Source organism: Brienomyrus brachyistius, chromosome 13 (assembly GCF_023856365.1).
Source record: "Brienomyrus brachyistius isolate T26 chromosome 13, BBRACH_0.4, whole genome shotgun sequence".
In the NCBI taxonomy this organism is placed as follows: Eukaryota; Metazoa; Chordata; class Actinopteri; order Osteoglossiformes; family Mormyridae; genus Brienomyrus; species Brienomyrus brachyistius.
Window position 1 is genome coordinate 11,481,231 of NC_064545.1, and position 62,228 is coordinate 11,543,458.

Sequence of the window (62,228 nt, forward strand, 5' to 3'; positions counted from 1 at the left end):
TTTACAATAAGTTCCTTCGCTGATTTTTTAAAAACTATTTATCCATTGAATTAGTTTAAGACAAACATACCTATAGTGCAAAATGAAACTTTTAACAAAACTGGGAGCGCAAACGGTTGCAGTGCAGCGCTCCCATCTGTTCCAGCAACGGTCCCCTGGACCACTTGTCGCTTGAACCCTGGGCATGTCAGAGAGATTTATGTGGCGTTGCTCCTACACGGCAATCAGTGAGAAGACGACTTTCATGCTGGGCTCGTCGAAGCAGGACAACATGCTGCGGGCAGCGGAGGCTAGTTCCTGCTGGGTCACCAGGACGCATTCGGGAACCGTGAGTGCAGACAGAGAGCTGCGCACTGCACAGGAATTACCACCAGGTCCACTTCGCCCGAAACCACACTGCCCTCTCTGCCATTTAAAGCACTGTCTCCCAACTCAGTCCCCAGGGACCCGCAACCAGTCCATGTTTTTGTTTTTACTGGGAGCTGGGAAGGAGCAAAAACATGGACTGTGGGTCTATGGGTCCCCAAGACCCAGGTTGGGAAACACTGATTTATCCCTCTGTCATTTCACTTTGTTCTCTCAACAAACATTATCTGGGAAAAAGTTGTCAAAACACATCTCCACACAAACAGAGAGCGATGCTTCCATCCCAGAATGAGGCGAGTCAACATATCAGATGGCCAAGCCAACATCTAAGGGAAAGTGCCCTTTTATATTAACCCCCTTGTCAGCCCACAAACCTGATGGTCCCTTCGGAAGTCTGGTAGGATGTTCTGTAAAGGCTGGAGAAGCTTCTGGACACGGTGCTGCTATAGGTGATGGAGAGAAGGTACCGGCCATGATCATGGTCTTGAAGACGACCAGCTGCTCCATGGTGTGAAGATCATCGTAGGCGTGAGGTCCTCCAGCACCATCAGCCCTCCGCCATTCAGCAGGACCACACTGGTTTTATTGAGCACCCCCACTAGGATGTGGAGGCGGCTCATGATGGTATCAGAGTCCAGGCTGGGGTGGATGCTGAGGAAATAGTGATCAGGCTGGACAGTGCTGGGGAGTCCATTCTCTCGCCATGGAAACAGCTCTGCGGACGTCACCTCGCTGAAATGGGACAACTCCTCCCCCGATATGAAGCCAAAGAAAAGGAGCGAATGGACAGACAACGCTGTGACCACAGAAAATGGACCCGTCCTACAAAGTGACATGTAGACAGGTGGATCCGTCAAAGTCTCTCTCAGTAGACTATGGATCCTGCCTAAGGCGCGCACTGAGCACTAAGCTGACCCCCCCAGCGGTGTACAGGTCTGAGCAGCCAGGAGTGTGATGTGTGGACCTGACGTGCCGTGAGACTGAGGCTCATTGCTCCTATCGACAAGTTCAGCTCAGTCAAGATAGGCATCTCCACACCTGTTGCCATGACAGTGTCACTCAAGGCCAGTGGAGCTGTATGTCGGTGCTGGGACCCAACAGCATCCCCGATCAGCCCCCGTATCTCTCATTGATAACGCTGGGGGGCTGTAAGAAAAACACCTATCGTGGGAATAAAGGGATTCCAAGGTGACTTGGTAGCTCTGTTGTCTCTCGATTTCAGGATTTGAGGTTCGATTCTTACTGAACTTCGCTGCGTTTCCTCCCACATCTCTGTGGATTTTCTTTGCAGAACATAAACACACCATTAAGTCAGTAAGTGACTCAAAATTGCACTTCCTGTCTGTATGTGACCTCTAATGGACTGACACCTGTCCTGTGTTTCTAGGCACAGTTTCCCCTTGATAAGATATACAAGATGTACAGAGGTATTTCAAATGTTTGGGTATTTTTTCACAATAGTAAAGAATTACCTTTATAGTGCACGGTCACTATGATGAACTTACAACCCAGGCATGTTCAGCTCCTGCACCCTTTAATGAGAGCACGACAAAAAGCTCACTATTCACTGTCTGTGCCCATGCACTCATTTGTATTTTCGATGTTGCACACTTGCGACAGAAGCGCCCCTGGTCTTACATTAAATCTACCGCGAGTTAAGCGTTGTGACTGTCTGGTAAGTGCAGCCAGGATAAGCAGCCCCCGCAAAAGGCTAGCTGCACTACTGTGCCACGCGATGTAGGTTTGGGACGGACGATTCCTTATATCTTACATTAAACCTTTATTAAAAAAAAAAATAGTGCATTTTATGTACAATACAATAAAAATAACAGTAACAATAGCAATATACAATACAAAAAATACAAGTCACGACCATTTTGTACAAAAACACAGTTACGTTAACCTTACAAGACAATATGAATTCAAACAGTTGAGTGAAATAGACATGAATTTCATTTTAATGAACATCAACTTAGATGCCCTATAGAATGTCCCATGGTAACACCACGGTATGTCCCCCAGGATCCAGCCAGAAGCTGGCACACTTAACAGTAGTTACAACTCTTTTCAGTCCCCTAGAAGTTTTACTGGTTTTAAATAGGTCTCATAATGTGCCAGTGAACCACAGCATGGATGGGTGTTGGTGGTTGGGTGTCAGAGCAGTGAGATCACTTCCTGCATGGCCGTGCCTCTGCGCCCTCCCATGTCCAGCTGCCACACTCCCCTGACATGTTTTTTACGTGACTCAGTACCAGGTGAGTGTGCGTGCCCTGCGATGGCCTGACATCCAGTCCAGGTTGTCCTCGGCCTCGTGGGATAGCCTCACGTTTAATGGATTTAAATCATCTTTACTGACCCTGTTGTTCTTGGTTTGGTTTAATTCGTTTATTATTGTACATGCTGGATCACCAGCCATGACTTCAAAGCGTGAGCGTTCATTTGTACCTGCTACTATTGACGTTTAAGTTATTGTTCGTGTCACCCGCCAGTGTGTTAAGCCCCGTGTGCCTAGAGAATGTCGTCATGGACTGTGCATACGGTTTAGTACAATGTTTTCCATGCTCCCATTACCGGCGACGCTTTGCTTCTGCCCATCCCATGGTGCCATGTGTGTTTGGCAGTTAGTGGTTACCTGGAATATGGCTACATTCATCGAGTTAGACCAGACACACCAAAGCCAGGTATTCAGCAGCCTGTCAAAAACACACAAAGATACACACAGTTCTTTGTTGAATGCCTCCCATAAAAAGAATAGCTTCAGTCAAAAAAAAACGAAATGCAAATACAATCGATTCTTGACTGTTTACCATGTAGGTGTGAGAGTGACAGATCACCTCTGCAAGCCACGCCCCTGCCCCACCCCTGCCCCGCCCCTGCCCCGCCCATGCCCCGCCCCCACTGCCAATCACAACAGGTCAGTATGTGCAACACGAACACGGACATGCTACACTGAGGGCAGAGCCACCTCCTGAAGCCACACTGCTGGCTGTAGCCGCGGGGGTCCAGCTGGCAGAGGGAGACCATATGGTGCCCGTAAGCTGCGGTCAGGCTCAGTCATGACCGCAGTGCACCAGTTAAAAGCTGCAGCCACGACGCTTATTTGGCGAGGAGGGGTCAGCGATGCTGACGGCCCCCTCGCAGCTAAGGCCTGCGCAGCTGCGAGCAGAGAGAATACTGGGGAAAAAAATGGAGGAGCAGCGGTCTGCACGGTCTAGCAAATATGCTTCTACAACGCATCTTGCATCGGGTCCCTCGAATATGACATAGATTTACATTTATACAGGTAAATGGCGCCACTTTGCACACAGCCAACTCGTGAATAGATCTCCCTTGGACATATCCTGAAGAAACATGAGCAGAAATCACGTCAACGTGTCTAAGAGCGGTTTGGGATCACGGGCAATCCATTAATACATTCTGCGCTGGGAGTGTCAAATTGTTTCCGGTAGGTTCCCAAGAAGTTCCCCCCCCCTCCAAAATGTGTGAGTTTTCTTTTGCATCTTTGGACAGTCCTTTGATACGTCTCACGTGGGCCAGCTCACGTTCCCACCACTCACCACACCGGAGCGGAATGTGAAGATGTCACCAGAAGCCAGTGCGCCTTGAATGCTTTGCTGAACTGCTGAAGTGTGTGAGACGCGTCCCTTTTGTGGCTACAGTGGAGGAGAAGACGGGCCCTCGGTGAGCTGCCATTCCTGGCCTCGTGGCGCTATAGGTGGGGGCCGGAGGGGCAAACAAATTAGCAGCTTTCACATTCTCAGTGTGCTTAAATTACTAATGGCAAAAATTGAGTCAATAGAGAAAAAAAAGTGGCAGAATACTAGTGGTTTTGGCACTCCGCAGAGTCGTTTTGGTTGTGTAGGGACCTCGGAGAACGGCCAATACCCTATTGGTTTTGTTCGACTCGCTTGATGATCGCGCTGGACGCTACGGGGGAGGTCCATACGGGTTAGGGCCGTGCTTTGTCCCTTTTCCACGGGGACGTTTCGGACTCAGTTCGGAAACCTTTGGCCACGCATGCCGTCGAGGTTGAGGGACATCCAGAGGAACCCCCTGCTGAGCCAGCAACTCAACACACGCATGTGTTTAACACCAAAGTCTGATGCGCTTTTTGCCTGCTGGGTCACATGGATGGACTTAGTTTGCTGAAAAGTACTTCACCTCCTTGTCACTTTGCATGACGAACTTAGCCTTGTCCCAGCGCTCTCATCACTTGCTCTGCCTTGCAGTGAAATGGAGACCCGCCTCTCTCGCCAAAGCCACCTCTGCATGGCTGTCGCCAGGGAAACGAGACTGTCCAGGTGTCAAGTTCCTGTTGTGAACATGTGGATGATGTGCTGAATTAGCAGGTCCTGCAGAGGAAGGATCCCCCCCCCACCTCGTTACCAGTGTTGCTGAGGAAGAGGTCTTCCCACAATGCACAGGGGTGTCCTTACTGTTGGGCCGGGACAGAGACCCACACACTGGGGCACTGAACCCTGGAGCACCACGTTAAGGGTGCAGAGTGCTCAGAGAGGCTTAGCCCCCCGCCGTCTTTGGGAAAAGGCGATGACTTTGGAAGCGGGATGGGAGGCCCCCCCGAATGGAGAGAGTGACGAAGTGCAAGCAAGTGAAATGCAGCCAGGGGCCATGCGGGGCGCGGACTGTGCGGCAGGAGCCCGGGAGCCGGCTACACCACTGAGTCCTTGATGTCGGGGCCGAGTCGGACGCGGGGCCGCGAGCAGCTGGGCGAGATCTCCACGCGGCTCTCTTTCAGGTGCAGCGGCCGCTTCTCAGACTCGGAGAAGCTGCGGCTTGTGTCGGGGGAGGCCTCCTGCTCGTGGGGGGGCGTCCCGCAGGCATATACTTCATTGAGGGTCTGGTAGCCCTTGTGGTCAGAGGCAGGGGGCGGGGCCGCGTTGCCGTTGAGGGGCAGGCTTTCCGCCGGCTTCGGCGCTCCCCGTGCCTTTTTTGGCACCATGCTGGGGCACTCGCCCTCCTTCAGCATGGCCTTCATGTGACCCCGGTGCCGGTAGACGGCCAGCAGGGACAGAAGTAGCAGTGATGCCCCCAGCAGGACACAGACAATGACCAGCTCGTTCCAGTAGGTCTTCACAGCTATCTGGGTGGAACGGGCCTCGTCAGGCAGGTCCAGCAAGCTGCTACCCAGCCAGGACTTGTGGCTGCGCCCCACTGGGCCCTCGGCTCTCGCCTCGGCCCGCACGCAGTAGTTGGCCAGCAGCTGCCGGAAGCCCTCCTCCTTGGACCAACACTCGTAGGTCTGCACGCTGTCAGCCCGGGCCACCACCACCAGGCCCCCGTCCGAGCTGTGGTAGACTGAGCGGTTGACCTTCTCGTTGTATGCCCAGTACTGCTTTGCCAGCCGGGAGCGCTGCTTGCAGGGCAGGACGCGGAAGCTGTTGGCCGGGATGGTGATCACCTTACACGGGGGCGAGCCTAGGGGGGCGGGGGGAGAAGACTACGCTTTACCTCCTGCATCTGGAAGCAACAGAGTACTGCTTTGTCACCTTAAAAGATAAAGATTCTGTATGTAAAGTGGGGGCCCAATCTCAGTTCCATTACTGTAGCCCTTTGGGAGGGGGGGGGAGGGGGCAGGCCTATGATGAAGAATAGGTTTATGGGGGGGCTTTGGGGTGGTGAGGGGGACAGGTATATGATGGGGAATAGGCTTGTGGGGGAGACGGCAAGCCTATGGTGGGTGAGTAGGCTTATGAGGGAGCCTTTGGGGGTGTGAGGAGAACAAGCTTATGGGGGGTAGGCTTGTGGGGGGGGGGCTGGCCTATATGGGGGCAGATCTGTGGGGGGGAGGGGCTGAGAAGGACAAGCCTTTGGGGGGAGGAGGGGTGGGGAGAGCAGGCAGTTGACCACCAGGCAGCACGGGAGCTTTAGTGCAGTACATACGTGAGGGGGCCAGTGAGCGGAGCATCGTGCTGCATGTGGCATTCGTATCCCCTCTGTCCACATCCTGCCAGCTGCAGTCAAGACATCAGCACAGCGGTGAGTGGTGCATAATAAACAGTATAACACTGCATGTGATACCCTGCGCGACACTGCATGTTACACCCTGCGTGACACTGCATGTGATACCCTGTGTGACGCTGCATGTGATACCCTGTGTGACGCTGCATGTTACACCCTACGTTACACTGCATGTGATATCCTTTGTGACGCTGCATGATATCCTGCGTGACATTGCATGTTACACCCTGTGTGACGCTGCATGTGATACCCTGCGTGACGCTGCATGTTACACCCTGCGTGACACTGCATGTTACACCCTGCGTGACACTGCATGTTACACCCTGCGTGACGCTGCATGTTACACCCTGCGTGACGCTGCATGTGATACCCTGTGTGACGCTGCATGTTACACCCTGCGTGACACTGCATGTTACACCCTGTGTGACGCTGCATGTTACACCCTGCGTGACACTGCATGTTACACCCTGCTGGACACTGCATGTTACACCCTGCTTGACACTGCATGTTACACCTTGCGTGACACTGCATGTTACACCTTGCGTGACACTGCATATTACACCTTGCGTGACACTGCATATTACACCCTGTGTGACACTGCATGTGATACCCTGCGTAACACTGCATGTGATACCCAGTACAATATGCCTTTCACTGCTAGGTTTTGCTGCACTTGTAGGTTTATAAGCTCATCATACTCTAGGAGTTTTGAAAACAACAAGGACGTCTTGGGAAGTGGTGTTTTGGGACAGGGTGAGGCAGGAAGGACAATCGCGTACCTTCTACTGAGGACCTTAATGGGGGCTTTTCTGACACTGAGGCACTCAGTGCCCGTCCAAACGCAGTAGGGGTCCCGGGACAGCACACACTCCCCGCAGTTCTGATAGTTGCTGCAGTTCGCCACGGGCACTGAGACCAGACCCGAGTAGGACGAGGCGAAGAGCAGGCCCTGGGAACGAAAGGGGACCAGGAAGGTGAGGCAGGTGGGGGGGGAAGAGAGAGAGAGAGGCTGCAAAAAGCCCTGAGGAAGCAGCAGGCTGGCACCTGCTTCTAGTGTCAATCTGCTTGGGAAATTAATGGCGCTTCCACATGGGCAACATGACTCTGTAACATGGCCTCTAGCCACTTTGCAATATCTACACTGTTTACTCTTCAGAATATAGAATTTCCTCTTGGGGGGGGCACCTGAGGGTGAGGCACAGCACCTCTGCATCGACCCACCTTCTCCGAGTCGAGCTCAATGTGTTGCACGGGCTGTGCTGGGTGGAACAGCACCATCTCCTCGATGATGTGCATCCTGCCGTCGATATTGACGGCCTTGTGCAGCTTCCCGTCGTCTGCCGGAGAACGACATGGCCGCTAATCAGGTCACATGACTCGCAGCACAGTGCGGATTGGCGGAAAGACGCGCCCACTCACCGGTGCCAATGAAGAGCACGTCATAAACCCCATGAAAGGTCTGCACCCTGTCCACAGCGATTTGGGTGTAGCTGATGCCGCGCTTCAGCAGCAGGGGGCGACCTCGTATAACGTCGTCCATCAGGAAGTGGTCCTTCACGAAGTTGAGAACCTTGTCGGGCATCTGTAGTGAGGAGGTGATGCCCATGTGCCTGGCAGCATCTGTGATGCACTGAGGGAGGAGGACAGACCTTAGGGCACAGCTGGGGAGGTGTGAGAGTGCGTATGCATGTGTGCGGACGTGCACCTCACCCTTTCTGTCTTAAAAATGGCTAAAGCTATTGATTTGCTGTTTTGATCGTATCGCATTACAGTCACTGCGAGGAATGTGTGTGGGCGTCAACGTGCGGAATTAGAAGCAAATACATAAAAGACGCAAATTTTTGGTTTGTTGTCAACTATCAACATATTTTCTGAGTTGCGCTAGGGTGGAGTTAGGCTTTTGTTTGCTCATGTGTGCATTTGTTTCTGTGTGTGTGTGTGTGTGTGTGTGTGTGTGTGTGTGTGTTTTGTCAGTGTGTGTCTGTGTGTGTATGAGGCTGATACTCAGATAAAAGGCCCTCTTATGCTCAGTGGGGCAGACACTGACCCGTGTGATAGGGGCAGCCTGACAGTGGGGGGGGGGCACTTACTGCTCCTGGCCGGGGTTCAGGGGCCGCATGGTTGTAGGTGTACCACTGCTGTGTCTCACGGTTGACCTCACGGTAACGGCCATTGAAGGCGGCGTCAACCTGGTCCATGGTGAAGGAGCAGACGGCCGAGCTGCCTGAGGCCCCGCGATACCTGAGGGACGACAGGAGGGGGCGCTGTGAGCTCGCACAGTTCTGAGAACGCGCACACAGGTATACGCACAGACACATAGAAATACACACAAACACATACACAGTACAGTAAATCTGAACAGTACTTGTGAAGGCAAGGATGGAAACATGCCTCTCAATCCCGGTACTCATGATGGTGAAAGTTAGTCAAAGGGGGGGTGTAGTACTGGCTGTAGACAGGTTAGCCCCTTGGTACCTTCTGGTTGCTCAGTGTGGAGGACTCTGTGTGTGTGTGTGTGTGTGTGTGTGTGTGTGTGTGGGCAGGTTGGTCGCCCCCAAGAAGACCAAAGAGACATTTACCCATGCACACAGGATTCTCACCCCCTGCCTGCCCCCCTCCCTCACCACTGTGAAGTGAAGACGCCGTAGAAAGTGGTTTGGCTCCAGTCCTGTCCGTCGGCCGTCAGCACGAACATGTCCTGGATGATGTTGAAGGGGAAGCCGTCGTCGGGCAGTGAGCACAGCAGCTGCGCCTTCAGGAAGGTGGTCCACTTCTTCTGCAGGACCCTCTCGCCGCCCACGTCACCCTGCGGGATGGACACAGGGTCTGATAGCGTCTGGGAGGGAGCAGAGCCACCTCTAGGGGGCGCGGCATGGTCCTCTCAGAGGCTGGCTGGGAGAGCCGCAAGAAAATGAACGTAGCAGGGGGGCATTTAGGACAAAACAAAAGAGTCCCCCTCCACCAAAATGTAGATGCATGGGCACTTCTCTCCCTAGTTCAGCCCCCGAACTCAAAGTGCACTCCACCAGCTGGGAGAAACTCATTTACTGACGTAGCTTGTCGTAATCTGACGTGTCACATGACTCAGAAAGAGGGAGGAGCCAGATGGGCAGGTGCGAGATTTCAATTAATTAATCAGTTAAGCAATTAAGAAGTGTCTTAACACAGAAACCTGAATAGTCTGTAATCACCTATTTAACGAGTCCTGTGTAAGCTCATTAGACTTCTGCGTCTGTGTGTGTTCTGGCAAGTCAATAATAAAATTTTACGTTGCGAAATATATTTCCCTCTCTCTCCAGAGAGAGCGAAAATGATTATTGTTAATCAACAACCTAATGAATTTCACAAATCTGTGCTGAAAAGCACTCAATGTTGCATTAGGCAGGATAATTATCAAAGTCTATTGGGGAACTTTCCGGGTGACAGGGCTGCTTCAGCCGACAGCATTGCAGAGCGGCGTGGGAGGCGAGAGGCGAGGGCACATTCAGAAAGGGGATTATCATGGGATTATGGCAGATTAACGGAAGGGGAATACTGCTAAAGGAAAGCCATATATGGCTCAGAACTGGGATATGTCACCCGGTGGAACCATTCTTAAAGAAGAAACCATATAATGATATGAATTACAGATTTCTGCTTAAGGGTATGTAGCACTTGGCAACAGTCTAATTAGCATTTGGGTTAATATATTCATACGAACGTCCGCACATTAGCAGAAGGAAGAGATTAAGGGAGGTGAGGATTTCAAAACGCCAGCTCCCCAATGGCGTCCCTCCAACACACGGGGCAGCCCTCACCTTGCAGACGCGAGCGATGCGGGAAACCACGGTGCTGTCAAAGAAGTCAAACTCCTTGCCAGCTTCGCTGAAGAAGAAGTAAACCTTATCGTCGGCCGGGTCGCCGCCCTCTCGGATGTAGGCCGATCCCACGAAGGCGGGGTCTGCGGGGTCCAATCAGAGCAAGCTCCAGTCAGAGGCACGGATACGCAGAAGGCCCCCTCGTGGCAGGCCGTTACCCTGCTAATCACGAGATCACGGGAAATCTCTTCTTATACTGGTGATCGTGGTAGAGTTATAGGGCCACACCAGGCACTGGGAGGCAGCTGCATTTAGATGTGTGCCAGCGTTACAATGAGCCGAGATAAAAGGGAGGCCTTTGTTTTTTGAGCGCCCTGATCTCCCACGATGCACCCTGGGAGCCTCTTTGATGTGCACGTGTTGCGGCAGATAGGACCAGCCGTTTCCACGCATCACAGACGACGCCTAATTGCGGCTGCCGCCTCCGGAGAGCGGGAGCCCGACGCTAAGGGCCGGCATTTACCTTGCAGCCAGTTCAGCGAGTTTTCAGTCTTTAAGGCGGTCCCGTGGCCCAGGCTCTTGTAGATGGTGTGTTCATTTCCCTGGAAGTTACTGACAGTTCCGGCATACAGCTCTCCATCTTAAACAGCAAGAGAGGACCATATGACCACGTGCAGGCCCCCCCCCCCTTTCCTGGTACTTATGGATAGGTTTCTCGCCGATTTGGGCTCAGTCAAGCGCACACTAATTCAGACACGCACACACACACACACACAGAAACACGTAGTCAGGAGTCAGCAGGTCATCAAAACAGCATGTGCTTGAATTGTGTAAGGGAGACAAAAGCAATTGGAAAAAAACCCACCCCCTCCAATTCTAGGAGAACGCGGGAGAGCCTCCCTTCTGGACAGGGAAGGGAGGGATCCCTATCTCATCATTTCCATGACCCCCCCAGCCGTTACGTACCAACCATGATGGCGGTGGACTTGTACTCAGGACTAAAGGGGCAGCGATTCCGGCCATCCTCTGTCAAAATGTCCCCGTCCCTGTCCCTCACCAAGGAGAAGTCGGAGGTGTTCTGTGGACAGACACATCAGTGACACTTAGGGATGACCACAACTGATGTGGTTTTAATGCCAGTCAGCCACTGCAGGCAGCTTGTGCAGGAGTGACCCCAGGCGAACCCATGAAATGCTTGAGCCCACCACTAGGTGGCGGCGGTGAGTCCATAGCCGACTTACTATATAGGCGCAGATGGGGCTGAAAGCGTGGGTGCCACACACATAGAGGTGCGTTCCGTTCAGCCGAAGCAAGATCTTGATATAGTTTAAGCAATCAGTCTGGAACACAAACAGTGCAGAAATACTCATAAATAAAAGTGAACAGCTAGCATTGCATACAGTAGAGTGGACACACCTTGCTTAGGTACTAAACTACAGCAGGATGCAGCCCCAGGATAGTGTTGGTTTGCTGGCCCTTCATGCTCTTCCGTGGGGCTGGCTGGGGCATGGGCAGGTTCCCGGCACTAATGTTTAGAAGGTAGAGTCCCCAAAGAACCTGACCGTGCTAACATGGACGATGATGTCACACCAATCCATCGTCCATCTGCACATCTTAAGTACAGACTCACAGTAAGCTATGGGGGGGGGGGGGGGCTTTCCCTGTTCTCATCTTGGTTACAGAGTGAAGCCAATACAGTTGCTGCACGTACAAAATGTAGCTTCACATGCTGCCTCTCAGTGCCGGCAGACACAGGGCTTATTCCCCCGGCACGGTAGGGCTGCTTTTGTCAGTCTGCAGACATGATGTTCCAGGCTGTAGTTCAGCACCGTCACGAAGCACGCGTGGGCTATGGGGAGGGGGCAGTGAGGGCCGTTTTGAGGGCTGCGGCTGCGCGTCTCACCTCGCGGGCCTTCCCTTTGAAGCTGCACTCGTCTCTCTTCTTCTCGCGTGTCCCCCAGGTCAGCTGAGGGGGGGGAGTAGCAGGACAGCAGGTGAGTGTCAGGGTTAGGAGGGCTCAGAGACACACAAACATGCCCCCACATTCTGGAAATGTCTGCCTTTACCCCTTCAAAGTTAACATGGTTTCCTCATATCCCACTGAAGAGTTACACACTTTACCTGAATTACATACTCAACCTGTGTGTCAGGGTTCTGCATGACAGTGCCACATGTGACCTCAGTGTGTGTAACAGTGCAATACATGACCATAGCGTGTGTGACAGTGCTATATGTGACCACATCATGTGTAGCAATACACATGACCCCAACATACACATGACCGAGTGCTACATCGGGTCCCCAGCTTGTGTAAAGGCGCTGTGAGTGTTGAGTGAGTGTCAGTGCTGGGGGGGCCGCTGAACACACTCACATTCCTTTGGAGGCGCGTGTGTCCGATGTCAGCCAGGTTGAGAGCAAACAGGGCCTCGCGTGCCCCCACGTACAGCGTGTTGTCCTCCCTGCTGAGCAGCAGAGACGTGTAATTGAAGACGCCGTCTGCCGAGAACCTGCTGGCTGACCTCTCCTTCGCATCTGTCGGGATGAGAAAAGCCGAGGCGGGGGGGATGTTTATTAGTGAGCAAATAGAGGCCTGTCGTGAGACGCCCGTGCTCTGCCGGGGCCTGTCGGGGGCGCTGGCTTACACAGTAACTCGTCATGCACACGCGGCAGGTTTTCCGCCCCGAACGCTCATAAACAGGTGAGTCACGCTCTGTTTTGAACACAAATCCAAACAGCGTGACCCCATGCAGGTTGCCGGCCGAGAACGCCAGCTGTTCTGTTTCCGTGACGGCTAATGGAACGTGTGAAGGTTCCACTTCCTTTGTCCGGGGTGAACACAGCTGTCTGAGGGCGAGGGGGTGGTCTGTCAAAGCCAACAATGCGAGGGGAGTGTTCATGCCCACGCTCCACCATCCACTTATATGCACACACTTCTTTGCGTCGATGTCAACCTGCTCCAGAACGATCTGATCTTTTCTGAAGGTTTTTCATTTGTAATTGTTATTTATAACTATTGTAACTTCTTTGATATTCAGACAAAGTTCAGTAGATGAAACACACCATTAACCTCTGTGACACAAAAATATAATTAATGGTAAGTACACTCCAATCAGGTACTCTGATAATTACACATTTCGCTGATACCTGTCTTGAGCTGCACCTATTTCATACAGGGGTGCATTGCAGGAAAGTATCTTATGAGCTACCTGATGGCCTTTGGCCACTCTGTGGCCCCCTAGGGGTCTCTGGGCAGTATGACAGGCACCGGCAGTCTTGGAGAAGACCTTCGACAGGAGATTTGGTGTTCTGTAGGCCAGGAGCCCAGCAGCAGGAATCATTCTCCTGCCAGGAGCAGACATCTGCACTGAATCAGTGTATCAGTCTGCCTATGTCTGCATGGCCTGAAGATCATGCCAGGCTACTTTAGAGGCGGGGGTCTTAGAGCGGTCATGTGATTCCATGCACTTGTGGCCCCTCCCACCAAAACATAACCATTAAACTTTGGGTCACCTTTCGAAAGGTAACGGGCCACACTACACTGGTTTGTCTGCTGTCCCCTGCTCTTGCAAGGTCCACACTGCAGAGCCATTAACATCAATAACCAGCTCTCCCGAGTATATCAGGAGCCCTGGCATATCCACTGACACCAGTGCGGCACCACACATCGGCCAGTGCACAGGACGAGCACAGAGCACTCAGGAAGACGCTGGAAAGAGCAGCAGTGGCAAAAAGCTTCACATGTCTGGTAATAATGACTGAGCAGAGCATTCTAGAAGGAGCAAATGCTACAATATGCCTTTTCATACCAGCAAGTGGTTCAGAACCTCAGGCATGGAGAGCCACTCAACCTGTGAAAGACCTTGGACCCAAAGCTGCTTAATGTTGTGTGTGTGCAGTATATAATTAAAGACAGCGGTGCTTCAGAGATGCTGCTTACATTCTCCGTTGTCAGTGGGGCCTTGAGCCGGGATAACTGGCTGGAAGGATGATCGCCGCAGTAATTCAGCCTACGCATACTCACTCTGGCACGCAGGCAGGAGACCTGGATCTCACTTAGCGAAACACTCCGTCAGATCCAGCAAAATGCTACCTTTCCGAGCTTCTGAAAAACTTCGCAGCTTCATTGTTAGGGGGTTTATAACCTCAAAGTGGCCTCCCTGTATGGTCATGTGACCCGAGCAGTGGATTCTGGGAAGGGAGCTGCTGGTATCTAAAGGAGCTTGTGCTGCTCCGGCGGGGGGAGGGGCAAGGTTGGGGTGCCCCCACACTAGGAATGTCGCGACTCGTTCTGAGCCTCCCCTGCACAGCCCTGGAGCGGATCATGATGATTCACTGGCTATAATCACAGGGCCACCATGGCAGGTTATCACCGCTCAGGGGGTCTATCATGGCACTCAGCACTATTTCACCAGCCATGGGCACCAGGAGCAGCCACCTCATTAATCGGGGTACATGTGTCATTATACAATGCTAGTTAATTGTAACATATCTGTCATTTATAGATGCACTTCTCATCCATCCATCCATGAATCCGGTAGAGGGTGAGAAGGGCATTTATGGAATGGAAGTGTTTTATGCATGATTTAAATGCTCTTTTTTACTCTATAAAAATGTATTACATCCACTTTATTCACGCATCCAATCAGATTTTGTCCTATGAATAAATGTCATTTATGAGATTTTACTGTCCACTTAATGGTCAATATTTTAATTAACAATATTGGTATTTGGAGTTGTCCTTGGCATCCCTTTAATCAACTGAACACCCCCCCAAATGGGGGGCTTGGGGAGTTCAGGTCTACTTTGGTGAGCATGCACAGACAGGTATGGAGAGAGAGAGAGAGAGAGAGAGAGAGCGAGAGAGATAGAGAGAGAAATACAGGCAAATCTCAGCACAGTGCTGATATCAGGAATCCAGCAAACATGGGACTGCAATGAGAGCTTTGAATGAAAGGGGAAAAGCTGAAGATGATTCATGAAGAAGGACATAGAGGTGCAGGCTTCCTCAGACCAGGCAGGTGAGGCCCATCTCCGCTGGGGGGTGCCATCCTACACGGACCTAAGGCATCCGGTCAGTTCGTTCCCGGCAGACAGGACTTTCCTGGAAGAGTGAGCTGAGCATGTCGTGAGTGGCCCGGGTAATTCCCGGGAAACAGGCATGGCGAAGCCCGGCACGGGGCGGGTGGGGGGGGCGTAAAGTCCTGGGACTGGATCCCAGCAGGAACAGACTCGCACAAGAGAAGGAAGAGCCATGATTTTGCCAGAACACCAGCTGTCTCTGGTCGTTTAATGAAACGCACTTGATCCGGTTGGGCAGCTTCTCATTTCATGCCTGTCAAAGCGAGCGTGGGTGGGGGCGGGGGAGGGCGGTTGTGCCCGCCGGAGACCCCCGCTGCGGATGTCTGCTCGGCACACGGGCCTTCAGAAGGAATGCGGGTCAAGGGACCATGAGCGAGCAGCACGCTAATTAGCCAGGCCAGGCCGGGTCATCCTGGTGCTGCAGATTCCTCCTCTGGCCCACGGTCCATTCCTGTGCTTATCCAAATTCAACACCCGCCGTGACGCAGACCTTCAGTGGTACCTTTTATTAGGAGAACTGCAGGGTACGGCTGTTTGAGCAGTGAGTGTTTAATGTGGGCAAGAGGTCAGCTAAACGCCCTCTGCAGCGGCCATGTAGAGCTGATGAGAGCCAGTAGGGGGCAGTGCTGAGCAGTGCCCGGGACATTGCCAGCATGCCAAATTAACTCATTAACAGCGACCAGATAACGGACATCTGAGAAGATCAACATTGAACACAGCACCCGAAAAAATCCCCAGAATGCAAAGGGGGCAACAAGAAATGCTTTGTGGAGATGAAAGAGGCGTGGTGCTGTGGTCCACACATGGCCAGGTAATGGCACTCCAGTCAGCAGAGAGCCCAAGAACAGTCGCAGGCTTTTAAAGGCGCCTTTCGGGGCTATCTGACAAACAAACGGGGATGCAGAAGTCCCTAGAATGCGGAGTGACAGGGCGAGTCAGGGCTTATACGTCAGGGAGGGGGGCACGGCAGGCCCAAACGGGCCCCTCACATGGGGGCCCCTGTCTCAGCTTCACTGGAAGTGAGGAGAGATCGATATCGGCAGAGATTAGTTTTGGTGTCATTTGCCTGCCTGACCCTCTCCAGCTGCAGTACATCTGCACGCCCCCCCCCATCATGACAAACCTCTGTTTTGTCACGCAGGTGTTACGGGCGGCCACAACCTGCCCGGATACAGGGCTGCACTAAAAGCCTTTTGTTACTCAGTGGAAGCCTCCTCATTCCAGCTTTGTTTTATTTACATGCATCAGCTTCCCTTCCATTCATCTGTATAAAACTAACTGGCAACTGGTGCCACGGTAACCATAGTAACTTCCTGGCTGCATCATTCTAGGGCAGGATCTGGTTCTGTGAGCCGTCACAGCCCAGACCACTCAGTACAGTGCTGCGGGAGATCTCGCTGCGAGACAGAGCAGGCTGCCATGAGGCGATTGTCTCAGCGTATCACTGAGAATATTAAAATCGCACGACGGTGGTAAGTGAAAAGAATGTGTTGGGGGGAGGGACTGCAAGGGGAACCGGAGGAGAGCCAAAATCCATCAGGCGAGAAAAAGACCCATCAGGACATCTGAGATACCAGCATGGATAGCAGCTCCAGACGGGCAGCCGCTAGACGACGTCACACCGTCACGCGTCAGGGCTGCGGCCTGCCTCGTTAGTGCACGATTAATCACCGACAAAGGCAGCGGGATGAAATAAACAGCATCATAATGCGGGCTGGGCTCAGGCAGCACTGAGAGGAGCCGTCTGCAGACTGTGAGAAACGCTCAGGGGCCAGAATGCAGGCAGAAACTCTCCAGGACCAAACACTCATTAACAGGCCGGCGTTCGCAATCGCTACAAAACTCAAACAGCTAAGGAATCACACTTATGTCCAGACAGAAACGGAAAAGCGTCTCCGTGGAGATCTGAGCCTCGGAAGTGCAAGCATGAGGGAGAGGGAGCTGGGAACCCTGAGGACCAAAGAAACAGATTCCAGTTTCCATCCATCCAGAGCATGTGTAGCGGACAGCACTTGTCAGGAATCCCCTGTGGCCTCATCCGACCCTCCCATTCCACACGCACATGGCGAACAAGCTATTCATGCACAGCCGTCCCCACATCACCACCGCTAACCTCAGGGGGCTGCCACTTCTGGGACATTCCCGCAACGTTTACGGAACATTTCCGCGAGGTAATGAATGCCATCTAAACGCTTCAGAGAAGGAGTGCTGGTGTCCAAGTGCTCATATGACGGTTTTCCACTCCCACCAGGAACCGAGCCGTACCCATGTGACACGACCCCACTAGTAAAAGCGTGACCGAACCAAGGTGGTTGCATCACCACTATCAGATTGATTGAAGGTACGGAGATCCCAGTGATCTGCATTGATATCCATGGATTATCTGAAGGAGAAAACTGAATATATTCTGTATATATTCAGACTTGAAAAAGTGCTATAGGACACCAAACAGAATAGATTCGTAATGTAAATTTATAAAAGGGAATTCATGCTAATTCGGCTAACGTCTGATGCTAACATAAGAATGATTCTCATAGATGTGCTAGTGGAAATTACCGTAAAAACAAAAAAAAAAAAAAGAAAAAATCTGAAAAGTAAATCATGATGCAGGCTGTTATATGTGTGTCTCTTCGGTTTTATGTCACGATTGCTCTCTGTCAAACACCTTTATCGAGTCGACCCTTCTGCAGAGGAAAACCGAAACCAACCGGAACCGTGCTGGAACTAGCGTCTCTTTGCAGTGCAGCTCGGGTTGGTTCCTGTATGCCAGTGCAAAAACATCCATATTCAACTGATTCCAACCTAGCTGCTAACTACTTAATTGGACTAACTGGAATAATTCACATTAATAATCTGCCAGAATAAAATATCTTCAGAAATCCTGGAAAATGTGCAAGGCTGTGAATCCCCATGAATCCAAGGGCAGACGACAATGCTTTAACATGGCGGCCTCTTTAACAAACAAACGATGCTTAGATTGAGTTCATGTAAAAGCGCTATATAAATAAAATGTATTATTATTAAGGTTTCGCTGTTCAGTGTCTAGCCAAGGGTTTATCACCCAGGCCAAACAGACGCACCCTGCACATGTACATGGCTGGAATAACGCTCCGTGTGACATACACATGTGTAGCTCTACATGTGGAAGACACAGCCAACAGTGACAGGAAGTCAAAAGTGACAGGAAGTCAAAAGTGACAGGAAGTCAACAGTGACAGGAAGTCCCTCCCATTCTTCCAATTCTGAAGGTGCTTTCAAGCAGTGTGAACATCCTTATTGTCAATTATATAATGCTAAATACAAACTACAAGCTCCTCAACAGAGATCTCTTGTGAAAGACACAAGAGTTGGATTAAACGCTTGTTGCCAGTGAAAGGAGCCTTGCGTGCCTGAAGCCTGCCAACACGCTTAGCGCTAAAGCCAGCGGTCATGGGTGTGCTCCACTTGGGGCCGCCTTGACAGGTGTGTAACACAGAACAGGTTAGTGCTCACATCGCAGTCATTATCCACGGGACATCAATCCTCAGCGGGGTGGCCCAATTGGGCCCGGCGCTGCCCCAGGGCACAGGAGCAGAACTCTGAGCAGTTCTGTAGCTGCAGAAGTATCTGTACATAAGAAGTCTGGGTTAACGCTATCGAGCAGAACAGACTAGTGTTTGTCTGTGAAGCAGAGTGCTAAGCTAACTCTATTTAGCATAACAGGCACAGTATGCCTATGAAGCATAGCCCTAAGCTATTGAGCAGTACAGACACAGTATGCCTGTGAAGCAGAGCGCTAAGCTAACGCTGTTAAGCAGTACAGACTGGATGATGCAGGTCAGAACCCCCGAGTATAACACCCGCCATGACTGCCTTTGTTTACTGCCTTTAAATTAATTTTGGCAAGTTTATCAAAGTCGATAATACTCTGACCTCCAACAAAAAAAGTTAGCGAGAAGATACCATAAACACGTGAATAATGAAAGAATAGACGCAAAGTTGACATTTCGGTGTGAAATAACATTGTTATCAGCTAGATACAACGGTGAAATTTCATTGCGCTATTTTTCATTTCTATGACATTTTAAGACCAACCAATGATTTGCAGTGGGGGTTTTCTGAGGGGGGTGGGGGTATATTTTCTGCTTTTTGTGGAGTGTGACAAGTGAGCAGAATCCTTTCCAAGCACTATTAATGCGGGAGAGAGAGGCAGGAGCGCGCCAAAGTGAGAGCTGCAGGGCTGCAATGCACAGGTCCCCCCCCCCCCCACTGCACCGAGACCCACCTAGCTGCTGCCCTCGGCTGACTGGGCTTCCGGGACCCATTAGAAGGGGCCTGAGGCTCCATTAGGCGCAGTTCAGACGCGGGGGCATCTTAGCATGCATTAGCTCGTCGCAGTTTCCGTCGCAGTTATAATGCACTTTTCCTGCTCATTAAGCTCTTATCGGTTAAAGCGGCTTCTCTCATGCCTACATTAACAAACCAAAAAAAAAAAAACATTCTTAAATAATCTGACCGGTTTCTACACCCAGGCCATAAAGACAGAAACAGCAGCGATGGGTTTTAATTTCCCCTCATGCACTTACATTTGACTAGCTAGTTTACTCAGATGACAGTTAGCTCATCTAGCTGAAAAAAACACCACAGCTCACTAGACCTTGAAAGGACAGTCATTTGCAGTGAGCGACGTGGTTTCCATTACGGGGGGGCACCACGGGGAAGAGGACAACCAGAAAAGCCAGCCTGAAGCCTCTTTAACAGCAGACAGTCAGAGGGTTTCCACAGAAACGCAGAGCTCCGGATGCGCATTTCAGAGCCTTTTGCGGTACCTGAACGGAAGGTACTGCCGTGCTCGCTGTCACCCATGCTCTGGGCGTCTCTGACACCCGTCCCCTGCTCGTTTTTAGGAAGTGTCAGTTCTGCGCGAGACGCCACGTGAGAAGATCGTGCCATGGCTTTTCTGCAGCTGTCAACGCTGCAGCTCATGCTGGAACAACTCCAGAGACACCAGCGGGGCACGTGACACGGTGCAGGGGACACGCCAGGCAGGGTTAAGCTCTGATCAAACAAACATGGGGGGATGGGTGAAGGCTGCCCCCGCTTACCGTATAGGAAGCTCAGGCGGGGGGTGACGTCGTCTTCTGTCGCCGCACAGACCAGGGCGACCGGCAAAAACACAGCGACCAGCAGGGGGAGCTCACCCATGCTCACTGTCCACTAGCGGCCATGTGTAAGACGTGGGTCCTTAAAGGAAGCCTTTGGGTGTCTCTGATGTGCCTGCGCTTGTCCTCCTTCCTGCTCTTCCTCTGAGTGGGCAGCTACCTGGGCATTGGAGGAAAAGGCCCAGTAGATCTGTGCTTCTCGGGCTCTCACGGCGGCGAGATGCCTCCTGGGATGGTCAGTCTCTGTTCACGCACGACCTTCAGCGGTCCTCTGAATCTGCAGGGGGACAGGACAGGGATTACAGGACAGGGCTGCTTACAAGCAGACGCAGCATAGCATCCGGCCGCTCCGGGCGATTTGAAGCTTATAAAGCTTATAAAGGTCAACCAGCACTTTAGCTGTTGTGCCCTGGGCTTTTCTCACCAGCGTACCTGTGCTGTAGCTGCACACGTCTTTACTACAAACGCCCAACTTTGTCCAACTCAGCCAAGGGAATAAATATTCATCTCCAGAGCCAACTGACCAGAAGGGAGCAACCTCTGAAGAAGGGCACCTAATTGCATCTGACAGCTGGGAAGGACGACTTCCAGCCCAAACATGGGATTCTGTTGCAGTGGTTATGAATCTGTCCTAAGTTACACTTTCACCACTGAGAGATACTTTACTCAGAATGCAACAGAATCTGCTCAATACTATGCTGTAAACAGGAAATGGCGGTAAACTCTGATAAAAAAAAAAAAAAACGAAATAAATGAAACAGTTTAAATGCCCACAAGGCTGGACTGAATAAGTGGCTGTAGAATTTAAACGCAACCCGAGATTGACAATGTGCTTTTGTCTCAGTCTATGACCATGACCCAGGTGAATCAATCCTCAAGCAGAGACGTCTGAAAAAATGAAAAGATGACAGTGGGGTGGAAAGGGGAGAGGGAGGGGCTCTCCGATTCTGCCTTTCGTCAAACTGTCGTCTGGGGTTAATGCAGGCGAGTCGTTTAGTCTTAGGTTGTGGTTTTCGTTCTGAGACTAACTAAACAAACAGAGAAACAACCGCACGGGTTTATCACACATTGATGGGGCCAGATTTCAGGCAGGGTGGTGATAGCCAGCCAAAAGTTGTTTGCTCATCAGGTGTGTGACGGTGTGTGACTCTGTTTTTCATACATTGTTAGGGTGTGTGCATGTATACGTTCTCCCAAAGTGTTGCCACAGGCTCAGCTAACCCCTTTTAAGACTCCCCCGCTTAAATAAAACGTCTTTTGTTTTAAAGCCTGGCTGTGGTGCAGCGGGAGTCGCAGACTGTGACCCAGAGGGAGCCGAAACCGGTTCATCGAACCCTCTGCCACTGGGTCCGCTTACAAACCAGAACAGGGTTCATGAGCCGCTTTGAACGCGGAGCCAGGAATTAAAGTGTCGCTAATTCTGTAATTCAGAGCGCTTTCAATAAGCCTGCTTTTAATTACGGCGGCAGAATCTGCCCACTGGAGGCCGTCTCAGCGATCAGAGCGCGGCGTGGACACGGTTTATATTCGCAGTGAAGCGCTACGCAGCGAAAGAGACTGGATGAGACTCCAGTGACCAGATGAAGAGCTCTGTGATTAAACACAACAAGGCTTCATCAGCAACAATGTCCAAGTACAGCAGATTTCAATGCTTTTCTACCGAATACAATCCAAGCTGGAATGTGTGTGTGTGTGTGTGTGTCGGGGGGGTTGGGGGGGGAGGGTTATGCATCTATTGTGGGGATCAAATGTCCCTACAATGTAATAAAAACCGGTTATTCTGACATCTTGGAGACCATTTTGTCGGGAAATTCTATTTTATAAGAATCTTGCTATAAAAAAAAAAATTTAAATTAAAATTACAAAAAATTGTATTTTTGTTTCGTTACTCCTGGTTATGGTTAGGGCCGGGTGGGGGTTAAGGTTGTCAATGTTAGGATTAGGGTTTTGCCAATAGAAATTAATGGATGGTCCACACAAAGATATAAATAGAGGTGTGTGTGTGTGTGTGTGTGTGTGTGTGTGTGTGTGTGTGTGTGTGTGCGTGTGTGTGTGTGTGTGTGTGTGTGTGTGTTTGCAAAGGAGGTTGGGTAAATCTAAAAAACCTGATCAGTATTTACCTTGGGTGTCCACAACGTGACAGCTACACATATTCTATTATTAACGCGCCAAGACTCATGCAAACAAAATAAAACACTGAAACCAAAGAAATATTCGTATTTTAGCAAACTTCACGGAAAGTTTCTATAGTGCTTATAAGGATTACCATCAGGTCTGATGAGCCGGATTTGGGCCGACTGAAGACTGGCCTTATCTTCACTGTCATAAGGCCTGATGACTCGCAGACTCTGATTCATCCACCGACACAGTCGTACCTTGACAAATTGTAATGAGTCGCCTGTCGGGGCGGGGCTTTCTGTAACATGATAGATTCCCTAATTTAATGTGTCTTTACAGCATGCAAAAGTGGGTACAATTACTGTACCGTCAGTCATATACGAGCGAGTACAAGGGGATCGGTTTCCTAATGTGGTTTTGAAGCCGACATCAAAGGACAACCTTGGCTTTTACTGGGCCTTTTCACCTGGCTGTCAGACCTCAGCCGCTCCATCATCCCCGAGTCCGCAAGGACATAAAGCATAACGTAATCCCGCTGCCCCATCATCCTCCAGCAAGACGCACAAATCGGGTCGCCGGTGAGGAGGGAGAGGTGACCTCAGCCCAGCTGCATTGTTCAGCAAAAAGCTCCTGCAGGAGGCGCTGAAATGTAGTCGGGGTTGTGATGTTTAAAAGAAAGAGAGAAAAATCAGCAGCCAGTATCGGTCTTGTGGGCTGGGCCGCCTCCAGTGCAAACATACAGTGCACGTGAAGTGAGTGCCACACTGCAGGCAAGGCAGTGAGAGCATCAGAGACCCCGCCGAAGGCCGTAAAGAAAAGCCTCAATGGGATAAAAACAAACACCACTGTCCTTTAGGCACACAGGTCAGGGGGGGGGGTGACACTGCCAACACTGCCATATCCCACCTCCCCAGAATTTATCCGTTTCTGTGAAGTTCGGCACAAGTGCAAACAGTAACACCAGACAATCTTCGCCCCATAAATTCCCAGAAAAGTTATAAAAATAACATTCTGAATTCTAAAAGTTGCCAGAATACTGGTGATTAATGGCACGGACCGTGACAGGTGTAGGTGTCCTGATTTGATGCAGTAAAAATATCCAGCTGTTGAACGGGGCAAGCTGAGAACTGCAAACTAGGTAGGTCACTCTGCGTGAAACTGTCTACTAAACAATTGAAATAAATAACTGAATACATGAAAAGAATGTAGGGAAGTAATGGATCTAACAGGCAGCCAGTAAAATATGGAACATAAAGCAATTTAAAGCATGAAATTTAGTTCTAGGTACCTGCTGTCTGCTCCCTTAAAGGCACAGCATCCATTTAGATCACAAGAGGTCGTCTAGAGGACATAGAGGTAAACTGCCAATCAGCGTGCGGCACAGCGGCTAAAGGGCTGTTTCAGTTCCAGGACGACCTCATGTTTAAGGGCCTTCTCCAGTACAGAAGTATTTAGCTACGTTTCACGTGCTGTTAGCTTGCCAGTTATAAAATACAGCTAAGCAAGTGCAATACTAAACAGCCGCACACAGAAATTAATTATGCAAAGTCTGACAAGGCGACAGCTGCCTTTTTATTGCTCCATTCAGTCACTGGAGCCGGACACTGGGCCGCGTAGAGTGCAGTGTTATCACACAGTGAAATACCAGGAAATAAGGTGCAGGTCGGAGAGCTTCCAAGAAAAGCAGCCACTTTCCTCCCTCTTCACCGAGCACAAACTGCAGACTCAGAATGCCCAGGCGATCGCCCACTCACACACATCTAATAAGTCTCCTGATTTAAATATCTTATGGTATTATATAACCTGGAAAGTCTGATTTAACATCCATATGCTTCGTATGAATTTACGTACGCAGCTGGGCGATCCCACTGGAAAACAGCACTGGGAAATACAATCACAGACACTGGGTTCAGCAAATATATAGGTGGACTGCCTCTGAGCTGCAGCGCACTCTCGGCATTATGCGGAAACTGGAAAGCTGAGAAGTGCAACTGACAATATAAGTTCTCCGTCGAAAGCAGGGACGGATTATGGGTTGTGTGGCCCCTGGGCAAAACGTTCGCGAGGCCCCCCCCCACCACCACCACCACAATTCAAGGGCCCTTGGCAGCCAAACGCCCTCCCTATAGGGTCAGGGGCCCTTGTAGGCAGAGGATCAAAGAATGTAGGCCCTCTAAAATAGACACACGAAAATACATTGTTGATAAGCGTTGCAAATTGTTTTGGGCTAGGGGCCCCATGGGCCCCCTGCACCCCAAGGGCCCCTGGGCAGCGGCCCCGCTGGTCTGGTCCGTAATCCGTCCCTGGTCGAAAGTGCTAACAGTCTGAGCAGTTTCCTGTCCAGCGACGGAAGCGAGTGGCCCTCTATGGGCAGGACTGGGCACCCCAGGGTCGCTCGGCACCACGGCCCCACCCTCTGAACGCTCTCCCCCCCCAAGCCTCAGGTCAGATTGTTTAGCAGAACCTCCCAGAGAAGCCTGAGACCCAGGAAGCTGCTTCACTGAGATCAGTTCTCAGTGCTGGCATTACGTCACCAAGCAATGCAGTTTCACCGAGCCTGTGGATGCCGCGGTTCTCTTCCTCAGTGGGAACTTCATGTGCGTGATGCAAACCCCTCCCCCGCTGCCCCAAGCACATTTCTGCTCCTCCAAGAAACGCCCGTCCTGCCCCAGCGGCATGTGGACCCGCGTCACAGATCCATTCCTCACTCCCACAGCTCTCACTTGCACAAACTGCTTATGTTTTTTTTTTTTATAAAACTGGAACACTGTACCTCCAATTCTTGGGGACTCAGGAACTGGACGTCCCATTTTAAGAAGCCTATGCTCCAATCTTCCCTCTGAAAGTTTCAGACTGTAGTAATAAGCTTCAAATGTTGTTTATAGATTAAGTTAGCAGATCCTTTTATGGAAGACGACAACGAGAAACACCAGAGATTTTCTGGACCACTGAGGTCATTCTTGCTGATTCATACATCTTCTTGCCTCTATTTATCCAGAACAAGGTCATGGGGGGCCTGGAGACCCCCCCAGGGGAGCACAGGGCACACACACACACACACACACACACACACACACACACACACCATGTGTAAGTTATAGATACCAGTTCGCCTTACTATATCTCTGGCCTGTCAGAAAAAAACATAAGGTAACTCATACATGGGGAGAACGCACACACACACACACACACACACGCACACACGCACACATACACACACACACGCACACAATAGGATTCAAACCCCAGATCTTGTGGTTTGAAGGCAACAATGGTACCCAATGAGCCACCATAGCACCACCATAAATATTCTGAAACATTTTCAAGATAAATAATTGAGTTATTTGGACTGACTCTCGGTTTCTCGCCAACACTGGAAAATGTCTATCATTTACATTTAACCCACAATTTTTAAAGTTTACAGTTGTTGTCGTCGCACGTACATCTCCTCGACTCTCATGCCTTCCATTTTAGCCATCAGGAGGTCTCAGTGACACTCAACTGAATGCCCAAGTCCCAAGGAGGGATCTATTCACAAGATCACACTGTCATTGGTCTTCAAGCTGCTACTTATGTCCAGGTAAGTAGTTATATGTTTATCTGTTTGGAAACATTTGGATGGATATTGAGCTCATGATTGACAAGACTGAATTATTGGATAAAAATTAAGGTATCACTTTCCTGATAAGGAACCGAAAAGAAAGACAACTGACTTGGTAAAAGATCTGATGAAAGTTTTATGCATCATATCTCATTTATATGCGGCAAGTGAAAGGTGAGACAGAACGTAGGAGAAACACGGTTATTCCTAATGGGACCCGCTTCGTTATGTCATTAAGTGCCAGGAGGTGTGCTTGCGTATTCAGATGATGACTCACGACTCCGAGGGGAGGCCGTCTGTGAAGATGGAGCAGCAGAAGAACTGTTATGGTCATGAAGGCCCCTCAAGGACATTGGTGGGCGGCTAAGAAACATCAGCTGACTTTTCTGTTTTATTCCACAGGTCTCATGAAGAGCTACAGCCTTAAACATCTAACAGGCAATGATGGCAACTGTTTGTATCCATGCATTGTTAGATGTTCCTTATACTTTGGTTTTTCTTCCAGTGTGATGATGGGGAATGTCATAAAATTCTGTTTTGTGGTGATTATGGCCGAGACTCAACTAGAGTTTCTGTCAGAAGACAGGAGACAATTCATATGATGGCCAGAGGCTTATATACCTGGAAACGCCATGTGGACAGAGAAGAATTGCTTAACTCTACTAAAGAGTCTAGTACCCAGCACAGTAAATTGAATGGCTATAACATCATGCAGGCATGGGTGATCCGAGGTGGAGGCCCTCTTGGTACGTTTTGCCACCGACTGGGCAAAATGGAGGGACCCTCATTAGTCCAGGCCATCAGGAATTTTCACATGTTGTTGATGCTACATGCAGGTAGTGACCGAAAGAACGAGATTGCGAGTGCAAGCGGCCGAAATGAGTTTTCTCCGCAGGGTGGCTGGGCTCTCCCTTAGAGATAGGGTGAGGAGCTCGGTCATTCGGGAGGGACTCAGAGTAGAGCCGCTGCTCCTCCGCATCGAGAGGAGCCAGATGAGGTGGCTCGGGCATCTGATTAGGATGCCTCCTGGACGTCTCCCTGGTGAGGTGTTCCGGGCATGTCCCACTGGGAGGGGGCCCCGGGGAAGACCCAGGACACGGGGGACTATGTCTCTCAGCTGGCCTGGGAACGCAGGGGCGCCGCTAGCAATTTTGGGCCCTATGACAAAATATGAGGTTGGGCCCCCCTACCACACCCATTCAGATCTCTGGGGGCCCCTAAAGGGCGTGGGCCCTTAGAATTGTCCCAACTTTCCCCCCCTTAGCGGCGCCCCTGTGGGAACGCCTCGGAATTCCCCCGGAGGAGCTGGATGAAGTGGCCGGGGAGAGGGAAGTCTGGGTTTCCCTGCTGAGACTGCTGCCCCCGCGACCCGACCCCAGATCCAGCGGAAGATAATGGATGGATGGATGTTGATGCTACATGCAATACGTTGACACACTCTGGTATCAGGACCACAGAGGACCATCCATTAACCAAGCTGATTTTCCCACTGAAGCCATGCTTATGCTTCTGATTTTTGACAGATGAATAGCATCTCATAACACTAAGCAGATTTATGGGAAAATATGAACCAGGCTAGAAAAATCATCTATAAATAAAACTGTTCATTTTTTAAGTGACCTGAAGAAGTACTGGGATATATTTTCTGTCAAGACATTTCAAAGATTAATTTGAAAAGGGGTATCAATATGCACATCCCACTTAAGCCCCCCCCTTCCTCTTTTCTGCTGTAACAAAATATTACCCTCAGGGAACATATCCAGTGAATTCATGCTCTAGGTTGGTCAGGAATGGACAGTTTTAGTGTTAGCAGGCAATATTCAGGGTGTTGGGAATGGAGAGTGTCGAAGAAATTTATGACACTTAGTCGGTGCTTTGAAGTATGACGTTATTTATTCAGGGAACCACCGCTTCGATGATATCGCCGTGGTAATGTTCCAAAGACTTTCTGGTAAAGATAACCTTTATAAGGGTACACATACAGTTTGCGCGCCATCCTCTGAACCAGATGAAACTGGTTAGGGTAGGGTGTGCACTTTGTAACACATATGCTTTATGCAGTTAGTATCTTGCAAGGATGTATATTTCAGGTGATCTGGATGCTGCAGGCCTGGGGCAGGGGGGGGGGCGTCTACACCTCTGTCTTTGTGGTGTTCCTGCCATGTCTGCTACATGTGCTCGAGACTCACGTCTTTGTCTCAAGTCTCGTGAGTGTCAGCTGTCTGTCACCCAGGCCTTCTTACAACACAACAACATTTAAAAACATGCATTCCAAAACCAGTTTATATAAATGCTAACTAAGAAAATATACCCTCTCTTCAATTTTCTCTCACAACAGTTATAGCATTAGCAGGCAGTATTCAATGCGTTGGAAATGGATAATTGTAGTATTAGCAGGTAGTATTCGGTGTGTTGGAAATGGGCAGTTTTAGCGTTAGCAGGCAGTATTCTGTGTGTTGGGAATGGACAGTTTTACCATTAGTGGTACTAAGTAATGATTCTGCGCAGCGTACAATATCTGCACCCATAGCTCTACTGGGAAGCAGAGTGCAGTTAAAGGCAAAGCTGATGCTAGCCTGGTCACTACAGCAAAATTAGGCCAAGGCCAGTAAGACCCTTAATTTATCTAAAGTATAGCTAGAAATAAACACAAGACCCAACACTAATATACCCACTAACCAGGCTGATGATTAATCGAGAGTTAGGGATATACGATTTCATGGAAAGCCCCCCCCCCCACCCCCCCCCCCCCCGCACCCTCCCCACTCTGAGAATGTTTTTCATAATACTGTGAGAGCCAAAGCAAGTATTATGAGCCATAACACACACACACACGCAAAACGCACACACACGGATAAATACATTTACATGAAAAATAGAAATCAAATTAAACATCGTTGAGCTATTTTCTTGGTCTTCTGAAGATCAGATGTTCATCTTCATCTTGCTCGATCTCACTGTTTCCTAATCCAGTCCTCAGGGACCCACAGTTGGTCCATGTTTTTGCTCCCTCTGAATTTCCTACCAGACATTAGGGAGCTGCGAGGGAGCAAAAATGTGGGTCCCCAAGGACCGGATTGAGATACACTGGTCCATCTAGTAGAGGGTGGTGGAGAGAATGAAGCCTCTGAAAGCTGAGGTCTCTTGAGGGGGGGTGCCTGGCCATCGCAGAGAACACACTAAGGCCAATTTAGAGACACTACCTTACCTACCTGCATGTTTTTGGACAGCTGGAGCAAACTGGAGGACATGGAAGAACCTGGCACTGACATGGTGCCCACGCACTGCACCTAGGGCTCCTCTTGAGACATCACAACTCAGCAGATGGCAAAGTGTGTGCATTTACATGTCCATGTGAGCCTTGGCAGGCAAGCAAAGCCAGATGTTCTCCCCGTACTGTAAATGAAAATGCTTATTTTCTTTCCCGCAAACTGTATATACAGTACAGTAGTGAGCCCATCTACTGTGTGCTGAACTTAGAGTCACCTGTCCTCCCTCATTCAGTCCCATCATGTCCACCCTCTGCATAATTTTGAAAAGATTTGCATATCTGTGTTTTTTTTTTAAACTGAAATAAGTACACAAACAAGTACTGAGCAAACGCGATTCAGCAGAAGATGCTCCATAGGCAGGATTCCGGTTGTGCCTGTCTGGTTGCCGATTGCTCGCAGACCGCCTGCAGATCACCCCCAGATCGCTCACAGACCTCTATCAGATTGTCTGCAGACCGGCCACAGACCACCCAAAGATCTCCCAAAACCACCTGCAAAACAGCCCACAGACTGTCCGCAGACCAACCCACAGACCAACTCAAAGACTGGCCCACAGACCGCCAGCAGACTGCTCAAGGATCGCCCGGACCAGCCCAGAGACCAGTCAATAGACTGGCCCACAGACCGCCCACAACGTATCACTCAGTCCTCTCTCCATACAGGAAACATGCGCTCATCATTCGGTCAAAGGCAGGCAATGTTGTCGTACAGGTTTGGCACATGCAATGCTGGGATAAATATATACATCTTTCAACACTCTAGGTATAAACAAAGTGTCATTCCTTCTGTTCTTACTCAAACCAATGAGTACAACAAAGGAAACAGCATCTGTAATTATCCATTACGAATACAGACACTCTGGCAGAAGCAGCATAACATATGATTAGCAGATTTTATATGGAACCTTATCAGCTACAAATGATAGTTGATTACCGTGTTCCATCCGGCTCCAACACAGAATCCCATTTATTAGTGACGCCAACCAGCTGTCATAAAGTTCATCGGCTAGGGGCTCAAGGCTTGATTTCCGCTCTTCTTTCCCAGAATCCCACGCTAATGAAACCCAGAACCTTGCTGATACATACCGAGTACAAAGTTTCCGAAAGTGCTGTGACTCCAAGGCTGCCTCAGCACTGGTTATTTCTCACCTTCCTCCCTTCCACTAAATGGGAGGAAGTAATATCGAGCATGACATCAGCATACTGGGAGTTGTTTTTGTAGTGACTCATTGATGTAAAGACAACGGGGTCTACAAGAAGAAGCCAAAGGCTAAGATACTTAAGGAAACCCTAAGGAGTTTCATTTATAAAAACTGACTCACTATGACTAACCAACACACTCGAAAAGAGTCACCTCACAGAGGACATATGGACATGCCAAGTGCTTCAGTTACAGCATATTGGGCAACAGTGTAATGACAACGTGTCTCTGAGCATGACAGTTTCTGTTGTCAGTCATTCCTGGAAGTACTAAATAAAGATTTGGGCAATCATTTGATAAGGACAGTCACAAGGGTTAGACCACAATATCATGTGCTGGAGGACTAACTTCCGGTCTGATCTTTAGTCTTTAGTCAGCCATCTACATCTATCCTCACTTGATCTTACTTCTTCAGCTTTGTTAACAGTTTATATATGCCTTATCCATTTTTCAGTACTTAAAGTTGTGGTCTTCGCCTGTAAAAGAAAAGGTTCTAGGAACTTCCATAATAAATGTAACACAGTGCAGAATGGTGCAGACTACCTCTGTCATCACGTCCTGCAGGATGAATTCACTTCGGCTTTTATGATGCTGGCTTGCACAGGGTCTTATTACAGAAGTCTAGACCATCACCAACACACCCCCACTGCCAAATTTAATTAGTGGTATTTCACTGGAAATTCGCCATCTTTTCCACCACAGACATACTGAGACCTTATTTGTAAAATTACCACTATCATCCCACTGAGATCCTTATCGCAAATGCAATACAACTCAAGACAAATCCAATATGGGGCATAAATTCACGCAACTAATGTGCAAAGCGCTAGAGTACAGATTCACCGTATCAAAATGGTAATTAAAATTTGTCACAGTTGTGTGGTAAGGCCCGAAAAGAAACCACCAGTATTTTATTATTTCCTATTATTCCTATGTAAGTCAACGTTTCGGTGTCCATGCTATGCTGAGAGCATCGATTGTCTAGAACGTAACGAAAAGGATACCTTTACAGGGAAAGATGAATGAAGTGCTTTCAGCAACAGAGGAGAGACCACAAACACATTTTCCTCTACTCACATTAATAAGATTTATCTTTCTCTTTTAAAGGTTGCCAAATTAAGGTTTTGGTTTTTTTCAAGCAGATTACATTTTTAAGTTGTTAATCTGATGCACCTTCTAGAGTACATTTTTTTGAAATCCAAAGGCCAGTTGATTCTTGTAGACCCTTCAGGCCAACTTAATGACTTCTTTTATACAGTCTTTGTAAGTTGTTACGCCAAAGACGTAAAGCTCTTACAATCTTGGCGGATGTTTTCCTTAAAGGGGTGTGCAGCTAACCATAATCATACCACAGCCTTTACAAAGCAAAGCAATTCAGCAGCTCAGGTGTTATTGTTACTCTGATTACAATGTCAGGACACCGGAGAAAAGGGTTCCGAACCCCAAACAATACGCCTATTTTTTTAATACTTAGCTGTTGGTTTTATGAGAACCTCGACTTTCAATGAATTAGCATCACACTGCCATTCCACAGCGTATTATCCTTCCTTTGAAACCGGCCAGGAATATTTTAGCGACTGCATCCTTGTCAGATTGAAACATAATTCTGTAACACTAGATTGTCTTGAAATGCCTGTTTATGTCTGAATGTACGTAACATCTAAAGAGATCTTGACGCTGATTCTGTAGAAGGATAGCGCGCCACAAAGAGAATCAGAGGGGTAACTCAGCCAGTACATCGTGTACTCTGTCTTCATAATCCTCCTTATTCATTTGTTGCTGAATAACTCAGTAAAACCTACTCATGACGAGATACCAAAAGTGTCCATGAAATGACAGCGCCCCGATCGGTCAGCTGACAGAAACTCCTTGAGCCGTTTTGATCTAATGCATCAAGTGTAGGTAATAAAAAGCAAGCCGGTATCAGATATCAGTACCCAATGTATCCTTAGAATGATTACCTCAGGCACGCAGGCTTAGTGGATTGCATCGTTGTCTTCAGGGTTTGGATCCTGCCTCTGCTCTGGATTTGTGAGGTTTTCAATCTCCTCCAGGACCAAAAAACATGCAGTTTGGCCAAGCAGCATCTTCAGAGACTGTGTGTGTGTGTGTGTGTGTGTGTGTGTGTGTGTGTATGTGTGTGTATGTGGGTGTATGTGGGTGCCCTGCAATGGACTGGCATCCACACTCCAGCTACACCCTCGCCCTGGGTCAGGCTCCACCACACCACACCCCCCCCATAAACCAGTGGTTGGAATATGGATGCATTACAATTATTAACATCAATGAATACATGAAAAAACATGACTGTAGCATCAATATCCGAAGTTTCCACTAACACGCTTCTATCGAAGCCTCCTTACAAGCTTTCCAAGCACTGTTTTACGATATGTGCCAATAAAAATGTAGTAATATTCTAAGTGTTTAAATCAGTATTACAGTAAATCAAACTTCCCAGCCCTGCCCTGCGTGATGATCTTAGCATATCAGTTCAGAGGCTTTTCACAGGGGGGGGCTGTACTGCATGTCACTCCATTTCTCTATCACCATCCTTCAACAGAACCCATTTAAAAAGCACTTTCCCCCACTTCCCGTTCCAATAAAACCATCATCACATAACAGTATTTTAATGTTCAGTCATACTGCACATACTGCATTTTATCCCCCCACTAAAATTCTTAATTAGATCTAATTCTGGTCCAAATGAATCCTCGTTACATGCTCGGGGCTCGCTTTCCTGAAACTGTACGTTTTATCGTAGATTGATCTAGCCGTCTTGCTTTTGCAGCAATTTTCTCGCAGATGGGGGTGCCGTTAACGAGCGGCCAGGTAGAACCCCCCCCCCCCCCCCAGCGACCGGGAGCCTTAGGGACCCTCATTTAGGGGAGAGAAGAGGGGCTAATTTCACAGAGGCTGAGCTCAGATTGCACTTGTTGCTGCAGCGCTGCATGCAGGTCTCTCAGCTTGAAGCTGACCCCCCCTCAGTAATTATGCAGGCATCCTGTTATGAACCTTAGATATCCTTACTGAGCTGAGTAATGGACTGGGTCCTCAGAATAGCTGCCAAGGGACCACTTTACACTCTATCCGGGCAGGAAACACCCAGTGATTACAGAGGCAGCCCATAATACTTAGGAACCGGCAGTCACTAAGCTACCCTGGCAAAACGCAGTCAACCCACTTGACCTCATGTTCATCCCTTTGTCCACGGCTGCATGCGGATCCATAAGGGACTATGAGCACGAGGTTTTTCCATTCAATATTACTAGAAAATATACCGGAAAATTAAATATTAGAAAGGAGCACAGAACGTAAGTCTGAAGACTAATAACAAGATTGGGACTTATGATCCAAATCTGAATATTCAGCTGTTGTAACATGATGCTTAAAAAAAAAGAAATAAATAAAAACTCATGCTGCCAAAAAAAAACAAAAAGGAAATGAACCAGGACGCATGCAGCAGACATTCTGCATCTGTAAGGCATATTCTTCTGTTTTTTGGCTGTTTGTCTCGATTCCCTTTCAGATATGTGTCGGAGTTTCTGACTTTTCAGACACAATAACACATAAGAGACCAAAACGACTTTTTTTTTTTTTTTCAAAAAAAATTCGGCTTCTTTCTGAGATTCAGCCTTGGGTATCCTCTGCCTGGGCCACAGGTGGAAAAGCCGCGCCACTTTGCATTTAAAGTAGGTCAGTCTGTTCAAATAGTTGAACGGGAAATGATCTTTCCATTCCCACATTTTTACAGGCTTTTACTGCAGAGGTAATATTGGTCGTCATAGTGTGACCACGGCTGAAGCAAAGTGAGAGCGTCCTGGTTGGTGTGACTGAAATGGAGATCATTCTGTGCTGGGATTTGACAGTGACGACTGGACCCCCAGATCTCTCCTTCCTCTATCCATCCATCTTCTAACTGCTTTTCTTGCTCATGACCTCTAAGTTGCCCAGAGTATGAGGTGTGTATGTGCGGAGTGTACCACATAGCAAATGTTGCATATTGACTTTACTAAAAGATGCAGAATGATGCAGAAACCGCCTTTAGCAAAGAGACCTTTACTCTTGGGGTAGCAGTGGAGTGGTGAACATGCATGGATTACTGGGTCCACACTAGTGCCATCAGGACAGACAGAGAGGAGATCCACAGGACGCTATTGTTAGAGGACGGGGCTTGGCACTCTGATGGTAGGATTGGGTACCCAGGCAAACAAAATACTCATAAATGCTTAGCTCTTTATCTTAAATGAGGAAAGTGAAAAATCAGAAAGAACGAAATCATTACTTTACACAATAAATCAACTGATTACTCAAGGGGGGGGGGGGGGGGTGGCACCCTGACCTCGCCACTCCCAATAAGCACTCACACCCCTGTTCTTTTTTTTTCCTTTTTTTACAGTTATCTGGGTAGGACAATATGAATCAGGTTTACTGTTCAAGCATGCTCACGCACACAAATACAAGGCGTTATCCTGTATTACTTCGGTCTTAAAAGGTTTTACTAAAAAAGCAAATTTCACCATTTTAATTGCCACCCATCTATTTCTCATAAGTGGCTGTACAGTGAATGGAGGCAGTGAGTCTACAGTCTATGCCAGAAAGGAGAAGGAACAAAGTCGGAGACACCCTAGCTGGGATGCCAGCCCACCTGTGGGTGCAGAAGCACACAATCACAAAATATGGAGATCTTAGAGGCCCCAATTCGGTGCACGTTTTTTGGAGCACGGGACAAAACTGAAGCGAAATCCCTAAAAACACGGGGGAACTAGTTTTATAACACTGTTTAAATCCCCCTACAAAAAGGTTCAGGTAACCTAAAATGACAAAAAGAAAAAAAAAACTCTAGAGTTCAAACTATCAGTTTCGCTCACAGTTTATATATAGTCCGTATGTGTCATCACAAAAAGTAGGAGAAGCCCCTTCTCAGCATGAGAGATCGGGCTGGAACCACGAGGAATCCCACACACCGACCACGTGACCTGCTGCGGACCCATGTGATTCGCTGTAAATACACGTGACCCGCCTGGGCCCCCAGCCCGCCTTACTGCCAGTGCGACTCTTTTAATCTTCCCTGCTGACATTAAGTATAACCTGAAGTCGACACCACTCTCTGTTATCCCTAACGGTGCATTTGTCTGGGTTTCCCCTGACAGCGGACCTTCCCCTGGCCGACGGCCAGAACCAAACAAAGCATACATTAAATGAAGCGTCATTAACCAATACCCCTCATGCCTGCTAGCGGCGTTTTTCGTCCCGTCTAAATCTACAGCTGGAGTATTTGAAAAGAAAGATCAAATATACAAATATGAGCATTGTACAAATTCAAACTCCCTTAAGTAGAACCAAATTAGTTTACACTCAGTGTTCTCCTTCACCTGTTAGGATTACTCGTGGACTGTCTCCCTAAAGTACAATCTATGAGTAAAGTGGAGGACAACGGCCAGATGGTTCGGGAAACGATGAGCCTGGTGGGACCGATTCACGGTATCTTATTTTTTGTTCTACGGTATTCCACATGAAATCTATTAGAGGTCTGCCATTAAAGTCTAAGTTCAAGTACACCCTGAGCAATATGCTCTACAAATTTGCCCAACACAACGCTGCGGCGAAGTACTCCCAGTGATCGGTGAGTACAGTATACAGAGTTGACGAGACTGAAATGGCAAAACGAATGCAAATGCGAAACTATGCATGATGTAGCCAACGAAACAAACACCAATAAAGCCAGTATGAAGACAGATAAAGCAGATAAAGGGATACATTAGAGTAATCTTACCGATGGTTTGTGGTGCTTTAATGGATGGTACATGAAGGTTCAGCTTGGATGGTTGATCACGGATTACGGCTCCGATGACCATGCGAATGGCGTGGAAGAGGGAACAGCACCAATTGCAAACCGGAAAAATGACAAGAGCCGTCGAACCAAAGTGATCGTTTCTTGTAAATCCCATCCATGCTTTAAGATTTTATCTCAGCGGAATCCCCGATGACTCAGATCGGTGATCGCGTCAACCTGGTAAGTTAGCCTGGCTCTGCCAAACCGGCTGCCTTTTTATGTTTACCGCAATAAGATACTTGATGAAGAGGGGTTCTTCACAGCATCACAGTCTCCTTTTATAAGGTTATGAACATACGGAGGATTGCAGCACAGGTGCGCTCCCCTAAAACACACATCAAAAGGCGCATGAGGGGCAAAGCCGAGGAATCAAATTCAAGCCGCAGGCTAAATGTTTCTCTTTTTTATGGGTGGGGGGAGGAACTGCCAGCTCTGTTTCACCAACACTGAAACAAAGAGTGTAATAACACCTCCCAGTGCGGCATGCGGTTCTCTGCGCGCCTTGGTTTTCACAGATAGACTTGTGTTTTCACAGTAACTGGGGCTAAAACTGGCTTTTTCTCCAGTGAAGGAGTCAGGGACAGTCTGAGCCAAATCCAGGTTAGTGTGGAAGCTAGCTGGGTAGCTAGGCAATACCGTAAGGCTGCATAATGATTGGTGTAACTTTCTCTTCAGTTACATATCAGGCACAAAATATTTGTATCGATGTATTTCTAAGAGAAACAGGAAAGTCAGAGAATTCCTTCTATAGTCTTTACTGTGATTTGAACAAAAGCATAATATAGGTAGTTTATAATCATTAAAAACTTTTATAAGCTTAACCCTGGAAAAACTACCAGTACTGATTGATAGTTAAACAGTTCTACAAAACTCACTATGACTCACTTAACACTCACTATGGCTTATGTTGGTAATACATTATTAATACCTCGGAAGAAACCCATTGTAAATTATTCATATTTTTCTATATACATTAGCCTCAGTATAGTATTTGCCCGAAAGAATTTCCAGAAGATTTTTTTTGACCGAGTTTAGAGTGAGCCCCTTCGTTTGGTGCTGGGCAGAGCCGCGGAGGCTGACGGCTGTCAGTGCCGATTCAGCGCAGACTTGAAGAGCTCGGTTGTCCTCGGCCGGTTCAGAGAAGGTAGGCAGTAATTCACTCCACGGCCCACTGAGGGTCCGGCCTGGCTGCACATTACCATAAGAAAGCGAGCACTGGCCCAGTCCGGCATCTGGGAGTGAGGAGTGGGGACGTGCCACTGCCCACCCCCCCCCCCCCCCCATCACACTCTCTCACCCTGCCGGATGATGGGAGAGAGCAGAACACAGAGAAGAAAAGGAGAAAGACAGAGGGGGAGAAAGAGTGAAAGAGAGAGAGCGAGGGAGAGAGAGAGAGAGAGAGAGAGAGAAAGGGAGTGGGAGAGAAGGGGGGAGAGCGAGGGAGAGAGAGAGAGAGAGAGAGAGAGGCAGTGGTACATTACCCCAGCATATTCCAGCCTATGGACCCCATACAAAGAACAGAGGACACCATCTACCACCTTATTCTGAATGGGTTATGGTCCAGCAGGTTTAAAAAACAAAGGGCCCCTTCAGGTGCAGGGATCCTGCTGCATTGTGGGTAACAGGTGCACACTGGGCTCCCTGAAATATATCCAGGAGAGACATTTTATTGAAGGTCTGCACTGCATGGATGCTGGTCAGTTTCAGTGTTGACCTCTACTTGTGAGAAAGGCATCTCCTCTTCCCACGAGATGATGCCATCCAAAACAATGACTCTCAAAGTGACTCACATGCCCGTTGCCCCCCCACCCAAAATGGATCTCAGAGACTGTCTTGGCTCAGGCTCGGCGCTCCACTGTCAGCCGCGGATGGCCGCAGGGTTAACAGTGTGACCCAAGCGTCCTCGGAAGTGCTCGGAACGGCGGGAATGTGGCCGGCGGCCAGGACAGAGGCCACTTTCCCACACCGTGGCACTCGGCCCCACTTGGAAAAAGGGAGGGGATGTTATGTGCGAGTTGGGTTCCCAAGCGGGGCCCTCGGGGGCCGCGTTTAGCCACTAGAACAGTTTCTGAGTGCCGTCCCTCTTTTCCTATCACAGGAACTTCTTCCCAGCCATTTAAATCAGTGTTTCCCAACCCGGTCCTCGGGGAGCCCCAGACGGTCCATGTTTTTGCTCCTTCCCAGCTCCCTGCCTGGCAGCCCACATTTTTTCCTGCCCAGTAGGGAGCTGGGAGAGAGCAAACATGTGGACTGCCTCGGAGACCTCGAGGATCTGAGGAGAGTGTTTACATTCTTGCTTCATGCTGCTGCACAGTCACCCCGCCACACGATTTCTTCCAAGTAAATCAGGTGGCCGTACTAGCCAGGAGAAGGGAGGGAAGTTGACGTAAATCGAGGATATTACCGCTGGGATCTGATTGGAGAAAAAAGTGGTGGGGGGGGTAGGGGTCCGAGATAGTACTAGAAAGCTTTTTTCCTCCTTTCGAGGCTTAATGATTAATGTCTTGCAGATTGTTCCCATTTCGCATGGCTCTCGCCTCCAATGACATCGCACACAGTAGAGTACTTTACTTTTTTGTTTTGAGCTAAGCAGAATTTCTTTAAAAAAAAAGAAGCCCAGGATTTAAAGAGTAAGTGTATGTTTCACCAGCCCAGAGGAGATGCCCCTCGCTGCCGTCGGGCCATTATCAGGCAGCCCTGCTGTGAGACGCAGGATTTAAAAAGCACGGCGTGTGCAGCCACAGCCCGGAATCTTCGGAGCGTGTCAACAGGCAGGTTATTGTGCAGCCTCCCGGACCACAAGTGGCCTGTTGTCTTTGCGGACAGACTAAAAGAAAACACTGTGGCCGGCCAATCAGCACGGACTGGCTGCCCCTACACCCTGCACACAGAGCCGCCACCCCCGCCCCCCCCCCCCAGCACACGTGTCACTCAGACAGCATCCACGCGGGTAATAACTTCTCCCGCAAAGCTGTAATTTTCCCCATTTCAGATGTCAGACTTGGAGGTGTTTATCTGGCAAATTGAGTACATTTTCCTGGGAGCCTAATTCTTTTTTATTTGCCTCATTTTTCTCAAATGCCGACGCCCACTTTTCCGAACACACTCGCAGTGTTTTCACTGACAGCTCTTCAGCCGCTCTGACGCAGGCACAAGCTTAGGGTGTGAGCCGGACTCTCCGACACTTACGGCACGTCCTCCAGGCTCCGCCTCAGCCACAAAACCTGCGACTGCATCCCACAGACTTTAAATTCACAAACCAGCTTAACCACGTTTATGGACTGAAGGTGAGTTTCAGGGCAGCTTGTCACGTCAAGGGGGGGGGGGGGGGGGGGGGGGTCACATAAATGAGTGAAACCGCACGGTAACCTCTCCGCAGCCTGGCACTAAGCTGTCTGTTACACCATTAAACAAAAGCAAACAGTCCCCCCTCACGCCCCCCTCGAGCTATCTGAGGCTGATAAGGTTGTGGAGACAGACTCTGCCCCCCTGCCAACATGAACTCTCCCAGATCTCTAACGAGAAGCAAGAGACAGCAAACAGAGAATCAATCAGGCAGTTACCGTGGAGTGACAAGACTCCCTTGGAAGAAGGCAGTGCTGACGGTCCTGGTGGCTCCTTGGTGAGCAGAGCCACTCGCAGCTCAGGGCTGCCTGTACAGTCCCGGAGAGTACTTACTTCTGCTGGGCTGAGCGCTGGCTCTCAGTGACTCCGGCAGAATCCTGGCTGTGGATCCACGGAATGAACAGTGTCCGGAGCTAGTGAATCATTCTCTGAGGTACGCAGCGAGCCGGGCTGGAAAATCGCTGGGAAGCTGGGAGAGCCTTTGCCGGAATGAGCCCACTCGCTCTGCCTCATGCACACTGTTTCTCCCTGCACTCCTCAGCACCTCCCACTTCAGTGACAGAGCCAAACAACAAAGGAGCAAATCCCTGGAGCTGGGGGGGGGTGGGGGGTGGAGTCAAACTCGGCAAGTAGCAGCTCGACCCCTACCCAACTTCAAAATGGAGATAAACAGCACTACAGTCCATACTACAGTGCATACTACAGTGCATACCTGTTACCAATGCTTAAACTTATAGCCAAGGAGGAGACCATATGATTTTCAGATGCAAAAAATACTGGGCATCTGGTTCTCATTTGGGTGGGATTTATTTCATTTTGAATGGAATACTCCTCAAGTTGACACGTGAAGTACTGACTAAGTACCGCTTCCAAAACACATGCTGAGAAAAATTTTGGAATTGCCAGAATTCCTGCACTGACTGCTACAAATCTGTGGCCTGATCCTCATAATAATAACAACAGATTAACACAGCCTGATTAAACAAATCACACACAAACCAAAGTACATTTTCTGTCTTTCTGAACACACTTTAAACATCAGAGTCTGGAAAAAGTAAGATCAACAGACCACATTTTAGCAGCAATCAAAACAGGAATCCATGGCAATTCCAGGGGGTTCACAAACATTTACCCACCACAGTACAGCATGAAAACTCCGGAGCAAAAAAACTGCCAAAGAAATTTCCAGACACGATCCCTGTAAACAACTTGAAACAGTTGCATGAAATGGATCGACCCAAATGTAGCGCAGAAGGACTGTGGCTCGAGTCCAATCCCCATCACAGGCCACTCAGGGCCGTGTAAAAGAGGCCCCCAGGCCGCCACCTCGGGGTCTCTGGGGCCCCCAAACAGGAAGAGGCGGGGTCATGGATTTCTATGACGGAAAAACATCACCTTAGACCAGCAGTGACAGTTCATCTGTTTAATAGTGCAGTTTACTATTGCAGGGCTGTGTTGCATTGGGATAATATGCAGTCAAGTGACGTGGGAATAGCCAGTTCCCGAACAAAGGCAGTTACAGCAGTTGGTGTGTCACTGGCCAGCCAGTAGAATGCAGAATTTCTAATCTTGTGTAATCCACCTCCGTCTGATTTGTTTTGGCCCCGAGTGAACAGGAACAATGGGGACGTCACGGGTAATCAGCGAATGGCAGCAACCTTGGCAGAGACCCGCGGGTGGATCTATAGAGGCAGCGGGGCGAGTGTTTACATTGCCCCCTGAGCCTCTGTCGTCCCCCCCCCCCCCCCCCCCCCGCCCAGCCAGCTTAAGAAATCCAGGATGACACAGAGCAGTGCTGCTGAAATGCAAGCACAAGAGTGACATCTTACTTCTCAAGATATTCAACAGAATGCTACGGCACCTTAAACCAAATCTCCATTTCATTCCAAAACCCCTCTGGAACTGGCAGCCAGTAAGAGTCAACGAAGAGGGCAGGTAGAGACGCAACAGTGCTGACGTCCCGCAGGAGAGGAGAGGGGGTGCACTGCAGCACAGGCACCCATGCTAATTCGAGCAGAATCTCACCCCAGTAGCCTTGCCAGGACATGCCGGTATTTTAGTCAACAAAGCGTGCAAGGAAAACATCAGCGATGGGGTTTTATGCGCGTCGATGTCGAAAGGACAGCCATGGAGCTGCGGCACGTCATCCCACTGTCCCGTCTCACAGAAGGGGCGTGTTTTTTTCGTAATCTTGGTCCGGTGCCAGTCAGCGACTGATGTGGCGTGACTCCACCGCAGACGGCCTGAAGTGGGCCTCGCTCTGAGCGGCCGTCTGTCGTCTGGAAAGCAACGGGCTCCGGTGGAAATTGCTGCGCGCAGTTGGACGGCCCATCATGAGATCCCTGTTCCGCCTCTCGCTTTTACCCCTAAAGTAATTTGAGGATTCGCTTCTCAAGGACGTTCGAAAGTCAAGCACTGGACAAGGGGAGGGGGCTAACATGAGTTTGGAACTTCACTTTCCACCATTAAAATATAATAGGATCATTTGAATGCATTAATTATCAAAAAAAAATGAAATGTCAAACAAAACTACACCCACAACATATCCCTCAGGGGGAGTACAGGGGACACCCTGCATGGGTCACAGTGTGTCACAGACCTGACACTCACACATTTTGGGGAACTCCCAACTGGGGCACCCAGGGTGAACCCGCATAAACACAGAGGGAAAATGCAAACTACACAATCATAACCATTCAATAACCAATCATAACAATTCAAGCATGTTGTCAAATTCCAACCTGTCTCTCTGTTAAACTGCAAGACTGCAAGCTTTAAAAACTTGTGGATTACTGCTTCTCTGTATGATAGAAATTCATCCTTAAACTGTCTGCAATAATGAAATACAGTGCTCACTAAATTATCTGATATATTCTAATCTTTGGCATCATTTTAGTACTTAGGCATGGTGTTCAGGATTAGTGGCTCTACAATAAGGCTCCTGATTGAACTGCTGGTTCAGCAGCCAAGGTGATGGGTTTTGCGCCCCCTACTGGTGAAAACTGTGGCTTTATTCCTCCTGCCAGATTTCTTTACTTCAGACACTGTTGCTGACTCCATCGGGTCAAGGGGACGGGGTGCAAGATTTCTGCAAAATCAGAATCAGAAGAGAGTTCCTACTGCAGTAACGAATAAGGAATGAGTCTCCTGACCCTTCGCACCCACATAAATTCTGCAGTGATTTTTGACATGAAATCGAAAGGCATTGGCTTTTATCTACAGGTGCTTCAGTCTCTTTTGATGGCTATCTGGGGTGTTAGTGCAGCTGGGATGTGCAGCATCCCGCTGCTGGAGAGAACTTCAAGTCTGTCTTCAAGGGCACTGACAGTTGGCAACAAAACAGACATCATTTCAGTTCAAAGACTAACCTGAAGCAGAAATGATCCATCGCTAACTGTGTTGACGTGCGATTTTTCTTCACTTCAGGATTCATTAATTGCTTTTTGGCAGTCATTTTGAGGATTTCCATTAACTATGATAAGTGAAGCCTGTTATGCATAAAATCGATAGCTATTCAGTTGCAGTGTGTCATTTGAAATACCCGCCCTTTTTAGGTGTGTGTTTATAGATGTCAATAGTAAGGTGGATGACAGGCGCTAACTAGCATTTAGCCAAAGGACATGAGGTTTGGGAGGCAGCAAATCCGATTCGCCTGATGAGGACAGACCTCTGCTGTCAGACTGCGCTCTTATGCATCGTGCTTAGCCCAGCTGTTGGCGTTAGCCCCGCCTGTCATGCCTGAAGGGGTTTTCAGAAGAGATGGACCCGTACAGAGAGAGACATGTTGTTTTGCAACAGCAGAAAGGCAGAGTGCATCATCAACGGAACAGGAATGCGCAGTTTCATGTATTTTTCTGTGATGTTTTTTGTGCAATAAACTCATACTTTCTCAAAAGGCAAAGAAAGCTTCAAGAGGAAGAAAAAAAATGCCAGAAAGACTAAGAGCCTCTTACAATGGTATCAAAAGAAGAGATGTTCAGCATAGAGTAAACCCAGCAGACAGGCGTTTCTCTGCCTTTTTCTTCTCTGTTCAGATTCTCAAGGGTCCATGTGTTCCCAAGGCGATGCTGTTTTTGGGGCTCTCCTCCTCCCCCTCCCTCTGTCTCCCTCCCCAAAAAAAGAAGCAGCATGCTGCAGCTTGATAGATCCCAGCCCCCCGCACCTTATTTGAAGCGGCGGCGTAACTCACAGCTCAGTAGCCCCTCACTTAACCTTCACCGCCATCCTGCCTCTACAAAACGAAAGTTGCGGAGCGGTGCAACTCGCCGTAGAAAATCCTCTGCTCCTCGTGATCTTCCAGAAGTATTTATTTCTCAGTGACCCATTTGTCTATACATAGGCTATACAAAGGTCAGCGATTCATGTACTTTTTTTGTTCCAGCATGAACCATATTCATAAAAGCGGAGACCCCGTGACAATTCTAAAGATCTGGCAGATTCCCCGAGATATTTACTAGCCAGTCACATGATCCTCAGACTGAATCTGCTCCTCTGCTATTCACCGCACGCCTTCTGTCGATGAGGCTCATCTGATTCATGGCTTACCGGGGGGGGGGGAGCAGCCTGCATCCAGGCCAGTGCTAAGAAAACGCACTTTACACGCTTGGAAGCTCTACGCGGCTTCTGCCGTGATGCCGTGCGGACAGATGGCTCGCTGGCTTCGGCGCGGCGAGAGCTTAGCATTCAAGCGTCATGAGAGTAATTCACTTTGCTGCACCCCACTTGACATATGACGGCTATATCAAAGGCCAGAGTGATGTCTCGCCCCATGTCCCCGAAGGCGTGCGATTGAGCTCGCATATCTGCTCCTGTATGGCAAATAAAGAGCCAAACAATACCAATGTCAGCTTAAATCCCCCCCCCAGTCACAGATGCTGGTAATAAATACAACAGGGTATTTCGGCAATAATGGAGTCATGTGGTGCGGGTGGAGGTTCTAAGCTAGGTGTTGCCACAGATTTGAATGAACAGATGTTGACATCAGCTATTTAAAGCTACTGAGATACTGACACAGGTAATTCATGTTTAGCGTGTTTATGTTAGCGTGGCCAAGGGAGACCTTGTCTCCATGGAGCTATTTACTAATTTCACTTAGTGTTGCACTAGTGTTGCGCTTAATGCAAAGGGGTGAGTGTGGGGGGGGGGGGGGGGGGGGTAGGGATTGAAGGGGTGAAAGGTCAGAGGTCATGAAGGCAGCAGCAAGCAGCAGCTGTTGGGAAACGTGGATGTACATCACAGGAGCCAGGTCTCTAAGGCCTTCAAATAGGCCAATTAACTGGCTGCAGTTAATTGACTGGTGCTTTCCTTTGAGTGCAATAAACACAGATTTACATTCCTTAAAAAAACACACACACGTGGATGGAGAGTTGACTGAATAAAGTAACCTTGTATGAGTTCTAAGAAAACAAATTCAGCATTATCCTTATTGCAGTGGCGTTTTATGCAGTGGCATTATATTTAATACGCGTTAAAACTGAGGCGCCCTTTGTCTGCATCCCAATCAGCACGGCGGCAGCATCTGAGAGACTTTGGCTGCACCAACACCAGACGAGTCGCAACAAATCTGCCGTCATTTTAAGAACCACGTGTTTTTCTAAAAAAACTGAAGATAAAACAGCTGTAGGATACTTTAAGAGCTTCAAATAACCGGTGGAATCATGCTTAACTGAATTACACTTAGCAGGCGGTTGTTATGTTAGGGTTTTACGACTGGGACAAACACTAGGTCTCCTCAGTAAATGCTTCTTGAGCAGTTGCTGTAATCCTGCACGTAATTCCATCCGAACTGAGCAAGATTGGACAAACCCATATCTACCAGGAATGCCTGAAGCCATTAACCGCACAGGGCCACAGTATCGATCCTGAGACGGAGCGGCTCAGCTTAAATGCTGCACACATAAACAGCAAAACCTCCAGCAGCAAATGCAACCTTTTAAATGACTGAGCCGTGGCCAATAGGGGTCAAATTTCATGGTTGCTTGACACCACCGGTTTTCCGAAAGAAACAGGGCAGGCAGTTTCCCTTTGAGATCCCAGCCATAGCTCCTTTATATTGAAGGAATAACTATAACTATCAACTCAGGTGGCGAGTTCAGGTCCAGAGAGAAAAACTCCAGACCGAGATTTTGTTTCAACCAACCAGCTGAGCATAAAAGTGTCACAGTCACACAGTACTCAGCTGGTTGGTATTGGATTTTTATTTCTGGACCAGAACTATCCACCTTTGGTCTTGGCTAATTTGCCATAAAATGCACTGGGCATTTTCCACATAATGCCAAACTGAGTTTGCTCAACCCAAGACTTTAACACGGAAGTCAGCCGGAAAATGGCTCCCCTCTAAATCCAAACATTGCTGGCTGGCTGCCCACTAACACTAACGACTGAAATGCAATACATCACGCAAATCTGTGGCAAACGAAAGACGAGATGGAAGGAAATCGGAATTATGTTTCCAAATTCATTTGTACAATTGATTTCTGTGGTTATATAGAAACCCCAGTGTTCAGTGAGTGTGACTTGGCACGCACCAGATTACAGGTGAAAGAAAACGTACCTCTTTTCTTAATTTGTTTGAATCAATAAAATCTTAAATTAACAATGATGTTTTTGTGTAGTCGCTTTATGTAATACAATTCCGTCTAAATAACAAATGAGTACTGAAGCCATTGCTTTCCTGGTGTGAGTGGTTGTTTTATTAATACTTTCTGAGCCCAAGAGCACTGGAAGGAGTAATGAATCAATGCATTCATTTTAAAAACAATGTAATGCAAAAGCAATTTGCAGAAATGCATCCAGTTGCAATCCGGTTACTTTAGTTCTTATTTAAAATGGTTCATATATACAAACATATACAGAAAAATGAAAGGACAGAATTTACATGACAGTAGACAAAAAATGCACCATTCACTTGTACAATGCAAGTAATATCGGATAAAAGCAGGTTTATGATAGCCAGTTGCTGCTGTAACAGTGGGAGAGAATGTCAGATTTCTGCATCTTCAGTAAAAAGTGTACATGTTCCTTTAAGCACAGAGGCATGCGTGTCTGTGTCTGTGTGTGTGTTTGCCTGCGTGTGATGTGTTTCTGTGTGGTGTGTCATTGTGTGTATGTGTGTGTGTTTTATATGCACTTGCATGCAAGGGGTTGAGCATCCTGTATTTCAGCCTTATTTCGATGAACATCGAGCAATGTGCTCATTGTAAATGCTGTGTCTGAGGAAGATGGAAGACGGAGGGAAGCAAAAAGTGATGACATGGGTGCAAAATCACCTGACCTTAACACCAGTGAGGTCATTTGGGATGAAATAGATCAAGGCTGCGCAGCCAGCTAGTGCAGATCATTCTTGGCTGCTTCTCCAGCAGCGTTGGGGTTGCTTTCAGTAACACATGTTGAGTCTTTCATTGGTAGACTGCCTAGAGTTTATTCAGCTGTAATCAATGTGTCTCTTTTCCGGAATCTATGGTTTAGCCCATTTTTTTCATTGCATAGGTGGGGTTTGTCTTTTAATATTTTTCCGTAATTAACTGCCATTCTGTGCCTCATTCCTTCTGCGTGTGGCACTGACACAACTTAATCTCTAACGAAACATGAGACGCAAAGTGTTCAAAAACTACGGTGTGGCTTTGTATTTGTGAATCTGCTCGTGTGTGAATGTTTTTGTGCAAACATATCTATCTCTGCACCCATCTGTGTGCCTGTCTGTCTCTCTCTCTCTCTCTCTCTCTCTCAATGTGTCTGTCTGTCTGTCTTTTTGCCTGTCTGTGTCTTTCTGTTTCCGTGTGTCGATCTGCGTCTGTCTGTGTGCCTGGGTCTGTCTCTCTCTGTCTGTCTCTCTGTGTCGTGTGTTATTGTGTCCACCTGTATGTTTTTTGTAACTGCCACTGTGCTTTAGATGTTGGACTAATATGAGTATAAATGTAATATTTCTTCATTGGTCGGTGCTGCAAAGTGTTTGAACTAAATAGGCCCAGGCAGCTGCCCCTCTCCCCAAAAGTGCACCACCACAGACGCTGTGTATGTCTGCTGGGCATTAGCGAACATAGTCCAGTATTCTTGCATTAGCATTTTAGCGCTGTTCAAACTAAGCTTAGTGCAGCATTCCGGTGGAGATTAGTACCATGCCGGTACAACGCCAGTAAGCCTTCGCGCGCAGATCCAAGTCAGTGCATCATTATATAAAAGCGTGAGACCCAGACTGTACTCGTGGTATTGACTGCCCCCTAGGAGAAGGGCATGGGAACTACACATAAGCTGAAAATGGTGCTTGGAGAGCCTCGGGAAGTAAGATACAGAGACACGACAAGCATATAAATGCCTCCCCCGCCCCCCCTCCCTCCCCCTCCGCCGAGGCTCAATGCTGAGGATTGGGGGACAGAAAGAGCAGACTTCCACGGTTGTCTGCTGAGGGGAGAAGGCGGCTATAAGCTGAAGGACCCCTACCCAGCTACTGGGCAGATGTTCCTGCATCGATGGTGTCTCCTTGCAGATGTAAATGTACCATGCGTTCACCTCGCAGTCCCTAATGCAGCCACCCTCGCTGTTCCTATAGCGGTCAGCACTGTATCCTAACAGAACTCAATACAGTTTGTAATTAAATTCAGCATTTCGTTCTTATGGAGCTCCATGCAAGCCTATAATCAAATGTATTACGGTCTTGATGGATTTGAGCACAGTGCTGAAAATGAAATTCAGCACAGCTCTCTAAACGAGCTGGCAGAAAGGTGCGGGCAGTGACTGACCCCGGCTTTATCTTCTGGTAGCTTTTCCAGGGCCTGTTTGCTTCTTCCTGCTGCATGTTTCCCTTCTCCTGACTCAGAAACAGCTGTCTTTTATTTTCATTCCAGCTCAGTATTTTGTGGAGGCCATTTCCCCTCCCATACCAAATAAAGCCTCCTCTCCTCCATCGCATCCCTGTGTCACTTGGCTTGCAGATAGCTTAGCGATCTACTGTAGTTATTTAAAAAATCTCGGTAGCGCATTTCAGCGCAGGGTCCTGGAGATCAGCGCCGGCTCGTAATGGACATGAACACAGAGCTGTAAATGAGCCGAGCTCAGTGTTGCAGTGGATTCCAGCACAGAGTCCTATCAGAACATGGGTATGCTGTTCAAACTGAGCGTGGCACAGTGTTCTCGGTGTCTGCATTTTTCGAGACCCACTGAGCCAATGAAGCGGAACCGAAACCTCACTTTTAATTGCTATAATTCTGGCTGAGAGGAAGACAATGGCACAAACAGCCTTGGCGAACGGCAGTGTGGCCTCACTGTAACCCTACTGACCCACATGGTACGAACTGACTACAGCTCCCTGGCTTTAGAGTATCTGGAAGGAAACAATGCAGCCCCCCCCCCCCCCCCACATGTTCCCATATTCAGCTTTGTAGACTGTGGCCCAGACACTGTGCCTGTATGGGACACAGGCACCACATCCAAAACGTGCACACGTACACAAAACAGATGCAATAGCGCCACAATGGGCAATCATTCTCACTGGTTGTCTTGGCAACAGAGTCATGTCCTTTGCATTAATTCCTTTACATATTGGGAAACCATCTATGCATACTAATAATAATTCCCACTAAATGAAGCGGTTTGTTGCAAGCAGGACCAATGATAATTACAAAACGAGCCACAGGGGACCCTAGAAGCGCATTTTACACAATGTCGTATTTCCTGCAATCTTCACTTTTCAGCAAAGATAATAATAAATGTGAAAGTTGTCTGACCGAGTTGTCTGAAAAATACTCGTTTTGTTTGAGAGAAGGCTCACGCCGCATATCTGATAAAATATTCACTGGATTGCTAAAGTTTAATTTAAACCGTCAGTGAAACAAAGGAAAAAAATTAAATTCATTTAAGCATTTTTAGCAAATGCAACGTTTTGACTACAATAAATACATTTGATGTAATTATCGTAAAATCAAATCAATCTTGCATAATCACTTCAAAATAATAAGAACTTTTCAGATATATTCTAATGAAGAGCTCTTCAAATGAAGGAATGGTTTGAAATCAGGTTATCACTGCGTACTCGCGAGTGCCTGTCCGCGTACTCACTCGCAGATTCGTCATGATGTATTTCATCCATTCAACCGTTAACAGCTGGACTCCCTCCAGGGGAAGAAGCGAGGGAATAAAATGCCGCGCGGGGTGCCGGTCTGTAGGCTGCCACACAGAGAGCGGTCGGGAAGTGCAGGCAGGCTAAACGTGATGTTGAAATGGACTTCATTCACGCATCAATGTCAATGTACATTAATATAAAGTGAGATACTGAAACCAATTCTAATTCTAGTGACCAAGATGTGACAAAGGACACAATAGAGTATGCAGTAGGCAAACACAGACACACACACATGCAATTGTTTGTCTTGACAAGCCTCTCCTTTACAGAAAGCTCACGCAGGTCTGAGTACACGCAAGAGAACTTTCCGACGTCGGCTTTGCAGAGAATTCCGAGCGTTTCTGCTGTCCACGAAAGGTCTGCTTTTAAATGCGGTCTAAAAGGCTCATGAAGGAGGAGAGCACCATCCCCATTCCCGGTAGCACAAACTTTGTGCTTGAAAGACGTGGGATCACCTTCTTGAGGGGGATTAGAGACGCCCAGGCGAATCCCAGCTCATCTTACCTCACCATGGTTACCAAATCCTGAGTAGGGGCTGCCACGGCGACCGTGGTGAGCAGGATCTGATCTATTGCCATGGCGCCCAAGTGGCAGGTTGGAGTGGAAGCCTAATTCATTCATTACCCTGCTGGAGAGCCGTCCCAGCTTCACCCAGAAACAATGCAGCCCCATTGTGCACGACCCGGGGAGACTTACCGGCTCGCTCCGCTCTGCGACTCCCCCACGCCTGCAGCCAGACAAGCCCCAGTACCGCAGGGATCCCCAAAAGAGCCACAGCGGCCAGCCCAGCGCGATGCACGCACACGGCAGCTGCCAGCCGGCGAATGAGGAGGGCCAGGCAGCGGAGGGGGCTGTCCCTCCGAGCCCAAGAGCATTACATCATAGGCTGCTCGGTGAGGGGGGGGGCGGGGGGGGCGTGAGGACAGGTGGGGGGGGGGGGGTGCGATGGCCTGCTTTGTGAAGCCAGCCGCACCTCCTTTCAGCGTGGCTCAGCAATGCAAGGGCTTAGTATTATCGATGTTGCTATTGATGTCATTAAAAGACCACCACTCTGCTGCTTGTGCGTGCGTGTGTGTGTGTGTGTGTGTGTGTGTGTGTGTGTGTGCTTTTCCACGTGTGAAGAAAAGGACAGAGAGAGGGCAGCCGCCAAACCTGCCATGATGCTGAACATTACGCTGGGAATACGAGCCAAGCCCATAAAGACGGAAAGGGCTCCCCGTTAATGTAGCAGCAAAATTAACACTGTAACACAAGGCAGGGCTGATTCACGCGAGCAGCTACAGTGTGATTCCATTACGAAAAGGAAGGGGAGCCGGAATGTTACCATCAGACCCCCCAGGCAGTGTCCTCCCCGGTGGTGGTTGGGGGGGGGGGGGGGGGGCGGCAGGGGTGTCACAGCCACTACAAACAGCTGTTCTCATGGAGAATTTCTTATTGCCAGGAGTTACACGCAATATGATCAGCTCTCACAGACCTGTGAATGCTAAACACACACCCAGCCGAAGGTACACTGCACATGGCCTGAACGAACACGCAAACACAAACATGTATTAGCACGCACACACACATACAAACACGTATAAGCATGCATGCACACACACACAGATACACCAAGCACTGTAATCTTACTACATCATTTACAACCGCGTGGAGTGAAGTACCTGAACTTCCCCCTCACTGATACTGAACACCCCGTGACAGGCACTGATGATGCCCACCCTGGGCACCCCGTGGTACACATGGCCACGCCAACGCCTGCTGGCGTGCGGGAGAGCGCCAAGCGACGGGGATATCGCGCCTTATCCTGCTGGCCTTCATTAATTCCTGTCTCCCCAGGAAAGGTATCTCCGCTGCTAGCAGCACCCGCCTGATCACACAGCTGTCTCGCTCCTTATCGTACAGCATAGCGTCAAAACCTGCCCGTGTTTCTCTTTAATAATAAAAAACAGGTGCCTTCATGGACACACTCAAATCCCTTACTTCACGTCCACTATTATGATTCTATGCTGTTCATATTTTTATCATTTTATCATATTTATAAATCGGACATAGAGAATGGCAGCAGTTTGTTAGGCTCATTTTTTGACTGGGGGATAGAGGTCTGCAGCAAGGCACGAATCAAAAAGTCTAAAGATAAAACATGGCCTATTTAGCTGACTCAACGCAAAGGTTAAAGAAGCCAGAAATGAAGGGAAAAAAATCACAGCCAATCAAAACACCTGTAAGCCAGTACATGCCCACAAAACCACCTTCCCCCGGAGCATAGCCACAGTTCCCTCTATAATCAGTCGGCTCTTCTTAAATATTCGAGTAAACCAGTCAGAGTAATGCGGGGTCCATTTGAAGGCACTGAAGTCATGCTAACTGACTTTAACATTAACCGCCACTGCAGTGCTCTGTTTAGCCTCTGTTCTGTTTAAACTGCCATCACAAAAATCCCTGCCAAAAAATAAAATGGCATTATTTATTGACTATATAATCATAATTAGGGATCAATTCATTAGTCATGGTCTCTGTAAGCTGTGATTTATATCCACTTTTGCCTTCTGGCTGTTGAACTGGAAGATCCCTCGTGCAAAAGCCTGTCAGACTCCCTGCCATTGTGGAAACCAACAGCTATATGCAGCGGTTGCCTTGGACACCACGATACAGCTAGCAGGGCGAGAGGGCCAAGTCGATATCGCGTGATGGTCTAACCCGCAGACTCCCCCACAGCCGTCTGCACCTTAATGAACGTCAGCACCTTTGCGAAGGAGTGCCGCCTTCCTAAGACACAATGAGAGGCTCTGGCTTAATTGTAGATGTGGGAGCTGTAAGCCTCCACTAATAACATACACTGCGGCTGAGCACAGCACACCGACCAATCACACGCTGGGGCGGGACAGCCACCAAAAAAACAACCCAACCAAAAGTATGGATTTTCCGGCAGCAACACATCACGGCTGAACTGAACCATGAAACCGTGGTCTTGTTAAAGCAATAAATTAGGTATTTTTTTCCGTCAGACTCAAAATGTCAAAAAGATGGTTATAGGAGTCAAAAAGCCATAGAACATGGATTTTTCTGAATAGTCCCAAGGAGGCAGAAAATGGGTGACGATAGAGACAGGACAAAATCGATCTCAAGCCTTTTGTTAGTTACGTCTGTTTTTTTTTCGGTGAGGGGTGCAATCGAATAGCCTTTCGGTTCGGTCCCGCATCAGGAATGCAGAACAAATGCAGAAGCAGACTGCTGTAGACTCTTAAGTCATTCTCAAGGGGCAGGGGTGGGGGAGCGGTTAGGGATTTGGCTGGTGAAAACGAAAGCAAACTGAGCTTAATGCATGAAATAGTGCATGGAAATACTGGCCATCCGGACACTCCATCTGGGTCAAGGTTCATTTAAATCGATAACCCAGAGAAAGGCATTTCTAATTATCCTATAAGGTTCCCTGGCAACACACGTCCTCCTGCTGACATTGTAGGATGAATCGATCGCTGTCATATAGCTGGGAACAGTTTCAGGGAAGTTCATAATTTGAACGTGTTTATTGCTTCTGATAGGTAGCATGTGGTACGTCAGTATACCATAGTGGTGTTTAATTAACCCTTGGAGTGACAGGACCTTAAATTAAAGGTCAAAGATGAGCCCTCAGCCCTTGAACAAAGAGGTAGAGAATCAGACCCCTCAATGGGAGACTTGGGCATTCATCTGGCTACCAATGCTAATGTGGTTTGGCTAATGAGTAGCTGAACTTGCTGTCGGACCCTCTCACTGATCCGGACTTGACTCGTCAAGCTCACGGTGACACGCTGTTACGCCTGAGGGGAACTCAGGATTCAAGGGGCCAGTGGGTCATCGACAGGAGAACTTCAAATGGATGGAAGAGCAGAGTCTCTTGGACGGCCCTACACGTGACATGCCTGACTCCATCTCGTCCCAGGAGGTCAGGCTTAGTAAGCATTTAAAAATGAACAGTACGCACTAATACAACCTCCCAGGAGCAGAGTAGAAGGACCATCTTTACATATTTACTTCGCATGAAGATTTCGACTTACAGTGAAATTGCAGTAGGGTCCAGATGTTCTCCCTTATCTTTGCTGTCAGCACAAGGATGACCATGAAAAGCTTTGCTGATCGACCTCTTTTAACATGGCTACCGTGGATGAATGTGGAAGCTTCACCTACAAGACCTCGGAACTAATCACTTGTGCCGTGTGTTTCACAGGAAAACCAACCATCAAATCATAGCCATCGAAGTGTTTTCACGTTTGTCCCCTTCAGCTTAGTCTTTGCACCAACTTACAAATACTGGTGAAAAAACGACAGCCATTCAAGTCACTGTTAAGGCTCTGACTGACAGATTGCTCCCCTAGATGAAGCTGGGTGAGTAGGAGGAGAGCTGCTGGGCTCGCTGCTTACCACAGGAAATAAGGACGACTGAATACAGGTTTATATTAAACTAGGAGTTCTGCATAGCCAGGCCCAGCAGCTATAGTCCTGTCAAACATGAATCAGGGCAGGATACATGCACCGACAGCCTGCAACAGGCCGTGTATGACTCTCCCTCCTCCATCTAACATAAACAAGGCTTCGCTTGAAAGTTTTAAAGGAACAGTGCAAGAACGCAACATCAAACCCATTATTACCAGCTATTACTTGTTTCCTGAAAACATGCAGCAATTGTATTTTTAAAATTCTGAGTGATATTAACCTTATTAAGGGTCGCAGCTATGCATAGTTATTAGCATTGTTGATATTGATGACTAATAAATATTTTTGATGACCACTTATTCAATGGCATAGTTGGATTCTGTCCCGGAAAACTTTTAATCCCCCTGTACTGAGGTACAGCAGTACGCTTTAATTCCCTTGTACTGAGGAACAGCAGTGCCCTTTAATCCCCCTGTATTGAGATACAGCAGTGCGCTTTAATCCCCCTGTACTGAGGTACAGCAGTGTCCTTTAATCCCCCTGTACTGAGGTACAGCAGTGCCCTTTAATCCACCTGTACTGATGTACAGCAGTCCCCATTAATCTGCCTGTACTGAGGTACAGCAGTGCCCTTTAATCCCCCTGTACTGAGGTATAGCAGTGCCCTTTAATCCCCCTGTACTGAGTTGCAGCAGTGCCCTTTAATCCCCCTGTACCGAGTTGCAGCAGTGCACTTAAAGAGAAACAAAATCTCACATGGTGCTTTTCACTAGGTCCGTGACAAACTGCTTTGTTTTCTCTGGCATCTCTCGCTCTCTGCTTCTGTTTTCTTTACACTCACCACGGGGCCTGCAGCCAGCTGATGTACAGGGCACTGCTTCCATGCAGTGTTGTTATATGCAAACAAATCTCTTTTTCTCAAGCATCCTATCAATGGCCAGACCCAGAAAACAAAGTAACTGGAGTTCTTCAAACATCTGGACCGGTCTTACCTGATAGTGTAGTGGTGGAAGAGGCTGACTGTACTACCTTTCTTGAGCAGACAAGACTTAACAAGCCTGAGAAGTCTGTTCCTCGTGGGATTTAATTCAAATAGGAGTGGCACGTAATCCCCCTGTACCGAGTTGTAGCAGTTTGCTTTAATGACCTTGTACTGATGAACAGCAGCACGCTTTAATCCTCCTGTACTGAAATACAGCAGTGTCCTTTAATGACCCCATACTGAGGTACAGCAGTATCCTTTAATGCCCCTGTACTGAAGTGCAGCAGTGCCCTTTAATCCCCCTATACTGAGGAACATCAGTGCCCTTTAATCCCCCTGTAGTGAGGAACAGCAGTGCCCTTTAATCCCCCTGTACTAAGGAACAGCAGTGCCCTTTAATCCTCCTGTACTGAGGTAAGCAGTGTCCTTTAATCCCCCTGTACTGAGGAACAGCAGTGTGCTTTAATCCTCCTGTACTGAGGTACAGCAGTGTGCTTTAATCCTCCTGTACTGAGGTACAGCAGTCCCCATTAATCTGCCTGTACTGAGGTACAGCAGTGTCCTTTAATCCCCCTGTACTGAGGCACAGCAGTGTCCTTTAATCCCCCTGTACTGAGGTACAGCAGTGTCCTTTAATCCACCTGTACTGATGTACAGCAGTGCCCTTTAATCCACCTGTACTGAGGTACAGCAGTGCCCTTTAATCCCCCTGTACTGAGGTACAGCAGTGTCCTTTAATCCCCCTGTACTGAGGTACAGCAGTGCCCTTTAATCCCCCTGTACTGATGTACAGCAGTGCCCTTTAATCCCCCTGTACTGAGGTACAGCAGTGCCCTTTATTCTCCTTGTACTGAGGTACAGCAGTGCCCTTTAATCCCCCTGTACTGAGGTACAGCAGTGCCCTTTAATCCCCCTGTACTGAGGTACAGCAGTGCCCTTTAATCCACCTGTACTGATGTACAGCAGTGCCCTTTAATCCCCCTGTACTGAGGTACAGCAGTGCCCTTTAATCCCCCTGTACTGAGGTACAGCAGTGCCCTTTTTTCCCCCTGTACTGAGGTACAGCAGTGCCCTTTATTCCCCCTGTACTGAGGTACAGCAGTGCCCTTTAATCCCCCTGTACCGAGTTGCAGCAGTGCACTTAAAGAGAAACAAAATCTCACATGGTGCTTTTCTCTAGGTCCGTGACAAACTGCTTTGTTTTCTCTGGCATCTCTCGCTCTCTGCTTCTGTTTTCTTTACACTCACCACGGGGCCTGCAGCCAGCTGATGTACAGGGCACTGCTTCCATGCAGTGTTGTTATATGCAAACAAATCTCTTTTTCTCAAGCATCCTATGAATGACCAGACCCAGAACACTCAGTAACTGGAGTTCTTCAAACATCTGGACCGGTCTTACCTGATAGTGTAGTGGTGGAAGAGGCTGACTGTACCACCTTTCTTAAGCAGACAAGACTTAACAAGCCTGAGAAGTCTGTTCCTCGTGGGATTTAATTCAAATAGGAGTGGCACGTGACGTAGAGTGACGTCCACAGCTAAATCTGAAGTGTACGTCACTACTTATTAAAAGCCTGAAACGCTCAACAGGGGTTTAAATATTTAACACTGGGCCCAAAGCTTTTACTTTGAACAGCAATCGTATGACGAGGCAATGTTAAAGTACGTAAGAAGGCAGCAACCTCAAATAAAATGCCTTTTTTATTAGATACAAGAGACTTTCTGTTATTTGACCTTCGCTGGCTGAATACATTAACATCTAATCCTGCTACAACATAGGATAACTTCCTGTGCTGTAGCCACATTGGCGGCTGTCCTTCAGCCATAAATACCCTACTTTTTAGCCTTGATTGAAGACGAAATCATCGGCACCATGACGGGAAGTGACATATCTAAAGACAACACAGGGGTCAAGTTCCCAGGCTGTTTAAATCATAAAGCTATTAGCTCGGCTTGTTTATCTAAGTCAACATGACCGACTGCAAGCACTAATAATCGCATAGATTAGTCAGCTGCCTCTGTAACATGTTATACGACAGTATCCGTGTTTCATGCACTGGGGTGTTCCATTTTTCATCCTACAGTCATTATTGCTTTTATAGCCTTAAGTCAACATTTGTTTCCCTTGAAAATAGGGCTGAATCTGACAAGCTCCAATTGCAATGGAGCATCGTTTTGACCTCGAACATGTATCGCTTTATTAGTTTATTTGAGGGTGTAAGGCCAGGCCATACTCTAGTTTGTATTGGTTCAGAGAACCGTGTTTTTAAGGAGATATGTGATGAAAGATTCTTATTTTCTTAGGGCTTAAAGAAAATTGAGAGTATAATTAGTATGAATGCACGTTCTATCATGCTATTAACTGGCTACTATTGCTTTAATGAATGACAGCACATGTCCTTCGGGATTCACAATTTAATACTGACAGCTCATACTGAGGCAACAAGAGCAAACTGGAGGTCATGCTTCATGTGACCCATGGAGAAAGAAAGTCACATGTCTGTGTCTAGTACAGACTTTATATCTTTCTTTACACATGTAAAACAAGGGAAGTTTCTCCTAAAACAATAATATTCCACTATAAAACACCAAGTACAGCTCACAACCAAGTGTTCAAGACATTCCATTCAGATACTGTAGCCACAGCCAATCTTTAGCAAGGCATCAAAGGTGGAAACTAGCTGACTAGTTTTACAGTTTATATATCAACATTGGGAAGAACGTAACGTACAGTTAAGCAGTGCTGAATCGGGACTGGCAAGTACTTCGAGGAGAGTAACCAGCACTGAAGGATCACACTTCTACTCAAAGGTCAAATAACAGTGTTTACTGGTTGCCAGAAACATATTGCAATTCACACAAGACCTTGGTGTTATCACATGGCTTTGTGCATTTGGTGGAAGCCATCCAGGTTCTTCCGAGTCTGCAGTAAAAACTGTTTAGAAAAGCATCTATGTTACTCCATACACAATTCCACCAAGACTTTCATCATCACCCGCCACATCCCATAGTACCACCAAGATCCCACACTGCACCAAGACCTTCTTCATCACCCCCCCCCACTCCCCACAGTACTACTAAGACCTTCATCATTACCCCACCCCTCACACTACCACTAAGACCTTCATCACCCCACCCCCACACTACCACCAAGACTTTCATCATCACCCGCCCCACACCCCACAGTATCACCAAGACCTTCATTATCACGCCACCCTCACACTACCACTAAGACCTTCATCATCACCCCCCACAGCCCACAGTATCACCAAGACCCCACAGCACCACCAAGACTCAACAGTACCACTACACTAATTTGTTTCCCGTTAATTACCATACCAAGCAAGTGGCTGATCACAGAGCACCTGCTACACCACCTTCTTCTGCTGTAATGTATCATTCCATGTTCCCTTGGCAACACCAAGTGTTCTCACCTCCATTCCCTTGGTGCTTTCAGCCCCCCGAGTCGCTCTGAGTTTGTCTCCTCAGACCGAGCCGAAAGGGCCACCGGATCACCTTTCCTGGAGACTGATACCTGTTTCACCACAAGAAGGGGAAAGTCCATGCAATTACAGGAAACTTGAACCTGACCTCGGTGTTCTTAATGAAACCCACTTTAAAGAGCCCAAGTTTACTACAAGGAGATTAGCTTACATCTTGGGGTTTACACAGACAGACTTCACAGCAGTCTTTTCAGAGACCTCTGTTACTGCTAGTTCTCCTAATGGAGACGCTTGTAAAAGTTTCCCTGTACTTGTATGTATGTTTACAAGGACAGACCCCATAGCTATGATGGGCAGCCCTAACTACAGCAAAATCCTGAATGTTGAAGCTGATGATCTGTTTTTTAAGAGGATGCACTAGCTGTGTTTCCGTTCTCTGCCCTGTAACAAGGCCGGTTTCCCCCGAATCTGCAGGGAACATACTTATTTGCTTCTCACTAGGGTATCCTATCTCAATCCTACTACACAAAAAAATTCTGTAATGGTGGGGGGAGGAGGAGGGGGGGGCTTCTGATTGTGACACTGAACAGCAGGGTACAGACGAGTGAAAGGCCATGAATTCACAACAGCAGGCTGGATGCATCACTGTCGGCTCGCCCCGCTGACCGGAGACACGCATAATGGAAGGAGAATAAATGGGCCAGCCGGAAAATGGCACGTGAGTGTGTGTAATGCTTCTTCAATTACCGAGGATGCTCACACGGCACCAATCAGGACTAAAAGAGCATGCAAACACACGCACACACACACACAAGCGAACACATGCACACACAAAGAAGCACACAAATACACACACACACAGGTTTGTAATTATATCTTTGTGAGGACTCTCCATTCATTTCTATGGGGAAAATCCCAACATGATGCCCTTAACCCCCACCCAGCCCTAACCGTAATCATAAGTAACCAAACACAAGATTTTTAGCAGTTTTATCTTTTTGATTGCACAGATTTTTATAAAATTGCATCGCCCCTTGTGGGGATGGAAAGGGTGACCCCTACAACGGTTTTTATTACGTTTCACAATGTAATATATACATAACACACATGCACACAAACTCACAGCTCCCAGCCAAAGCAGTACCTGCTGGGCTCGTTCATGCACTCAGTGATATTTCCCCGCACGCCACCCACAATGGGGGTTGGTCAATTTGTCACATGATCGAATTTTTCTGGGACGCTGCATTTTATTAATAAGGAATAACTGTGGCAGTGAGGGCGATCAAACGGTCATTACTGTAGACGTCTGGGGAGGCATGAGAGCGCAGAAAACCAACAAAAACAGAATTCCCCTTAGCATTTAGAAGGATTCCACTTCTTTCAGAAACACAACACTGCTAAGTTTCTCTTTGGGGCAGCCTAGACCTCAAGTTCACGTCTGACAAACCAGCCTGCCGTTTTGAGCAGGAGAGGCCCGGTTCTCGGAGTGCAAACGTGTCGTTAATAACTGTCAAATGTCGTGCGATAGAACAGCCCAGAGGAATGCATCTCAAACAAAACAAAAGCACAGAACTCCCAATACACTACAAAGGTGAACTTAACTTTTTACATGTTTCGTATGGTGCAAGCTTTTTTACACAACTAAATACCATCCAAACAATAAAATAGAGAACAAATTGCTGACAGGAGCTTAATCGATCAGGTGCAGTGCTTTGTCATGCTCTGGATAAGCAACCGACCTCACTGTACTCTCATGTTTTGTATCAGACGTAAAGATTCATTTTTAATGAATTCGTGTCAATCTCCTTTACCTTCAACTAGCAGATTTAAACAAAACTTGCTGCTATTACTTGCTTCAATTTGCCCCCCCAGCAATACACTCATAATGTCACACGTGCAGGAAAAGACCAGTCTTAGCGGATTAAGGCCAAAGTGTGACGGGGCGTAAAACAGCCATCGGTCGGGGGCCTGTCAGAGCCGACTGCAATTAGCCAGGGACCAGTGGGAAGCTTTCCGGCCCTGTCCATCACCCAAACAGTGGCACCCGTACTATCATTTGCCTAGATTTATATGGCGGCCCCTTGCTCTGCTGAAAGGCATTGGATTGGCTGGCTGGGCTGCCACCTGCTGACAGTCAGGCCACCGAAAGGACTGCCCATGCAGCGTTGCCATGCCACGGGGACCACAGCCAAGGCGCCCCAACCTAATTAAACACCATATAGGGACGCACCGGGGTCCAAAATGGGGCTTCCTCAGGACTATGGGGGGTTCTTTTTGAAAGGAGTGTTGTTTGAGTCAGGAACTGAACACACTTTTTTTGTGAGCATCTGACTCAGCATGTCACTGGAAGACCGGATGAGGGCAGCTTCTCTCAGACAAGGCCCAGCGTATATTAGGGCCCTTTGACCAACAGCTGAGCTGCTCCAAAGAATGACCATGAAGACTAGATGTGCTTGGTATTCTACGGAGGTGCGGATGGGGTGCTTCCTGGATGCAGTGCAGGTTACCCATATAGCACGGTTCAATGAACGCAGAGCTGTTTCTCATCGTGGATCCTCTGCACTCTTAGTTTGAACTGGTTCAGATTTGTAAATATGAGCTTGGAGGTAAACTCAACACCTTTCGCTAAACAATAAGAGGGCATGTTCTGTCAGGTCACAGGGCGGGGTTTTATAACTATGACCACAGCTATTCAGCAGCATGGTCACAAAGTCAAAAGGCCAGGTATACTGATGTAGAGTGCAGCTACCACATTAATAGCACCCCCGGCTGCTGTTTTAACGATGTGCCATAGGGAAGTCATTAATGTGTGATAGCATCTAGCAGTGTTTCTCTGTATCTCACTTATGTAACTCCATCCAGAATGGGTCGAGTCCCAGAACCAGCACAGCAGCGCTCAGCCATAGCCGCAGTCAGCTTGATGTCGCTGATCTAGGGGGCAGTCAGTATGCAACCCAGCAGGGAACACATCAGCGCTCCAGGCTCTCAGAGCCCCAGAATGTGCGCTGACGCGTGGCGTTGACGCTCGGCGCCGACGCGTGCCCAGCCAGCTCCTTATGGCCATGCATCTGCTGCTGTGCCCGCCATTTCCCCAGTGGAGCATCTGGGACCAAGAAGCGATTAAAATCAGCCTCATTAGCCAAGCTGGCAGGGGGAGAATGAATTAGAAAGGGATGTTGAAAGAAGAGCTTTCATACATCCAGTCAGACCAGGAGAGAACAAGTGTCAATAAATGAAGTGCATTTCACAGTATAGAAGCCTTATTTGTCCTACTGTACAAATGTTGGCTGCAGGTTTGTTCCAAGAGGTCTGGCCTCAGGACAGCACTGATGCAGGAGGTTTAGTTTGTTAAAAAACAAAATTGATTCTTGTAATAAGTCTCTGTGTTGCCAAACCAGGCACCCGTAACTCTTACGAGCATTACGTCTAATGCATCTTCCAAAAGAAAACACACTTGTTGGCCATCTTCATTGATGGCTTATGGAAGACCTGAGTAGAAATGTACCAGAAGTACTTAGGATCATGCAGAAGCATGTGAAAGGTCT

General features: G+C 48.3%; 1 protein-coding gene across 5 annotated transcripts; it reads right to left on the minus strand.

The window, feature by feature from the left end:
- Positions 1 to 4,214: 4,214 nt before the first annotated feature.
- LOC125706075 (semaphorin-4B-like) lies at positions 4,215 to 50,671 on the minus strand. 5 transcript variants are annotated; one of them, XM_048972562.1, is made up of 15 exons: positions 50,545 to 50,671; positions 20,306 to 20,639; positions 12,514 to 12,674; positions 12,046 to 12,108; positions 11,384 to 11,482; positions 11,109 to 11,220; positions 10,666 to 10,782; positions 10,143 to 10,285; positions 8,970 to 9,151; positions 8,436 to 8,586; positions 7,765 to 7,975; positions 7,567 to 7,682; positions 7,125 to 7,294; positions 6,268 to 6,338; positions 4,215 to 5,802 (listed from the first exon to the last, which is right to left on the minus strand). In XM_048972562.1, exons 2-15 carry the CDS (start codon positions 20,403 to 20,405, stop codon positions 5,036 to 5,038), a joined length of 2,463 nt encoding a protein of 820 aa, XP_048828519.1. In that variant the 5' UTR covers positions 20,406 to 20,639; positions 50,545 to 50,671; the 3' UTR covers positions 4,215 to 5,035. The 5 variants fall into 5 exon arrangements, with proteins under 5 accessions (XP_048828519.1, XP_048828517.1, XP_048828518.1 ...); XM_048972560.1 differs by lacking the exon at positions 50,545 to 50,671 and adding an exon at positions 40,065 to 40,282; XM_048972561.1 differs by lacking the exon at positions 50,545 to 50,671 and adding an exon at positions 39,950 to 40,282.
- Between the last annotated feature and the right edge of the window lie 11,557 nt (positions 50,672 to 62,228).

Bases quoted from the DNA above. Each gene is read 5' to 3' on its own strand.
- LOC125706075 (XM_048972562.1), bottom strand. From the start codon at position 20,405: ATGGGTGAGCTCCCCCTGCTGGTCGCTGTGTTTTTGCCGGTCGCCCTG. The intron at 12,109-12,513 runs GTGAGTGTGTTC...CCCCCCCCTCAG, and splicing joins ACACGCGCCTCCAAAGGAAT to CTGACCTGGGGGACACGCGA. The intron at 10,783-11,108 runs GTACGTAACGGC...TTGCTGTTTAAG, and splicing joins GTCCACCGCCATCATGGTTG to ATGGAGAGCTGTATGCCGGA.